The 72089-nt window shown below is 47.5% G+C and overlaps 1 protein-coding gene across 3 annotated transcripts; it reads left to right on the top strand.

The window, feature by feature from the left end:
- Nucleotides 1-34923: 34923 nt before the first annotated feature.
- Nucleotides 34924-67537, top strand: LOC137426487 (solute carrier family 35 member F3-like). Of its 3 annotated transcripts, none has more exons than XM_068115061.2 (7): nucleotides 34924-35080; nucleotides 41652-41985; nucleotides 47518-47737; nucleotides 47964-48089; nucleotides 51408-51600; nucleotides 60756-60845; nucleotides 66532-67537. In XM_068115061.2, the coding sequence occupies exons 1-7, from the start codon at nucleotides 35005-35007 to the stop codon at nucleotides 66759-66761; spliced, it is 1269 nt and encodes a 422-aa protein (XP_067971162.1). In that variant the 5' UTR covers nucleotides 34924-35004; the 3' UTR covers nucleotides 66762-67537. The 3 variants fall into 3 exon arrangements, with proteins under 3 accessions (XP_067971162.1, XP_067971164.1, XP_067971163.1); XM_068115062.2 differs by lacking the exon at nucleotides 34924-35080 and adding an exon at nucleotides 38280-38337 and having other exon boundaries at nucleotides 66532-66887; XM_068115063.2 differs by lacking the exon at nucleotides 60756-60845 and having other exon boundaries at nucleotides 34930-35080; nucleotides 66532-66866.
- The last annotated feature ends 4552 nt before the right edge of the window (nucleotides 67538-72089 follow it).

The raw sequence follows: 72089 nt of genomic DNA, 5'->3' as shown, positions 1-72089 counted from the left end.
AAATCTAGGGCATGATATAATTTCCATGATGTTTACCTCTACACTCAATGGTGGAAGGAGGTAATGTTTTGATCCCAGCTTGTCTGTATGTCTGTTTGTCTGTTAGTCCACAAAATTCCAGACAAAGCTTGTAGTAGTGGTAGTTGTAGTGGTAGTGGTGATAACAGAAATTGTTATATAGAACTGAACTTATATTATTATTATATGCAGAAAATAACTTCATTTCTATATGCCCTGCAGTGGACAGGTTAATTGGTTTATGCACTGAAGGGGTCACCCTGGTGTGCACTGCTGTGTTCTGCCTCACTGAGTTGTTCAGGTATGATGTACTCAGCACAAGCTTCCGGTCGGCCCGGAGGTGGGAGTGCGGGGCCTGTCACGGAACGTCAAAACAAACGGCCTGCCGGGGCCGCCCAAAAGTCGGGCGTGAGGGGCGCGTCCACTAATGGAACGCCTCTCGTTTCCCAGATCGAGGGCCACGTGGTCAGGAGAACCTCGTCCCTTCCGGTCACACTTTGCCTATCGGCCGGCCTCGAAGACCGAAATTGTGACGGTGTCACCCGAAAAATTTGAAATTACGAAATTTGAAAAAATTTGAAAAAAAAAATTACGGAATTTCAAGTGGCCCAATATCTGAAAATGTTCGCAACATATTAATGTACATTTGTGCCAAATTTGGTGCTTGTTTCACAAAATGCACAATTCTTTTGAATATTTGGGCTAAGCCGCCCCACTATCCTGTCTCTCCTGAGAGTAGATATTAAATATTAAGCGTATATGGATGCTGTTGTCTCCAGCAATTACCCGAAACGTACTTGATGGTAACGTCAACGGTTTAATCCGAAATCTCAACACAGCACAGCATGCCCATTGGGCCTCCAAAAACCCCTTCTTTCCTTAGCTCCTCCCACTCTCCAAAACCAACCGTCACTTCCGTTTCCCATACATATGAACTATGACATGTGAATTCCAAACATAAATTACATGTGAATTGTAACACGTGAATTCCAAACATAACAGATGCTATATTATCCGCAACTATTCTACTGTGGCGGACACAAAAGCCCACTGGCGTGGTGACATCATTCCACGCACCAAGTGGGCGGTGGCCACGCCCGAGGGGTAGGCGTGGCCTCATGATATACACCGGGCGACCAGCCCGGAGCAGTTCAGTGTTACAGTGTGCTCTTACAATAAAGACGTTTATATGTTACCGCTTGTCCGCTTCCTCCTTGCTCACAAGCAGCGCGCGTAACGCCGCGCTTTACTGGTGACCCTCGACGTTGGATCTGCCGTAGCGATCCTTCCGAACACGACGCCATTGCAATGGCCAACGACAAGGCAATGGCGATTAAACTTCCCGAATTTTGGGAGGCCCAGGCCGAAGTCTGGTTCGTTCAAGCCGAAGCCCAATTTCAGCTTCGGCGCCTCACCAACGACGACCTGCGCTACTGCCATGTCGTCGCCTCCCTCGGGCCCGGCACGGCCGCTCGAGTTGTGTCCGTCCTTCGCCACCCACCGGACGGCCACAAGTACGAGGCACTCAAGCGGCTACTCCTAGCCACGTTCGGCCTCACGGACGACGCACGGGCCGACCGCCTCCTGGATCTCCCCGAGCTCGGTGAGACGCGCCCGTCGGTCCGAATGGACCATATGCTGTCACTGTTGGGCGACGAAGCCCCCGGTTCGCTATTCCGGGCGCTTTTCCGGCGCCAACTTCCAGCGCAGGTTCGCCTTGCGTTGGCCGGGACCGAGCTAATGGAACCCCGTGCATTGGCAGCCGAGGCGGACAGGTACTTCGCCGCTTCGGACACGCGGGCGAGCGTCGGCGTGGCCGTCACGGCCCTCGACGCTGATGTTCAGCAGCATGTTCCACAGCATCAGCTTCTACAGCATGCTGATGTTCAGCAGCATGCTGATACGCACCTCGTGAACGCCGCCACGCCCCGCCCACCGCCGCGGCGAAAACCGCCACCGCGGGGAAACCCGCCAACTCCACCGGCCTGGCGGAGCCAGCCGCGCTCCTCCAGCTCCACCACCTGGTGCTGGTTCCACGCCAAGTTCGGCCACGAAGCTCGGCGGTGTCATCCGCCGTGCTCCTTCAACGGGTCGGGAAACGCCCGGGCCGGCGCTCAATAGTGGCGATGAGCGCCGGCCGTTCGAGCAGCCTGCTGTTCATAACGGACACCTTCTCCGGGCGCCGTTACCTGTGCGACACGGGAGCGCAGGTGAGTGTCATTCCCGCCGGCACGTCAGACAAGCACGCCGTGGGTGGGGGCCCCGCGCTGCTTGCCGCGAACGGGACGCCCATCCGTACGTACGGAAAACGCTGCCTCTCTCTGCGGTTTGGAGGGCAGGTTTTCCGATGGACGTTCGTCACCGCCGACGTGCCCATGGCACTGCTTGGCGCGGACTTCCTGTGCGCTAATGGGCTCCTGGTCGACGTCAAGCGCAGACGGCTTGTCCAGGCCGAGACGTTCAGCTCGCTCGCTTGTGCGTTGCCCAGCTCAACGAGCGGCTTGCCAAGCGGCTTGCCGAACGATTCGGTTCCGGCCACGTTGGTCTGTACGCTTCCGGCAGCGGACGCATTCACCCGCCTCCTCGCCGGCTTCCCGGCCCTCACGCGGCCCACCTTCTCGGCGGGGGCCGTCAAGCACGGGGTGGCCCATCACATCCCCACCGTCGGGCCACCGGTCTACGCCCGGGCACGCCGCCTCGAGCCGACGAAGCTGGCGGTGGCAAAAGCGGCGTTCGCTACCCTGGAGCGACTCGGCATCGTTCGGCGCTCAGAGAGCGCTTGGGCGTCGCCGCTGCACATCGTGCCGAAGCCCGGCGGGGGATGGCGACCGTGCGGGGATTATCGCCGTCTCAATGACGCCACGACTCCCGACCGCTACCCCGTCCCCCACATTCAGGACTTTTCCGCCCGTTTGGCGGGCAGGTCCTTCTTCTCGAAGGTGGACCTCATACGCGGCTACCATCAGGTCCCCGTCAGGCCGGAGGACGTCCCGAAGACGGCGGTCATCACGCCATTCCGACTCTTCGAGTTCCTGCGCATGCCCTTCGGTCTGAAGAATGCGGCTCAGGCGTTCCAGCGACTGATGGACAGCGGACAGCCATCCGGGCATAGTCGATCCCGAGGTGGACCGTGTGTGCGACGGACCGGGAAAGGCAATCCGCCACCGGGTTGTCCTTACCCGCGACATGTCGGATGTCCGTCGTGTATTCGGACACAGCAGAGAGGTGACGCTGCTGCCGGGCCGACCACGGTTCGGCGACCTTGGCCATCGCGAAAACAAGGGGCTTGTGATCGACGAAGGCCGTGAACGGGCGGCCCTCGAGAAGGTGGCGGAAGTGTCGGACCGCCAGGTGGAGCCCGAGCAGCTCGCAGTCGAAGGTGCTGTACCGGCGTTCGTGCGGGCGGAGCTGCCGACTAAAAAACGCCAGCGGCTGCCAAGCACCACGCAACCACTGCTCGTGCACCGCGCCCACCGCGTAGTCTGACGCATCGGTGGTGAGGGCGATTGGTGCATCGGGGGCCGGGTGCGCCAGCATGGTGGCATTGGCCAAGGCCAGCTTCGCGCCCGCAAACGCCGCGTCCATCGGCTCCGTCCAGGCGATATCACCTTTGCCCAGCTTCCCCCGGAGGGCCTCATGCAGGGGGCGCAGGAGCTGGGCAACGCGGGGCACGAAGCGGTGATAACAATTCACCATGCCCAGGAATTCCTGGAGCCCCTTGATCGTGCTGGGGCGCGGGAAACTCCTGACCGCCTCCACCTTGGCCGGTAAAGGGACGGCCCCGTGCCTGGTGATGCGGTGCCCCAAGAAGTCGATGGCGGTGACGCCGACCCGGCACTTCGCGGGGTTGATTATCAGGCCATGCTGGCCCAGGCGTTCGAAGAGCATGCGGAGATGGAGCAGGTGCTCCTCCCGGGACGCGTTCATGACTAGGATGTCGTCCAGGTAGACGTAGACGAAGGACAAGTCGCGCAAGACGCTGTCCATGAGCCGCTGGAACACCTGGGCTGCATTTTTCAACCCAAAAGGCATCCGCAAGAACTCGAAGAGGCCGAAAGGTGTTATAACGGCCGTCTTCGGTACGTCTTCCGGTTGTACGGGGACCTGGTGGTAGCCCCGGATGAAGTCCACCTTGGAAGAAATGGTCGTTTTCGCCAACCGGGCGGAAAAGTCCTGAATATGCGGGACCGGGTAGCGGTCAGGGGTGGTGGCGTCGTTGAGCCGGCGGTATCACCGCACGGCCGCCATCCGCCGCCGGGCTTGGGCACAATGTGCAGAGGTGAGGCCCATGCGCTGTTGGAGCGCCGGACGATGCCCAGCCGCTCCAGCGTGGCGAACACCGCTTTCGCAACAGCGAGCTTCGTTGGGTCGAGGCAGCGTGCTCGGGTGTAGACCGGTGGTCTGACGGTGGGAATATGGTGTTCCACCCCGTGTTTAACAGCCACCGCTGAAAAGGTGGGCCACGTGAGCGCTGGGAAACTGGCGAGGAGGCGGGTAAACTCGTCCGCTGCCGGAAGCGTACAGACCAACTTCGCCGGGAAGGAACCGCTCAGCAAGCCGCTTGGTAAGCCGCTCGGTGAGCCGCCCAGCGAGCTGCTCAACGAGCCGCTCAGCGAACAAGCGAGCGAGCTGAAGGTTTCGGCCTGGACGAGGCGTCGGCACTTAACGTCCACCAACAGCCCATGCGCACAAAGGAAGTCCGCACCGAGCAGGGCCATTGGCACGCTGGCGGTGATGAAAGACCATCGGAAGCGCTGTCCCCCGAAACGCAGCGAGAGGCAACGCTTCCCAAATGTGCGGATGGGAATTCCTTTGGCGGCGAGCAAGGTGGGGCCCCGGCCCGCGGCTTGCTTGTCGGACGCGGAGGCAGGGAGGACGCTTACCTGCGCTCCAGTGTCGCACAGAAAACGGCGACCAGACGAGGTGTCTGTGATGAACAGGAGGCTGCCGGAATGGCTGACGCTCATGGCCGCAAGTGAGCGCCGGCCCGGTCGTTTCCCGACCCGTCGAAAGAGCACGGCGGGCGGCACGCCCTCGCCTTGCGGCCGAACCTGGCATGATAATAACACCAGGTTTGCCCCGGTGGTGGCTGCCGCGTCGGTCGTGACGGCAGTGGTGGACGGGGTGTAGCGGCGACCACGAGGGGGCGCGGCGCTGAAACCTCCGCATCGGGATCTAGTATGGCAGCGCTATGCATCGGTCGCGTGTCTCAGGCCGCGAAAAATTTGTCCGCCTCTCTGGCCAGAGCGCGGGGTTCCATTCTGCCCGAACCGGCCAGCGCGAGCCGCACCTGCGCAGGTAGCTGGCGGAGGAAAAGCACTCGGAAAAGGAAATCCGGGCGTTTGTCGCCAAGAAGGGACAACATATAATCCATCCGAATGGACGGTCGTGTGTCGGGTTGCCAAGAAGGGACAACATATAATCCATCCGAATGGACGGTCGTGTGTCGGGTTGCCAAGAAGGGACAACATATAATCCATCCGAATGGACGGTCATGTGTTGCCGATGGCGGGAAGGTCAAGGAGGCGATCGGCGCGGTCGGCCTCCGTGAGCCCAAACGTGGTGAGGAGCAGTCGTTTGAGCGACGCGTACTTGTGGGCGCCCGGCGAGTGCTGAAAGAAGGACACGACGCGGGCGGCAGTGCCGGGCCCGAGGGCGGCGACCACGTAAAAGTACATGGTGTCGTCCGCTTTGATGCCCCGGAGCTGGAATTGGGCCTCGGCTTGCACAAACCAAACGTCGGCCTGTGCTTCCCAGAACTCCGGGAGTTTAACGGCGACAGCGTTGGTAGCCATGGCGCGTTCAGGGGTCAGCTACGGCTGAACCAGTCGGGGTCACCAGTGTGGTGCTATGCACACACAACTCGTTTGCCAAGAAGGTAGGCCACAACACGTTGTACAAACCAAAACACTTTATTCTATGCTCGCACGTAAGCACTGGGCGGGCTCGACTTTCGAGCCCGCATATATGTCCCGAGGCCTCGCCTTGCCCTCGGGCGTGGCCGGTCGACCGAAAGGCGGGGCATGTATTTCAGTTCAACCCTGCACCTCATGACGCCTTTGCTCCGGGCGTGGCCCGAACCGTGCTTCCACGCCCGGTCGCTCGCGTCACCCACTGGTGCGCGGAATTATTACCCGCTGGCATTGTGTCCGCCACAATAGTCTGTCTGTACACCAGTATTACACACAGATATAAACACTCCTGATATTTGTGTGGTGTGTGGGTCCAAAGGTCTACCAGGGTCTAACGCAGTGGTTAACCAAACTTTTTTGGTGGCGACCCTGAATACAATCTTATCCTGGCCTGGCGACCCTAAACGCTGCACATGCATGTTAATGACCCATCGTTTTGATATGTTGTGTTTTTTATGCCTTCGCCGACGAAGGTCGCCGGAAGCATTGTGTAGTCGGGTTGTCTGTCCGTCCGTCCGTATGGGCTAAACCTCGTTTTTCTCAGCAACGATATGTCCGATTGAGACAAAACTTTTAAGTGTAGGAGTGACACCCATGCAGAAAGTTTTTTTTAATGATAATTGTGACGTCGTGGGTCACGTGGTATGGTAGCCATCTTGGATTAAAAGCAAATAAAAACATTATTTCTTGGAAACCGCTGAATGGAAAAAGTTGAAACTTGGCACATTGTCAAGTACTCCCAATGTGTAACAAAAGCATGATAATGATGACATCATAGGTGAAGTGGTATACCAGCCAAAAATGTTTTAATCTAATTCCTTATCCTAAAAATCTGAAATTGCATGCACATGATCTATGACCCATTTGTATTAAGATATTAAATTTATGACATCATAGATCACATGGTTTGGCAGCCATATTGGATTGAAGGAAAATATTAAAGAATTATCTCTCTGAAACCGCTCACCCTATCGATAAGAAATTTTACAAATATCATCCAACAGCACTGTTGCATGTAGTTTGAAAATGATGATGTCGTAGTTCACGTGGTTTGGCAGCCTTCCTGGATAGAAAAACGAACCTTATCTGATCAACACCAAACTTCACAAAAGTGATCCCCTAACCATACATATGCAGAGTGTACATTTTAAAAGGTCATATGCCATGAGGTATGGCAGCTATATTAGCTTGAAAGCCGATATTTTTAAAAATCCCTTCTCTGAAACTGCTTCACCGATTGAAACCTCTCATGTCTGGTAAAAATGTGATACTTGAGCACAGCTGAAGGGATTTAAATCAAACTTGTTTTTTTTAGGACCGTGAACGATGGCATCTACCCGTTGTGGGACGATGCGGAAGCATATTGGTGACACAGTCGCATTGTTCTAGTTCATATAGTTTTATTGAGAGGGAGATCTCGCGAGATCTCGGAGACGGTGGGAGGGATTTTCGAAGCTCCACACGGTCTCCACGTTTTTCGAAGTTAAGTCTGTTCACAATTGTATTTTGTCGAAACTGTATTTATCTTTCGGTGTGTGAAGTTATTGTGTGCAACTTTGGTTGTTTCTCGGTGTTTATCTTTCATAAATTGATCGTCTGTTTGCCGTATCGTGTCTTGAGGCCTTGTACAGTGTGCACTGTACAACCTTGAGGCTTTGTTTTTCTCTCAGCGGTCCGTCGTTTGTGATCCAATAACTTTCGTTCTCTCTATTCCCAGGCTTTTCACCCATAGCCTACTTCCTTGTGTAAATCTCAACTCGAAAAAAAAAAAAAAAAAAAAAAAAAAAAACATTTCCTTCTCTGTTCTCATTCGTTTATTCATTCTCATTCGTTCGTTCGTTCTTCGACCACGTGTTTCTCCCCCATTTCCCCAGATAGTTTTCACTCATTAACCTTCAATGTTTACACTTTCCCCTCAAGTTATGTATTCCGTCATATTTTATAACACCTTTTTCTTCTTCTTCTTTAAAAGGCTGCTTTCGACTGCTCACCAAATCAATTCATCCCAAAAAAAATATCCATCTCCTATAGTGCCTTTTTTCTACATTCCCTAAACTCTCCTGCACTCCATCCTCCATCCAGCGTCCTTAAACGTATTTTTAACTCGAAGGTCACAAGAAACTCATTTTGCAATAAATGTTCGTTTCCCATAAATCGTACACTTTCAAAAATCCAATCTCACCCCTCCCCTCCAAATCTTCCCCATAACCCCTCCCCTCCAAATCTTCCCCATCACCCCTCCCCTCCAAATCTTCCCCATCACCCATCCCTTTCAAATCTCCCCCCTTGCCCCCTCCCTCCTAAACTACCCCCTCACCCCTCCCCGCCAAGACGCCCACTCGCCCCTCCCCTCCTAGACTCCTGCCTCACCCCTCCCCTCCAAATCTCCCCCATATCCCATCCCTTTCAAATCCCTCCCCTTGTCCCTTCCCTCCCAAACTCCCCCCTCACCCCTCCCCTTCAAATCTCCCCACCCTCATTGCTTCTCAATTTCCCCCCTCTCACTCCCCCTCCTCAAAGCGTCCTCCCCGCTTCTTCCCCCTTCAAACTCTCACCCCCATCTCCCCCAACCTTCTGCCTCGCTCTTCCCCCTCCTCAAATAACACCTCATTGTGGCTCACCCAATCACCATCAAACCTTTTGTCCGCCCCATCCTTCCCTTTCTCCGAGCTATTCTGAAATCTCTGACACACCTTCAACAGCTCTCCCTATCTCTTCCACCTCTTCCACATCTTACCCTACCCCTCCTCCCCCCTGTTCTGTATCTGATGCTCCCCCTTCCTCTTCATTAACGGTATGGACCTCAAACATCCGGGGCCTTCGTTCAAACTTAACTGATCTCTCCATACAGGTTGCTTCTGTCAAACCAGACGTGATCTGCTTAACAGAAACTTTCCTCCTTTATGATGTCTCTGATTCCATAGTATCTCTCCCGGGCTACTCCCTCCTCCGGTATGATAGACCTGAGCCTCGTCCTGGAGGCGGGGTTGCTATCTTTATCAAAAACTCTCTTCCTCACTCGCCCTGCACTGCACTCTCTCCACCTCACCCCCAGGAATACCTCTGGCTACGGCTTCCCCTTCGCTCCCACCTCTTGTTCATATGTGTGTTGTACCGTCCACCAAACAGTGATGACTCCATCTACATCTCGCTGTCTGATGATATGGACCAACTTCTATCTACTCATCCCAACTCTCTCTTCCTCATATGTGGTGATTTCAATTGTCACCATGCCAGTTGGCTGGGTGTGGGTACCTCTCTCACCAGCCATGGCTCTTCAGCAAAGGACTTCTGCGACTCACTGGGACTGACACAATCTGTCAATTTCCCGACCCGGATCTCAGTCAACGGAACATCTTCTCTTCTGGACTTGGTTATGACTAACTTCCCTGAAAATGTCTGCTGCTCTTCTTCTGCTCCGATCGGATCATCTGATCATGTCCTTGTTAAAGTGGACATCTCTCTGACCATCCTCAGGGAGCCTGCTCAGCGTCGACGAGTCTGGCATTTCACTCAGGCCAACTGGCACGGTCTTCAAGCAGCCATCAATCATCTGGACTGGTCTCCCATCTCTACCACCTCTGACATCAACTCATCCTGGGAATTCTTCCAAAGTAAATTTCTCTCTCTCATGCACAGATTTATCCCATCTCGTCTTCAGTTGTCATACCCTTCCTCCCGTCCATGGTACACGGAATCTTGTGGTGAGGCTGTTGCCCAGAAACAACTTGCCTTCGTCTCCTGGAAAGCAAATCCAACGGAAGGAAATCTCATTTCCTTTCACAAAGCCCGAAACAAGTGTGTGTCCACCCTCAGGAGAGCCAGGAAACAATATCTCTCCGTTCTCAAGACCGAACTCTCTTATCTGTCTCCCTCTTCCAAATCCTGGTGGCGTCTGGTCAAATCCGTTTCTGGTGTTTGTTCCCCCTCCATCCCCTCCCTTACCTCAAACGGCTACACAGCTGACTCCGCACGTGAAAAAGCTGAATGCCTCAACTCTGTGTTTGCCTCTAAATCTTGTGTCCCAAACCCATCCCTCTCTGTACCCACCATACCCAGTCGTACCCTGCTGCTCCTGGACTCCGTGTCCTTTCCTCCTGACAAGGTGGAAAAGTTTCTGTCAACCCTCGACTCTGATTCTGCAACTGGACCCGACGGCATCAGCCCACGGGTCCTAAAATCCTGCTCTGCTGCTCTATCTCACCCTCTCTCTGTTCTCTTCACCCTCTCTTTTGCTCAAGGTCAACTGCCATCTGCTTGGAAATCAGCCAACATCACCGCTTTGCACAAAAAAGGTGCAAAAACAGATCCTAGCAACTACAGACCAATCAGCCTTCTCCCAATTATCAGCAAAGTCATGGAATCCATCATTGCTTCGGATATGAAATCTTTCCTCTTCTCCAATGGCTTGATCTCTGATCATCAATTTGGTTTCAGACCAGGTCACTCTACTCTGGACATGCTGCTTCTGCTGTCTCAACAATGGATGGAGGTCCTCAATGCCAAACAGGAAATTAGAGCTGTCTCCCTCGACATATCACGTGCCTTCGACACGGTCTGGCACCCCGCTCTGCTCACCAAACTCTCCTCCTTTGGTATCCATGGAAATCTCCACGCATGGCTGGCGGACTTCCTCTCTAGTCGTCGTCAACGTGTGGCCCTGAATGGGTTTCTCTCATCTCCTCTTCCTGTTCAGGCTGGAGTTCCCCAAGGCAGTGTTCTGGGCCCCGTGCTTTTTCTGGTCTTCATCAATGATCTCTCTGACTCTCTCGAAAATCCTCTCTATCTCTTTGCTGATGACTCCACTCTCTGCCGCTCCATTCCTCTTCCCTCAGATCGGCAGTCTGCTGCCTCCTCACTCTCTGAAGACCTGGACAAAATCACAGACTGGTCAAACAAGTGGAACATGTCTTTCAATCCTGACAAATCTCACACTCTTACTATGTCTCTCCGAAAAGATCGACTGGCCAACCCTCCCATCTACTTTCTCAACAATCCTCTCCAAGAAGTTCTGTCGCTCAAGATTTTGGGTCTCACTATCTGCCATGATCTTTCTTGGGAAAACCACATTTCCAAGCTGGCCTCCAAACCCAGTCGCCGACTGGGCATCCTCCGTCGTGCGAAGTCCTTCCTCGGCACACCTGAGCTCCTCACCACATACAAGGCTTTCATCCGCAGCTCAATGGAATACTGTTCTCCCCTATGGGCCGGTGCTCCTGCCTCACACCTAGCTCGGCTTCACGCTGTTGAAACCAAAGCTTTCAGAATTATTGGAATCTCCCGCGATGAAGCTATCTCTGAGGGCCTTTCACTCACTCACCGCAGGCAGGTAGGTGGTCTTTCTGTCTTCTACCGACTCCTCTCCGGCCTTGCACCCCCAGCTCTCTCTGTGCTCTGTCCCCCAAATATTCCTACAGGTCGCACAAGATCTGCCAGCAACCCTCTGATGGTTAAACTGCCGAAATCTCGGCTCTCTGCTCACCTTCACTCTTTCATTCCTCTTTTCTCCCGCCTCTGGAACAAACTCCCTCACTCCCTTCAATCCCGCTCCTCCCTCCAGGTCTTTAAAACAGCTGTTCACCACCATCTCTTATCTTCCCCCATCCAAAACCTTGATCTTTTCTACCCCCGCTAATTCACCCCAGATCCACCTTGTTTGAAATTCCAACTTCTTTCCTGGAAGTCCTGGCAGTGTCCATATGTTTTATACCTCTCCCACCGCCCCCTTCCCATGCCCCCCCCCCCCCAAAGCCCTCGCCCTCTCTCAGATCTCTCGATGTCTCCATGTCTCTCGGTCCCTGCTCTCAAATGTTGTGTTTGTGTCCTTCCCCCTCTCTCCCCATCTTGTCTACCGCTCCTGATGTTATATGTTTTATGTGTCGGTTTGTCTTTCTGTGTGATAAATGTTCGCTCTTTCACGAGCCTCGATCTTGTATACAAAAAAAAAAAAAAAAAAAAAAAAAAATTTGAATTAATTACCAACACATAATGATTTTCAAAGAGTTTTTAATTGGACAAAATGAAAAACAAATTTACATAAAAATGATACTTTATTATACAAAGATTTTCTCAGTGGCTACCATGATACTGCTTCATTTTGTGGGTAAGCTCCTCTAAGTTTGGTTTACAGCCACTGCGTCAGTGCACACAGCCAAACAATTCAACCAGTCAAGATCATGTTTCTTGAAAAGAAATTGTTCATCATATTGTCGTGCGAATCCCTCAAGGTTAACACCAGGGACCGCGGAAGACCGAACGGCTTTAAATGAGGTGACGACCAAATACGGAAATACGGACTCTGTGAAACTATTTGAGTGAGTAAGACGCATCACAACGTAGAGTGACATTGTGTTTGTTCCATTCCTTCCTTCCTGGGAGGGATTGGGAGACGAATTTGGCTTAGAGGGGGATATGGGAGACAGGACGTAGTGACGAATTTGTAAATATCAGGAAGGGCTAGGGTAATGTAAGCTGACGTTGGGGGGTACGGACTGTTAGGGACGAGCTTGCTCTGCTCGCTCTTCCGCACCCCTCATGCTGCATTACCTTGTGTTGCTGTGTACCGTTGTGCCCTTTCTGCTTTGCTGGTCGTGCTTTGTCTCTCCCCCCACCCCAGGACCATTTTTCAGGTGGAACTGTGCAGCACCATCGACCTGTGCAGCATCCCTGCTGCACTTTGCTACATATGTGCAGCTGAACTGCACGGCACTTTGCTGCCATAACCTTTTCATTTGTTATAACTTTGCTGCACATGTGCAGCACCCTGATGCCACAAACACTTTGCTGCACATATTACACTTATGGACCACAAGTTTTGTGGCCTTACACCTCACCTGTGTAGCACTTTGCTGCAAATTCACCTTGCATCTTCGGACCACTTGTTTTGAGTGGCATCAATGTCACGCAGTCGGACCACATAGGGTTGGCCCTGCTGGCAGAGTACAATAAATACAGTTTTTGTGTATTTTTATTATTGTGTGCTAGGGACTAGAAGATTGTAAGTTTATTTAGCCCTGAAGAGCAGCAATGGCCTGTATGCCGGTCCAGGGGCTTGCCGGTTTGATATGTGCACACAGAAGATAAAAGATGCAAGACACCAGCAGCAAATGAACTGTGAATTTTTGAGTGTATTTGTGTGCTTTGCTGTGTTTTTCTCTCCCCTCCAACTTCTTTCCAAAAAGGACAGGTCCTGGGTCATAGAATTGTAAATAAGGTTAGATTGTGCTTGTATATAAAATGCTGCCCACCGGCTCTATGTTTAGTTTGAAAATAATTCCGCAATTCGGTTAATTGTGGGCGCGAATCTGATAGTTAGCTACTCAACGCAGTAGATGGGACATATTTAGTGTTTTAAAACTGTCGCACACACGGGTTAGAATAAATGTTAGGGGGAACCACATCTAAGTGTCACACATAATTAAAAGTTAGTCCCGACTCTTTCTCAAAACCGGTCGTTCCAGCTTTTGTAGGTTCGACTCGGGGATGAGTCTGACGAGGGAGGGGGGCAGTGTTGCGGTTTTGAGTCTGTCAAGTGAGTTTAATAAAGGTTAAAGTCTGTCCCCCATAGTTAGTCACACAAGCAACATGTAGCCTCGCAATAGTACAGTTATGTCTTAGTATTTGTGAGCTTAGTTGCCTTCCAGTGTTAATTCTGCGTTGAGTAGGAGCCAGGGAGATAGGCCCTACTTTGCACCGATTTCACAGCCACCCTAGCCTCGATCCAGTTTGTTAAGCATTGGGTGATCATTGGCCGAGTTAACATGAGGTAGGCCCAGGAAGGATCGGGGCGGAGTCGAGGCGGGGCGGCAGAAGCGATGACGGTAAGCACGAGCCGCCAATCAGAGCTCAGAGGTGGTGGCGGCGGCATGGCGTCAGAGGGCGTGGTGAGAAGAGTCTGGTGAGTTCCAGAAGGTTCGGGGGGCGTAGCTATAAGAACCGCTGCACAAAAGCCCTCTACAGGACTTGCCCTCGACAGGAGGACTTGACTTGCTGCGAGGGAGAGAGATAAAAGGACTCGCGTTGTACTGCCTGATGAACTTGACCATTGCATGGGAACGCGCGCGCTAACCAACACCAAGTGTATTGAAGAAGAGGAGTTGGTTGCTACATATATGCGGGCACAGCCAGGCGCGTTTATTTCGAAATAGCGCATTTTAGCCACGCGAGTGAACGAGGCTGAGTAACCGCCAGCCGCGCTAAAGTCCGCCCTCTACCGTTTCGCCCTGATCATCCCTTTGTTCGAGAGACGTGCTACGAGTCCCTGTCTTCGCCTTCCCCCATCTTCGCGGGACGTGCCGGGGGCCATGGAGAGCTGGACGAGGACCATCTCTGGATGCGTTGGGGAATACCTGCCCATCTGCAATCCCCTGTGTGAGTGTGAGTGAGACGGGCCCATTGTCCCAGGCATAAGTTAAGACTGTTTAAGGCTATTCTGTGTCTCTTTGTCCTTGAACTTGAACATACGTGTGGGGAATAATTAAACCCTTGTTCTTTCTTCCTTGATTTGATCGTTCCTGTGGTTTCCTCCATTGACTAAGCGTGGCACGAATAGGATCGCCCCAATCGGGTTCCACTCGTTAAGACTGCGCGGGCCACGTGTTCGCAATCCGCTCGGCGTACTAACATCATGCGTGGTTCGTGCGAGGCTTGTTTCCTCGCTCCCAGGGCAGCGCGGGTACTTAGGTACGAGCGAGAAAGTAGTCCCGAAACCCTACTCCGCGTGTGTCCGGGAGGGACGTAATAAGTCTCGGTTCCGCCAAGGCCCAGTAAAGACAAGGGGATTAATCCCCCCTTGATAAGGGGAAGAAGGCCGTCGTAGAGAACCGCAACAGTATGTTACTGTGACGGATTCGTCACTTCTGTTGTTGTGGTTTTCATCCACTGTAAACATTTTTGATTCCATGTAGTATTATTGTTGTCATTTCAGGGAAATAGAGATTACTATTTTCAAAAGGTAAAAAAGTTAATGTTTTAAATGAAACCGGAACCGGGCAATGACGAAGAGGAAGAGGAGGAAGAGAAGGCGGAGCGAGTGAGTCGGACAAGAAGCCGAGCGTGCTTCAAGGTCCTGAGCGAACGTTGGCGAACGAGGGTCACGTGTGAACTTTGGGTTTCCTGGGAAAGGGATTCCTGCGACAGAGTTGTTATCGCTGTGACAGATAAACCTGTGTGACAGGTTTTGCGGTTGATTCTGAAGAGAATCAACGGAGTGCCGTTACGCCACGAGAACGGGCCGTTGGCCATTTTTACCTCGCGCAGGATTTGCGCTTCGCTCAAGGTTTTTCACCTCGCTTCAACCATTTTCACCGCATTCAGATGTTAATCTGGTGTGTGTGTGACGTGGCTTTTGAGTGGGAAATCTGCGGTTCGCCGATTGGGAGCCGTGGAACGTCCATACCTGAGGGTGTGATTTCCCAGTCGCCTTGAGGGCACCTTTGCGGAGCTTTGGCAGCGTGACTGTGACTGTCATCCGAACAGGATTCTGGTCTCGATTAGACATCGTTCGGACGATCACTGGAGCGGATCGACTTTGGCTTGATGCCAGAATAGAGACATTGGGAATGTTATTCTTTTCGCTCACTCGGAGCACAGTGAGTTATATTGTACGAACCTGATGGTACCATCATAGGAAATATATATTGGTTGTACAATTGATTACTCTTGTTGTTGTACTGTTATTCTTGTGTGATCTTAATACAATACTTGTTTGTTGGTAACAATTGGTGTGGTTTCACCATTGATCTTTGACATACAGAATAACACATTTTTCTGCCGTGACTCCTCTCGGGGCTCGGAGGTACACCGTGACCGGGGTTTGGGGAGGAGCACGTAACAGTTACCTATACAGGTCTACCTGGCTCTAGATATTCCTTTACCCCCCGACATAACAATATTAAAGATCTTCTCCAGTGGTGGTACTTGACAGGGCATTGCAGAAAAGAAATTCCTCCAGAATGTCATCTTCTACTCTGTACCTTACAAAAACCATAAGTTGAGCGTCACCTGCAATGTCTACTGATTCATCCGTCTGTGACGAAAATGTTCCTGCTTTTTTCAGTGCCACAATCAGTTGAGCCAAAATATCATCTGAAATGAGATCAATTCAATGTTTGATGCTATTGTCAGAAAGTGGTACCGATTCAATCTTATTGGCAACATCTGCACCACAAACAGTTTTCACCATTTCCACTGCTGCTGACTTCACCAGCTCCTCTCCATTATTATGGGGCTTTTTGCATCTTGCAATATACGATGCCACTTCAAAGGACGCCAAGGAAGCTTTCTCCAGAGAAAAGGCTGAACTCGAGGGAGCATCAATCCGACTTTGTTTTACCTGTTCTTCTTTGTCCTCCCAATAACTCAGTGGCTTTTCGACAAAGTTGGGATGAACTGAATGCAAATGACGCTTGAATTTGTTTTCCTTCATAGATTCATTGGCGAGGACCTGCAGGCACTGAACACACTGAGGTCGGACGTTCCCAGATTTTTCTCTCACCTCGTGAAGCCACATTTCAAAAACTCAGGCTTATACAGCAGTTGTGTCTTGCGTTTGGTCATTTTTCCAGTTAAAGACCAGACCTGGAATGAAAAGAGTTATAAATTATTTCATTTTTAGAAACATTGGAAATTGTTCAAAAACTTTAAAATAGCCAATTGTAAAGTTAATTATTTTTCATTGTTATATTAATTCGACTGCACACACAGTGACATTCATCAAAAACCACACGGAAATAAAGACAGGTGAGCTGCAGGCAATACTGACTTTGTTTGCAGTAACTAGATCTCAGCCTCCAGTAAACAAGAGAAAACACGACTGTCAGATTGTGAACTGTCGACACATCCGAAAATCAAATTTATTAATTGCGCAAAATTGGTTTTCCAGTACATTCTTGAATGATTCAGAATAAAAAGGAAATTTTGACAACAGAATATAATAAAACAAGAAGACGTCATGCGGAGCAGGATACTTGCAAAATCCGCCCCCCTTCCCTTCCCCCCCCCCCCCCAAAGTTTTCCATTGATACAGCAAATTGTCCACTTCATCAAGATTTTTTTTTTTAAAGTTTTTTTTTTTTTTTTTTTTTTTTTGTATACAAGATCGAGGCTCGTGAAAGAGCGAACATTAATCACACAGAAAGACAAACCGACACATAAAACATATAACATCGGGAGCGGTAGACAAGATGGGGAGAGAGGAGGAAGGACACAAACACAACATTATTTTGAGAGCAGGGACCGAGAGACATGGAGACATCGAGAGATCTGTGAGAGGGAGAGGGCATTGGAGGGGGGGGGGGGGCATGGGAAGGGGGGAGGTGGGAGAGGTATAAAACATATGGACACTGCCAGGACTTCCAGGAAAGAAGTTGGAATTTCAAACAAGGTGGATCTGGGGTGAATTAGCGGGGGTAGAAAAGATCAAGGTTTTGGATGGGGGAAGATAAGAGATGGTGGTGAACAGCTGTTTTAAAGACCTGAAGGGACGAGTGGGATTGAAGGGAGTGAGGGAGTTTGTTCCAGAGGCGGGAGAAAAGAGGAATGAAAGAGTGAAGGTGAGCAGAGAGCCGAGATTTCGGCAGTTTAACCATCAGAGGGTTGCTGGCAGATCTTGTGCGACCTGTAGGAATATTTGGGGGACAGAGCACAGAGAGAGCTGGGGGTGCAAGGCCAGAGAGGAGTCGGTAGAAGACAGAAAGACCACCTACCTGCCTGCGGTGAGTGAGTGAAAGGCCCTCAGAGATAGCTTCATCGCGGGAGATTCCAATAATTCTGAAAGCTTTGGTTTCGACAGCGTGAAGCCGAGCTAGGTGTGAGGCAGGAGCACCGGCCCATAGGGGAGAACAGTATTCCATTTGAGCTGCGGATGAAAGCCTTGTATGTGGTGAGGAGCTCAGGTGTGCCGAGGAAGGACTTCGCACGACGGAGGATGCCCAGTCGTCGACTGGCTTTGGAGGCCAGCTTGGAAATGTGGTTTTTCCCAAGAAAGATCATGGCAGATAGTGAGACCCAAAAGCTTGAGCGACAGAACTTCTTGGAGAGGATTGTTGAGAAAGTAGATGGGAGGGTTGTCCAGTCGATCTTTTCGGAGAGACAGAGTAAGAGTGTGAGATTTGTCAGGATTGAAAGACATGTTCCACTTGTTTGACCAGTCTGTGATTTTGTCCAAGTCTTCAGAGAGTGAGGAGGCTGCAGACTGCCGATCTGAGGGCAGAGGAATGGAGCGGCAGAGAGTGGAGTCATCAGCAAAGAGATAGAGAGGATTTTCCAGAGAGTCGGAGAGATCATTGATAAAGACCAGAAAAAGCACAGGGCCCAGAACACTGCCTTGGGGAACTCCAGCCTGAACAGGAAGGGGAGTTGAGAGAAATCCATTCAGGGCCACACGTTGACTATGACCAGAGAGGAAGTCCGCAAGCCATGCATGGAGATTTCCATGGATACCATAGGAGGAGAGTTTGGTGAGCAGAGCTGGGTGCCAGACCGTATCGAAGGCACGTGATATGTCGAGGGAGACAGCTCTGATTTCCTGTTTGGCATTGAGGACCTCCATCCATTGTTGAGACAGCAGAAGCAGCATGTCCAGAGTAGAGTGACCTGGTCTGAAACCAAATTGATGATCAGAGATCAAGCCGTTGGAGAAGAGGAAAGATTTCATATCCGAAGCAATGATGGATTCCATGACTTTGCTCATAATTGGGAGCAGGCTGATTGGTCTGTAGTTGCAAGGATCTGTTTTTGCACCTTTTTTGTGTAAAGCGGTAATGTTTGCTGATTTCCAGGATGCTGGCAGATGACCTTGAGCAAAAGAGAGGGTGAAAAGGACAGAGAGAGGGTGAGATAGAGCAGCAGAGCAGGATTTTAGGACCCGTGGGCTGATGCCGTCTGGTCCAGTTGCAGAATCAGAGTCGAGGTTAGACAAAAACTCCTCCACCTTGTCAGGAGAGAAGGACACAGAGTCCAGGAGCAGTTGGGTTCGACTGGGAAGGGTGGGAACAGAGAGAGATGGGTTTGGGACACAAGATTTTGAGGCAAACACAGAGTTGAGGCATTCGGCATTGTCACGTGCGATGTCAACTGTGTGGCCATTTGAGGTAAGGGAGGGGATGGAGGGGGAACAAACACCAGAAACGGATTTGACCAGATGCCACCAGGATTTGGAGGAAGGAGACAGGTTTGAGAGTTCATTCTTGAGTGTGGAGAGATAGTGCTGCCTGGCACTCCTGAGGGTAGACACACACTTGTTCCGAGCTTGGTGGAAGGAACTGAGATTGCCTTCAGTTGGATTTGCCTTCCAAGAGGCAAAGGCAAGTTGTTTCAGGGCAACTGCCTCACCACAAGATTCAGTGTACCATGGACGGGAGGAAGGCTAAGACAACTGAAGACAAGATGGGATAAATCTGTGCATGAGAGAGAGCAGTTTGCTTTGGAAGAATTCCCAGGAAGAATTGATGTCAGAGGCAGTGGAGATGGGAGACCAATCCAGACGATTGATGGCTGCTTGAAGACCGTCCTAGGCGGCCTGAGTGAAATGCCAGACTCGTCGACGCTGAGGAGGCTCTCTGAGAATGGCCAGAGAGATGTCCACTTTGACAAGCACATGATCAGAAGAACCAATTGGAGCAGAAGAAGAGCAGCAGACATTAGCAGGGAAGTTTGTCATAATCAAGTCTAGAAGAGAAGATACTCCATTGGCTGAGATCCGGGTTGGAAAATTGACAGATTGTGTCAATCCCAGTGAGTCACAGAAGTCCTTTGCTGAGGTGCCATGACTGGTGAGAGAGGAACCCACACCCAACCAGCTGGCATGATGACAGTTGAAGTCACCACATATGAGGAAGAGAGAGAGTTGGGATGAGTGGATAGAAGTTGGTCCATGTTGTCAGACAGTGAAATGTAAATGGAGTCATCACTGTTTGGAGGACGGTACAGAACACATATGAACAAAAGGTGGGAGCGAAGAGGAAGCCGTAGCCAGAGGTACTCCTGGGGGTGAGGAGGAGAGAGGGCAGTGCAAGGAGAGTGAGGAAGAGAGTTTTTGATAAAGATAGACACCCCACCACCAGGACGAGGCTCAGGTCTATCATACCGGAGGAGGGAGTAACCAGGAAGAGATATTAAGGAATCAGAGACATCTTGAAGGAGGAAAGTCTCTGTTAAGCAGATCAAGTCTGGATTGTCAGAAGCAACCTGTATGGAGAGATCAGTCAGGTTTGAGCGAAGGCCCCGGATGTTTGAGGTCCATACCGTTAATGAAGAGAGAGGGGGAGCATCGGGTACAGGACAGGGGAGGGGAGGAGTAGGGTAAGATGAAGGATGAGAGGGGGAGGTAGGGAGAGCAGTTGATAGTGTGTCAGAGATTACAGAAGAGTTCCAAGAAAGGGAAGGATGAGGAGGATGAAAGGTTTGATGGTGAAGGGATGAGGCACAGTGAGGGGTTGTTTGAGGGGGGGCAGAGGAAAGTAGAAGGTTGGGGGGGGGTGGAGGTATGAGATAGAAGGGAGACGAAGTGGGGAGGAGGCAGGTTTGAGGAGGAGGGGGGAGGAGGGAGAATTGGAGAGGAATGGTATGGGGGGAGATTTGAATGGGAGGGGTTGGGGGGGAGTTTTGAAGTGGAGGAGTGAGGGGGTTGTTTAGGAGGGGAGGGGCAGGGGGGAGTTTAGGAGTGGAGGGGCAAGGGGGGAGTTTAGGAGTGTAGGGGCATGGGGGGGATTTGGAGGGGAGGGGCAAGGGGGGAGTTTAGGAGGGGAAGGGCAAGGAGGGAGTTCAGGAGTGGAGGGGCAAGGGGGGAGTTTAGGAGTGGAGGGGCAAGGGGGGAGTTTAGGAGTGTAGGTGCAAGGGGGGGGATTTGGAGGGGAGGGGCAAGAGGGGAGTTTCGAAAGTGGATGATTAATGAAAGACGAACATTGATAACAAATTGGGTTTGTTGTGATTTTCAAGTTAGCAATCCGATTCAGAACGATGGAGGAGGGGTGGAATGAATGTGAATTTAGACCATGTAGTGAGGGAGACGTATAAGAGATTGAATTTCTTATTTTTGACATGGAATGAGATGGAGAGGAATTTGAAAAAAGCCTTTTAAATAGGAAGAAAAACAGCGTGTTGTAATATACCACTGAATAAAACACTGAAGGGGAAAGTTTATACATATTTAAATAATATTAAAACAGAACCGTAAACAATCTTATATGCACAAAGTACCAACGGGGGCAGAGCCGAGAGGGACCACCACGAGTCACGTGGACAGGGCAAAAGGTGGATGGCAAGGAGATAATGGGGGTGGGGCGAACAGCACACCTGGACAGAAAGTACAGGATGAGACAAACAGCACACGTGGAGAAAGGAAAAATAAATGTTTTTGGTTTGTTGTTTTTTTTCGTTTTTTTTTGGGGGGGGGGGGGGGGGTGGGGATTTAAAACGTTAGACAAAGAGTATTATGTTCGGGGTAGAAGGGAAAAAACTAAGAGCCAAGCAAAACACGATGTAGGGGTCTTAAGTAAACAAGCACCGATGGGGGTACAAGGCCGCACATGCGGAGCAGAACACGATTAATTAATTACGAGTTACAGGAAATTCAAACCAAAACTAACTATAAACAAACAATATTACGCATGGACGATAAAATAACGAGTTGAAATTTGACAAACACACGAATGAAAAAATAACCGCTTTGGATGCCCGGAGAGAACCAAGCCTCAAGGTCGGAAGCTTCAACAACTAGGCCACGTGGCGCGAAATACTCGACTATTTTTTACAGGTATGAAAGATTAACACCGATAATAATCTTCCCAGGGACACGCAAAAGGTACACACACGTAAGATAAATACAGTTTCGACAAAAATACAAATGTGACAATTACTTAACTTCGAGCGTGCGTGAGGATCGTGGAACAGCTTCGAAAAACCGTGACCGCCTCGACAAGATCTCGCGAGATCTAAAATTAACGATCTTGATTTCAAGGTCGAAATTAACGATCTTGATCAAAGCTTGGGTCAACAAGATGAAAAGTGACGATTTTTCAGATGAAAAATGATGATTTTGGAAGGTTGACCTTGCGTTGACCTTTGACCTTTTGACCTCGAAAATATTTAGTTTCCCTATTTTGTGACTCAATGTGCAAATGCTGTTCAATTTTCAAGTCAATCGGATGAAAATTGAGGATTTTTGAAACTTGGCCTATGTTGAGCTTTTGGCCTATGTTGACCTCAAAATTGGCTGGTGGTTGATTTAAGTGACCATATAAGCAAATCCTCTTAGAATTTCAAGTCAATCGGATAAAAATTGATGATTTTAGAAATTCGGCCTATGTTGACCTATTGGCCGATGTTCACCTAAAATATAATTTGTGGTTGAATTCAGTGACCAGATATGCAAATGCTCTTCAAATTTCCAGTCAATCAGATGAAAATTGAGGATTTTAGAAATTTGGCCTATGTTGACCTTTTGGCCGATGTTGACCTCAAAAAATACCTGGTGATTGAATTCAGTGACCAGATATGCAAGTCCTCTTCAAATTTCAAGTCAATTGCATGAAAATTGAGAATTTTAGAAATTCGGCCTAATGTTGACCTTTTGGCCTATGTTAACCTAAAAAATACTTGGTGGTTGATTTCAGTGACCAGATATGCAAGTCCTCTTCAAATTTCCCCTCGATCGGATGAAAATTGAGGATTTTAGAAATTTGGCCTATGTTGACCTTTTGACCGATGTTGACCTCAAAAAATACTTGGTGGTTGAATTCAGTGACCAGCTATGCAAATGCTCTTCAAATTTCCAGTCAATCGGATGAAAATTGTGGATTTTAGAAATTTGGCCTATGTTGACCTTTTGGCCGATGTTGACCTCAAAAATACTTGGTGGTTGAATACAGTAACCAGATATGCAAGTCCTCTTCAAATTTCAAGTCAATTGGATGAAAATTGAGAATTTTAGAAATTCAGCCTATGTTGACCTTTTGGCCGATGTTGACCTAAAAAAAAATATTTGGTGGTTGAATTCAGCGACCAGATATGCAAGTCCTCTACAAATTTCAAGTCAATCAGATGAAAATTGAGGATTTTAGAAATTTGGCAAAGTTGGTGACCTGAGTTAGGAGAGCTATAAAACACATCGATTTCCAGGACTTCCAGGAAATAAGTCGGTATTTCAAAAAAGTGGATCTGGGGTGAATTAACGGGGGTAGAAAAGATCAAGGTTTTGGATGGGGGAAGATAAGAGATGGTGGTGAACAGCTGTTTTAAAGACCTGGAGGGAGGAGTGGGATTGAAGAGAGTGAGGGAGTTTGTTCCAGAGGCGGGAGAAAAGAGGAATGAAAGAGTGAAGATGAGCAGAGAGTCTTGATTTTGGGAGTTTAAACATAAAAGGGTTGCAGGCAGATCTTGTGTGACCTATAGGAATATTTGGGGGACAGAGCACAGACAGAGCTGGGGGAGCAAGGCCGGAGAGGAGTCGGTTGAAGACAGAAAGTCCACCAACCTGCCTGTGGTGAGTGCATGAAAGGTTCTCAGAGTTAGATTCATCGTGGGAGATTCTAATGATTCTGAAAGCTTTGGTTTCAACAGCTTGAAGCCGAGCTAGGTGTGAGACCAGGAGCACCAGCCCAGAGGGGACAGCAGTATTCCATTAAGCTGCAGATGAAAGTCTTGTATGTGGTGAGGACCTCAGGTGTGCCAAGGAAGGACTTCGCATGACGGAGGATGCCCAGTCGGCGACTGGCTTTGGAGGCCATATTGGAAATGTGGTTTTCCGAGGAAAGATCATGGCAGATAGTGAGACCCAAAAGCTTGAGTGACAGAACCTCTTGGAGAGGATTGTTGAGAAAGTAGATAGGAGAGTTGTCCAGTCGGTCTTTTCGGAGAGACATAGTAAGAGTGTGAGATTTGTCAGGATTGAAAGACATGTTCCACTTGTTTAACCAGTCTGTGATTTTGTCCATCTGCAGAGAGTGAGGAGGCTGCAGACTGCCGATCTGAGGGATGAGGTATGGAGCGGCAGAGAGTGGAGTCATCAGCAAGGATATAGAGAGGATTTTCCAGAAAGTCGGAGAGATCATTGATGAAGACCAGAAAAAGCACAGGGCCCAGAACACTGCCTTGAGCAAGTCCAGCCTGAACAGGAAAGGGAAATGAGAGAATTCCATTCAGGGCCACACGTTGACAAGAACCAGAGAGGAAGTCCGCAAGCCATGAGTGGAGATTTCCATGGATACCATAGGAGGAGAGTTTGGTGAGCAGAGCTGGGTGCCAGACCGTATCGAAGGCACGTGATATGCCAAGGGAGACAGCTCTGATTTCCTGTTTCGCATTGAGGACCTCCATCCATTGTTGAGAAAGCAGAAGCAGCATGTCCAGAGTAGAGTGACCAGGTCTGAAACCAAATTGATGATCAGAGATCAAGCCATTGGAGAAGAGGAAGGATTTGATGTCAGAAGCAATGATGGATTCCATGACTTTGCTGATAATTGGGAGAAGGCTGATTGGTCTGTAGTTGCTAGGATCTGTTTTTGCACCTTTTTTGTGCAAAGCGGTGATGTTGGCTGATTTCCAAGCAGATGACAGATGGTGCCGTCTGGTCCAGTTGCAGAATCTGAGTCGAGGTTTGACAAAAACTTATCCACCTTGTCAAGAGAGAAGGACACAGAGTCCAGGAGCAGTTGGGTACGACTGGGTACGGTGGGCACAGAGAGGGATGGGTTTGGGACACAAGATTTACAGGCAAACACAGAGTTGAGGCATTCAGCCTTTTCACGCGCGGAGTCAGCCGTGTAGCCGTTTGAGGTGAGGGAGGGGATGGAGGGGGAACAAACACCAGAAACTTATTTGACCAGACGCCACCCGGATTTGGAGGAGGGAGACAGGTTTGAGTTCAGTCTGGAGAGCAGAGAGATATTGTTTCCTGTCTCTCCTGAGAGTAGATATTAAATAATAAGCGTATATGGATGCTGTTGTCTCCAGCAATTACCCGAAACGTACTTGATGGTAACGTCAACGGTTTAATCCGAAATCTCAACACAGCACAGCATGCCCATTGGGCCTCCAAAAACCCCTTCTTTCCTTAGCTCCTCCCACTCTCCAAAACCAACCGTCACTTCCGTTTCCCATACATATGAACTATGACATGTGAATTCCAAACATAAATTACATGTGAATTGTAACACGTGAATTCCAAACATAACAGATGCTATATTATCCGCAACTATTCTACATTAATTACTATTTTAATAATCCTTCATATTGTGCCAGTGAAGTAATCCCCTTATAACAATGTACTGTAGCGGTTACCGCTGGATGTACATAATCGCCTTGCACCGGCCAGAACACGGCCAGACGCGACTCTCCCGGGCATGCCCGGACTCACTGTTCCCGGGCACGCCCGAACCTCCCGGGCACGCCCGGTCTCGTCTTTCCCGGGCATGCCCGCTCTCGCCTTTCCAGGGCTCGCCCAGAGCGTCCGGGCATGCCCGCTATCGCCTTTCCAGGGCTCGCCCAGAGCGTCCGGGCATGCCCGCTATCGCCTTTCCAGGGCTCGCCCAGAGCGTCCGGGCATGCCCGCTATCGCCTTTCCAGTGCTCGCCCAGAGCGCCCGGGCACGCCCAGCCTCGACTTGCCAGGCCGCAGCCAAACACGCCCGGGCAGGTCCAGACTCGCCTTTCCAAGGCTCGCCCTTGATACCCGGGCATGCCCGGTATAGCTTTTGCCGGGCAAACTTCCCGACATAAATGTGTATATATATTGTTGCCCGAAAAACGGGCTTGTCAGAATACCTGAGCTGTTTTGTTTCAATAAAGCAACTCGGACGAATTCCGTCTTTGGTCGCGTCAATTCTTTCGACTCGCGTTGGAGCGCAGTTCCTTCATTGGTGACCTACCGACATGGATACGGCAGTGACGCTTAAACTGCCTACCTTCTGGGAGGCTCACGCGGCTGTTTGGTTCGCCCATGCGGACTCCCAGTTCGCCCTGCGAGGCATCACCGCGGACGACACCCGCTTCCACCATGTTGTGGCGGCGCTCGGTTCCGCCACCGCGGCCCGCGCCTTGAGCCTCCTCCAGCACCCGCCGGCTGCTGACAAATACGACGCGCTGAAGACGCTCCCCCTCGGTGCTTTCGCCCTCTCACCGGCAGCACGCGCACGGCGCCTGCTTGACCTGCCCGAGCTCGGCGACACGCGCCCGTCCGAGCGCATGGACTATATGCTCTCGTTGCTCGGCGAGCACTCTCCGGCATTCCTGTTCCGGGAGCTGTTCCTCCGTCAGCTGCCTAACCCGGTACGCCTCGCCCTGGCTGGCACGTTGATCACGGATTCCCGCGCCCTCGCCAGGGAAGCCGATAAGATCTCCTCGGCGGGCCAGCACATCGGCGCGGTTACCTGGAGCCCGCCGCCGTCCAAGACAACGCCCACGACGCCCGAGCGCCCTGCGCGGTTGGAGGCCGAACTGCCGGTGCAACTGGCGGCCGCCACACCGCACCGCCCGCTTCCGACACGACGGCCGGGGCCTCCACCTGACCGGGCGTGGTGTTATTACCACGCCAGGTTCGGACACAAGGCTCGGACGTGCCGGCCCCCGTGCACTTTCGGCAGGTCGGGAAACGGCCGGGCCGGCGTTCATTCCCAGCCATGAGCGCCGGCCACTCGGGCAACTTGCTGTTTATTCGGGACAAAGCGTCTGGACGGCGTTTCCTGTGCGACACCGGCGCCCAACTGAGCGTCATACCTGCCTCCGAGCAGGACAGGCTGGACGCAGTTTGCGGCCCCTCTTTGGTCGCTGCTAATGGCTCGGCCATACGCACTTTCGGCCCACGCGTCGTCACCCTCTGCTTCGGCAGCCAGCGCTTTCAATGGACTTTTGTTACTGCCAGCGTCCCCGTGGCTTTGCTGGGTGCCGACTTCCTCTGCGCGCACGGGCTGCTGGTCGACGTCAAACGACGTCGCCTTGTCCACGCCGAGACCTTCAGCTCCCTGGCGTGCACAATGAGCAGCTCCGCGCCGACCGAACTGGCGTGCGCCCTCCCGGCAACGAACGAGTTCGCTTGCCTGCTCGTGGAATTCCCGGCCCTCACGCGGCCGACGTTTTCGGCCGTCGCGGTGCGGCACGGGATCGAGCACCACATACCCACTACGGGCCCGCCGGTCTACGCCAGGGCCCGCCGCCTCGACCCAGCCAAGCTCGCCGTGGCAAAGGCCGAATTCGACGCGTTGGAGCACCTCGGCATCGTGCGGCGCTCCGATAGCGCGTGGGCCTCGCCACTGCACATCGTGCCAAAGCCGGGGGGTGGATGGCGCCCGTGTGGCGACTACCGCCGTCTCAATGACGCTACCACCCCCGACAGGTACCCGATCCCGCATATTCAGGACTTTTCCGCCCGTTTGGCGGGACGGGTCATCTTTTCGAAAATTGACCTGATACGGGGCTACCACCAGGTACCTGTCCGGGCGGCCGACGTCCCGAAGACGGCCGTCATCACGCCGTTCGGCCTGTTCGAATTTTTGCGGATGCCGTTTGGCCTCAAGAACGCGGCCCAGGCGTTCCAGCGCTTGATGGACGGCGTGCTGCGCGACCTGCCGTTTCTTTTCGTCTATCTGGACGACATCCTCGTCGCCAGCACGTCCCGCGCCGAGCACCTCCTCCACCTCCGAACACTGTTCGGTCGCCTCAGCGAGCACGGCTTAATTGTCAACCCGGTCAAATGCCACTTCGGCGTGACGACCGTTGACTTTTTGGGCCACCGCATCACCAAGACCGGGGCCGTGCCGCTGCCGACCAAGGTCGAGGCCATCACCACGTTCCCGCGTCCCCGTTCCATCAAGGCCCTCCAAGAGTTCCTCGGCATGGTGAATTTTTATCACCGATTCGTGCCCCGCGCTGCTCAGCTCATGCGGCCCCTTTACGAGGCCCTCCGGGGCAAGCCGGCCAAGCATGACATTGTTTGGTCCGCGGCCATGGACGCGGCCTTCGCCAGTGCCAAACGGGCCCTCGCCGACGCAACGCTGCTGGCTCACCCGGTGCTCAACGCGCCCATCGCCCTCACTACGGACGCCTCCAACTACGCGGTGGGCGCCGTCCATGAGCAATGGGTGGACGGGGTTTGGCAGCCACTCGCTTTTTTCAGCCGGCAACTCCGGCCGAACGAGTTAAACTACAGCACGTTCGACCGCGAGCTGCTCGGGCTATTCCTGGCCGTTCGCCATTTCCGACACCTCCTGGAGGGCCGCCCGTTCACGGCTTTCGTCGACCACAAGCCGTTGGTCTACGCAATGGCTAAGGTCACGGAGCCGTGGTCGGCCCGCCAGCAGCGCCACCTCTCCGCCGTGTCGGAGTTCACCACGGACATCCAGCACGTCGCCGGCAAAGACAACGCCGTGGCCGACTGCCTTTCGCGGGCCAGCGCGAACGCGGTCCACCTCGGCGTGGACTTCACGCTCATGGCGGCCGACCAGACCACCGACGCCTCGGTGCAGGCACTCCGCGTGGCGGACACGGGCCTCCGCCTGGCCGACATCCCCTTCGCGGGCACCATCCTGCTCTGCGACGTCTCCCAGGGCCAGCCTCGCCCCATCGTGCCCGTTTCCTGGCAGCGCCGCATCTTCGCCTCCATCCACGGCCTTTCTCACCCGGGCCGGAAAGCTTCTCAGAAGCTGGTGTCGGCGCGTTTCGTCTGGCACGGCCTTCGACGAAACATCCGCGACTGGGCCAACGCCTGCACGGCCTGCCAGCGAGCCAAGGTCCACCGCCACACCCAGGCCCCGCTGGCACCTTTCGCCGTGCCTGAACGGCGTTTCGACCACGTCCACGTGGACCTGGTGGGTCCCCTGCCCCCCTCGCGGGGGTTCACCCACCTGCTCACCATGGTGGACAGGACCACCAGGTGGCCGGAGGCCGTGCCCCTCACCTCCACCACCACCGCCGACGTGGCGCAGGCGTTCATCGCCACCTGGGTCGCGCGCTTCGGCGCACCAGCGGACATCTCGTCCGACCGCGGCCCACAGTTCACGTCTGAGCTTTGGGGCGCGGTCGCCCATTCGTTGGGGGTCACGCTGCACCGCACCACGGCCTACCACCCCCAAGCCAATGGGTTGTGCGAGCGGTTTCACCGCTCCATGAAGGCCGCACTCATGGCCGGCCTTCAGGACGACGGTTGGGCCGACCGGCTGCCGTGGGTCCTTTTGGGCCTTCGCACGGCCCCCAAGGAAGACCTCCAGGCGTCCACCGCCGAGCTCGTCTACGGCCAGCCACTCCGCGTTCCGGGCGAATTCGTGCCTGACGCTACCAGTCCCTGGTCCGCCGCTCGCCAGCGCTCGGACCTCCAGGAGGCCGCCCGACGATTTGCCCCCGTGCCGACGTCCCGCCACGGTGGCCCCCAGTCCTACGTCCCCCCGGCGCTTCGCACAGCGGAGTACGTCTTTGTGCGTCATGACGCGCACCGGGGGCCACTCCGGCCGCCGTACGACGGGCCCTTCCGGGTCCTGCGACGGGGCGACAAGTCTTTCATCGTCGACTTCGGCGGCCGGCCGGACCGGATTTCTGTGGACCGCCTCAAACCGGCGCACATGGACGTCGACCGACCACCACGGTTGGCCCTTCCTCCGCGGCGAGGCCGCCCCCCGTCCACAGTTCCCCCCGCTCGACCACCCACCACCACGTCAGACCCCTCCCCACGACCCTCCAGGGGTCGCTTCGGCCGGGTCATCCGGACCCCCCTTAAATTGACCCTGCCGGTGCAGGTCGATTCTGGAGGGGCGTGTGTAGCGGTTACCGCTGGATGTACATAATCGCCTTGCACCGGCCAGAACACGGCCAGACGCGCCTCTCCCGGGCATGCCCGGACTCACTGTTCCCGGGCACGCCCGAACCTCCCGGGCACGCCCGGTCTCGTCTTTCCCGGGCATGCCCGCTCTCGCCTTTCCAGGGCTCGCCCAGTGCGTCCGGGCATGCCCGCTATCGCCTTTCCAGGGCTCGCCCAGAGCGTACGGGCATGCCCGCTATCGCCTTTCCAGGGCTCGCCCAGAGCGTCCGGGCATGCCCGCTATCGCCTTTCCAGTGCTCGCCCAGAGCGCCCGGGCACGCCCAGCCTCGACTTGCCAGGCCGCAGCCAAACACGCCCGGGCAGGTCCAGACTCGCCTTTCCAAGGCTCGCCCTTGATACCCGGGCATGCCCGGTATAGCTTTTGCCGGGCAAACTTCCCGACATAAATGTGTATATATATTGCTGCCCGAAAAACGGGCTTGTCAGAATACCTGAGCTGTTTTGTTTCAATAAAGCAACTCGGACGAATTCCGTCTTTGGTCGCGTCAATTCTTTCGACTCGCGTTGGAGCGCAGTTCCTTCAGTACTACCTTATAACAATGTATATAACAATGTATTTATTTTCTTGAGATCGTCCCGCGACCCTCAGGAACACACTCGCGACCCTCATTTGGGTAGTGACCAAGGGTTTGGGAATCACTGGTCTAACGGGTCGATATGTCTACAGGGTCTAAGACGCCTAAAGGTGTAAAGGTCCAAAGAGTCTAAGTGGTCCAATAATATAAAGTGTCTTTAATTGGGTTCTAATGGTCTAAAACTCTAAATGGTATGTTTCAATAGTAGTTATAGGGTCTGAAGGGGACTAAAGTGTCTAAGGGTATTAAGGTCTAATGGGCCTAAGAGATCGACGGGGTCCAAACGGTCCAATAGATCTATAAGGGTATGTCTAAATGGTATGTTCCAATAGTAGTTATTGGGTCTGAAGGGGTCTTAAGGGGTTTAAAGGGTAACAAATGTCTTAACTGGTCTAAGTGTCTATGGGATATAAAGGCCTTAAGGTGTCTTGGGGGTCGAAATAATGTTATTAAATGGTCAAGGGGTCTTAAAAGGTCTTCGTAGGGTCTAAAGGGTACGAGGCAGTCTAAAGCGGCTAATACTCCAAAGGCTTAAAGGTACGTACGGTATGTTCTAATATATGTATGGTGCAAAGTATAACGTTCAAACAGCAGGCCTACTTTATACAGGGTGTTCCAAAAAGACCTGGACAAATTTAGCTGTTAATATATTTAGTACCACAAATGATACAATGATACCCTTTGTTTTTTTACGATACAGAAACTCAAAAACCTTTCTTTATTTTCAGGTTTGGTGGTTTAAGGTAAATAAAATGGCGACTCTACATGAGAAAATCCAGTGCATTGAATGGTTCATCAATACGACATCTGACACGCGAGTTCAGCGTAATTTCCAGACAAGGTATGGAAGGAATCTGCCATTGCAGACCAATATAAGTAGTACAAGAGGTTTAAGAAGACTGGAAGATGTAAGAAACAGAAAAGTATCAGTGGACCAAGCACAAATGCAGCAGATGTTGAACGCATGCCTGAATCATTTCAACAAAGTCCCAGAAAATCAATCTGACGCATCCAGAGAACTGGGACGACCAACCACCACTGTACACAGGATTTTGTATAAAAGACTGAAGCTTTATGTCTACAAGGTGCAGATTTTGCAGGAACTGAAACCAAATGACGGACTCAAACACAAGGCGTTTTCCTTGGAAATGCTCAGCCGCATAGAGGAAGAAGATTACCTGAAAAAGGTCATGATCACAGACAAAGCTTGCTTTCAGCAATTGGGGAAGGTCAACCGGAAAAATGTGAGGATCTGGGGCTCTGAAAAATCCCACGTGGTCATTGAACACATACACAACAGTCCAAAGGTCAATGTGTGGTGTGGCCTTCTCCATGACTGCTTGGTTAGTTCGTTTTTCTTTACGGAGGATACAGTGATCTCAACAATTTACATGAACATGTTCGAAGGATTTGCCTTCCCACAAATTGAAGACCTGCAACCTGATATCATTTTTCAACAGGACGGCACTCCCCCTCATTGGGACTTAGTCGTTCAAACAGTTCTGAATTAAAAATTTCCAGGTCGCTGGATTGGACAAGATAGACCAACTGCCTGGGTTGGGCCCACAATCAACAGATATAACGCATCTACTGTACATGGATGATTTAAAACTCTTTGCATCGGACAATTAAAAAATTCAGAACAACTGACATTAGTGGAACGATTCTTCGATGACATCCAAATGGAATTTGGCCTAGATAAGTGCGCCAAGTGCACACTCGTGCAAGGTAGACCAACAAAAACAGACAACATAAAAATCGACCTAAATACAACAATAAAGTCATAAAATTTTGTCATAAAAAATGCACAAAACAATTACCAAAGAATACTTGCGTAGAATGAGGCTGATCCTGAAAACATACCTCTCTCCAAGAAACAAAATCAAAGCCATAAACCAACTAGCAGTACCAGTGTTCCAGTACAGCTGCAGAATAGTGTTGGAGAATGTGTTAAGACTCAGGAGACTCCAATATGACCGAAACAGCTTTATAAAGTAAGGATTTATTTATCATTTGGTAAGTCACTTGTTTCAATTCAATAATTACTACAATAGCTAAACGGATTGTTAATTCAAGTCGTTGGTTCTTCTTCTTCGGCCGGTCCTCTCTCAGCGCTGTTCACAGGGTTCCGTTCCGTTCCGTAGGTCAGAGCTTCTGGTGACAAGTCTCCTGACTCATCGTTTGCTCTGGTTTTTATGGGCCTTGTCGCGCTAATCCTTTCTCCGCTAATGCCCCGAGGTCATGCATGCACCGAGTCCTGGCATCAGCTCGCTCCCCTCCTGCTGCGAGTTCCGTTTACTAGTCGATAGGGGGGTGCTCCAGCCTGGGGCTGTGACCAGGTGGACAAGAGATTACCATGTTCGTGCACATTCTTGGCATCCATTTACGAAATCGTTACCAGTCTTTAATCAATGAGTTACCAGTGCCAATGAATAAGTTACACTGAGTTACACTTCCACAATAGTAAACTGGCTACAAGCGGAGGTCAATAAACTACATATAAAAACAAGGAAACTCCTCACTATCCACAAAATATTCCACAAAAATCAGTGCATCCCAAGCCGAGGAAAGAAGGAGGTGGCAGACGAATGTAACTCACGCAAACAGACACACACACGCAGACACACAGCCAAACACACACATACAGACAGACATACACAGACAGACATACAGACACAGACAGACACAGACACACACAGACAGACATACAGACACAGACACACACATACAGACACATATACAGAAATACACAGACAGACAGCCATACAGACACAGAAACATATATAGACACACAGGCACACACATAGACAGACACACACATACAGACAGACATACACAGACGCCAAAGCTTTCAAAATAATTGGAATCTCCCGCGATGAAGCTATCTCTGAGGGCCTTTCACTCACTCACCGCAGGCAGGTAGGTGGTCTTTCTGTCTTCTACCGACTCCTCTCCGGCCTTGCTCCCCCAGCTCTCTCTGTGCTCTGTCCCCCAAATATTCCTACAGGTCGCACAAGATCTGCCAGCAACCCTCTGATGGTTAAACTGCCGAAATCTCGGCTCTCTGCTCACCTTCACTCTTTCATTCCTCTTTTCTCCCGCCTCTGGAACAAACTCCCTCACTCCCTTCAATCCCTCTCCTCCCTCCAGGTTTTTAAAACAGCTGTTCACCACCATCTCTTATCTTCCCCCATCCAAAACCTTGATCTTTTCTACCCCCACTAATTCACCCCAGATCCACCTTGTTTGAAATTCCAACTTCTTTCCTGGAAATCCTGGCAGTGTCCATATGTTTATACCTCTCCCACCCCTCCACCCCCTTTCACATGCCTCACCCCCAAAGCCCTCTCCCTCCCACAGATCTCTCGATGTCTCCATGTCTCTCGGTCCCTGCTCTCAAATGTTGTGTTTGTGTCCTTCCCCCTCTCTCCCCATCTTGTCTACCGCTCCCGATGTTATTTGTTTTATGTGTCTGTTTGTCTTTCTGTGTGATTAATGTTCGCTCTTTCACGAGCCTCGATCTTGTATACAAAAAAAAAAAAAAAAAAAAAAAAAAGACATACAGACACACACAGACAGACATACAGACATACAGACACAGACACACATACAGACACATATACAGAAATACACACACAGACAGCCATACAGACACAGAAACATAGATAGACACAGACACATATACAGACAGACACACACAGAAAGCCACACACAGACAGCTATACATGCAGACAGACACACACAGACAAGCACACACACAGACAGACACACACACACAGACAAACACAAACAGACAAACACACATAGACAGACATACAGACACAGAAACATAGATAGACACAGGCGCACACATAGACAGACACACACACACAGCAGACACATATACAGACAGACACACAGAAAGCCACACACAGACAGCTATACATACATGCAGACAGACACACACAGACAAACACACAGACATGAATGGGTTTTTGTAATATAGATAATTATGAATACAGTATACATAACATGGGAAATGCTTCTAATCATTTCATTGGTTGTTGTATCATTCCGAATCCGACTTCGGCGGCCATTTTTGCTGACGTAACGAAGCACCTCTCTTAATCACTCGTTCTGTTTACGGAGCGACTTATACGGAACGACTGGCTTGGCAAGCGATAGCAAGCCGCTTGCTTACGGAACACAGATGATCTCACCCTGAAGGTCATTAATGGCCCAGCTGGCTGGAGTTTTTTAAAATCGACAATATAGTAGCGACGGAATAGTTCTGAAAACAATTTGACTTACTACAGCTCACAAGACAAATCCTTGACAGTGTTGCCTGGAGCTGGAATTTGGATTTGAACCCACAACCCCTTGGGATAACAGTCCAGTGCCCTCAGTCCTCACCAACAAGCTACGACTCTAGCTCTAATTAATTCCCTGCCCATCCAAGTCATTCCCTCCGCCTCTCCAGATCGACATTCAACGCCCAACCCCTCCCGCGCGTACGTAATATATATATATGCCTCAAACGTAGCACGAAGCGGAGGGGGAGGAGTTTCGTGGTGCATGCGACTGGGCGCGTGTTGAGGGCGGGATTGGGATACCCTGGGAGGAGCGCAGCAAGAGGTGGAGCATGGAGGTCTTGCGGCGCTGCGCTTGGACCGCGTGATCTGGCGCTTTGAGAGACGGACGGCACAGCACGGCGTGACATGAAAAAGCACAGTGCCCGAGTGGCGCCACTCAGCGCCTGCAGCACTCCCGTACTGTCGCTCACCCGCGCGGATGGTGAGGGAGCGGCGGAGCACGCGGGGACCTTACCGTGCAAAGGTCCACGGTCGCAGGTCGAATTTAGTTGTGTTGCCGCTCTATGAGCCGAAGCTTGGGTCGGATGTTTGTTGTTGTTGTTGTTGTTACTGTACTTTGGTGCTGTGGGAGCGATGCCTGATTATGGATTATGCCTGATTGTTTGACCATTCCCAGCGGATCGCACAGCACCCGACAATGTCTGGACAAGGATTATTGTTTGGTGAACAAGATATTCATTCACCTGGCTGTATAAGCAGTGGTGGGGATTTGGATCAAGCTTGGGGTGAATAATCCGGAGGAACTCTGAAATACCTATTTATCCATTGTGGAGTTGTCGGTCCATTTTGGAATTGTAGGTCCATTTTGGAATTGTAGGTTAATTGTGGCCGGAGTTGAAGGTCCATTGTGGAGTTGTAGGAAATCGGTCCCTTTTGGAGATGCAGTTCCATTGTGAAGTCGTAGGTCCATTGTGGAATCGTAGGTCCATTGTGGAGTCGTAGGTCCATTGTGGAGTCGTAGGTCCATTGTGGAGTCGTAGGTCCATTGTGGAGTCGTAGGTCCATTGTGGAGTCGTAGGTCCATTGTGGAGTCGTAGGTCCATTGTGGAGTCGTAGGTCCATTGTGGAGTCGTAGGTCCATTGTGGAGTCGTAGGTCCATTGTGGAGTCGTAGGTCCATTGTGGAGTCGTAGGTCCATTTTGGCCATGCCATTTTGGAGTTGTAGGACTCGGTCCATTATGGAGTTGTAGGCCGTCGGTCCATTATGGGGTTGTTGGCCATCGGTCAACTGTGGAGTTGTAGGCCATCTGTCTATTGTGAAGTTGTAGGCCATCGGTTCATTGCAGAGTTGTAGGAGTTGGTGCCCATAATTCCATTGTGGAGTTGGTGCCCTTTATTCCATTGTGGATTTGGTGCCCCAAATTCTGTTGTGGAGTTGGTGCCCCTACTTCTGTTGTGGAGTTGATTTCCCTCAGTTCCTCGTGTAGTTGATGCCTCTATTTCCATTGTGGAGTTGATGCCCCAATTCAGTGGTGGAGTTGGTTCCCCTCAGTCCATTGTCGAGTTGGTGCCCGTTGGTCCATTTTGGAGTTGTCGGCCGTCAGTCCATTGCAGAGTTGGAGGAGTTGGTGCCCCTAATTCCGTTGTGGAGTTGGTGCCACTACTTCCATTGTGGAGTTGGTGCCACTACTTCCATTGTGGAATTGGTGCCCCTACTTCAGTTGTGGAGTTGATTCCCCTCAGTCCCTAGTGTAGTTTGTGCCCCTATTTCCGTTGTGGAGTTGGTGCCCCAATTCTGTTGTGGAGTTGGTTTCCCCTCAGTCCATTGTGGAGTTGGTACATATCAGTTGATTGTGGAGTTGGTGCCTATCAGTCCATTGTTGAGCTTGTGCCCCTCAGTTCATTGTCAAGCTGGTGCTCCTCAGGTAATTATCTAGCTGGTGCACATCAGTCCATTGTCGAGCTGGTGCCCCTCAGTCCATTGTGTGGAGTTGGTGCCACTCAGTGCATGATGGAGTTGGTGCCCCTCAGTCCATTATAGAGCTGGTGCCCCTCAGTCCATTATAGAGCTGGTGCCCCTCAGTCCATTATAGAGCTGGTGCCCCTCAGTCCATTATGGAGCTGGTGCTCCTCAGTCCATTATGGAGCTGGTGCTCCTCAGTCCATTATGGAGCTGGTGCCCCTCAGTCCATTATGGAGCTGGTGCCCCTCAGTCCATTATGGAGTTGGTGCTCCTCAGTCCATTATGGAGTTGGTGCCCCTCAGTCCATTATGGAGTTGGTGCCCCTCAGTCCATTATGGAGTTGGTGCCCCTCAGTCCATTATGGAGTTGGTGCCCCTCAGTCCATTATGGAGTTGGTGCCCCTCAGTCCATTATGGAGTTGGTGCCCCTCAGTCCATTATGGAGTTGGTGCCCCTCAGTCCATTATGGAGTTGGTGCCCCTCAGTCCATTATGGAGTTGGTGCCCCTCAGTCCATTATGGAGTTGGTGCCCCTCAGTCCATTATGGAGTTGGTGCCCCTCAGTCCATTATGGAGTTGGTGCCCCTCAGTCCATTATGGAGTTGGTGCCCCTCAGTCCATTATGGAGTTGGTGCCCCTCAGTCCATTATGGAGTTGGTGCCCCTCAGTCCATTATGGAGTTGGTGCCCCTCAGTCCATTATGGAGTTGGTGCCCCTCAGTCCATTATGGAGTTGGTGCTCCTCAGTCCATTATGAAGTTTGTTCCCCTCAGTCCATTATGCAGTTGGTGCCCCTCAGTCCATTATGCAGTTGGTGCCCCTCAATTCATTATTGAGTTGGTGCTCCTCAGTCCATTATTGAATTGGTGTCCCTCAGTCCATTATTGAGTTGGTGCCCTTCAGTCCATTATATAGTTGGCACGCCTCAGTCCATTATGGAGTTGGTGTCCTTCAGTCCATTATTGAGTTGGTGCCCCTCAGTCCATTATGTAGTTGGCACGCCTCAGTCCATTATTGAGTTGGCGCCTCTCAGTCCATTGTCGAGCTGGTGCCCCTCAGTCCATTATGGAGTTGGCACCTCCCAGTCCATTGTCGAGCTCGTGCCCCTCAGTCCATTATGGAAATGGTTGTGGAGCTATTGCTCTGTTGAGTTAATTGTAGAGCTGTTGTTTGTTGTTGTTGTTGTTGTTGTTGTATTGCCCAGGACAGTTCTCTCGAACAAGCCCACTGCAAAGAGACAGCCGATCTATGTCCCAGGAATCAATTCCCCCCTCCCTCCACCCACCCCCACCATCACGAAGTCAGGGCCACTACAGAGTTAAAGAGAGACAGAGACGAGAGGAAAGGGCAGGTCTTGAGGAAGATTTGGCACCCGACTTGCGTTGGGGGGGTTCAACCCGAAGAGGCTCCCCGATAGTCGCAGAGCTTAGTGTTGGTCTATTTGGTTATTTAGAGTTGGTGCAAGTAAATCGTGGAGATTGTCTTACCGTGTTGCTTCTAACTGACGGGCAAATAAAATGAGATTCTCTTAACGTAATATTGTTAAATGTGTTGGCAGGATTGATTTTAAATATTAATTGAAGCCAAATTCCCTGTGGTAACAATAGAGCCAGAAACGATTTTAGCAGTATACCCTTAACGTCTAAGCTTCAAATTCCTTCATTTCACTGTCCACATAAATCATTGTGCCTGTCTTCGCGTGCTACACTTTCAGTGCTGAATACATCGTCGTTCTGCTTACATCGTCACGTCTGGCAGTGACCACACAAACATGGCAGGTCTGCAGCACTGTGCACCAACTTAGACTGGAATTTCTATCGAAGATAAGTTATTACGAGTGGACGCGAGTGCTGTTTTGAAATGTTGCTTTTCTACCTGCCTGGTACTGAGAGGTCAACCGCAATGTGTGGACTGCAATTCCATGCAGAATAGATCGGATAGAGGAGGCAAATTATACTCCTTTCCCCAAGGTCATTAATGAGCCAGGTTTATACTGAGGATGTGATAAGAGCATGATCATTCCCATGTGATAAGCTATTTTCAGAAATTGAGAATACAAATCATTAATACTGCTGGCCTAACGCGCAACCTCTGAGATGTTGGTCTAGCAAATCCTTAACACTGCTGGACTAACGCGCAACCTCTGGGACGTCGGTCTTGCAAATCCTTAATACTCCTGGCCTAAGGTGCAACCTCTGGGACGTCGGTCTCGCAAATCCTTAATACTCCTGGCCTAAGGTGCAACCTCTGGGATGTCGGCCTAGCAAATCCTGAATACTGCTGGCCTAAGGTGCAACCTCTGGGATGTCGGCCTAGCAAATCCTGAATACTGCTGGCCTAACGCACAACGTTTGGGATGTCGGTGTAGCAAATCCTTAATACTGCTGGCCTAACGCACAACCTCTGGGATGTCGGTCTAGCAAATCCTGAATACTGCTGGCCTAACACGCAACTTCTGGGATGTCGGTTTTGCAAATCCTTAATACTCCTGGACTAACGCGCAACCTCTGGGATGTCGGCCTAGCAAATCCTGAATACTGCTGGCCTAACGCACAACCTCTGGGATGTCGGTCTAGCAAATCCTGAATACTGCTGGCCTAATGTGCAACCTCTGCATGTCGGTCTAGCATCCTTAATACTGCTGGCCTAACGCGCAACCTCTGGGATGTCGTTCTCGCAAATCCTTAATACTGCTGGCCTAACATGCAACCTCTGGGATGTTGGTCTTGCAATTCCTTGATACTGCTGGCCTAATGCACAACCTCTGGGATGTCGGTCTAGCAAATCCTGAATACTGCTGGCCTAATGCACAACTTCTGGGACATCGGTCGAGAAAAACCTTAATGCTGCTGGTCTAACGCGCAACCTCCGGGATGTCGGTCTAGCAAATTCTGAATACAGCTGGTCTAAAGCGCAAACTCTGGGATGTCGGTCTAGCAATTCCTTAATAATGCTGGCCTAAGGTGCAACCTCTGGGATGTCGGTCTAGCAAATCCTGAATACTGCTGGCATAATGCGCAACCTCTGGGATGTTGGTCTAGCAAATCCTTAATACTGCTGGCCTACCGCGCAACCTCTGGGATGTCGGTCGAGCAAATCTTTAATACTGCTGGCCTAATGTGCAACCTTTGGGATGTCGGTCTAGCAAATTCTTAATACTGCTGGCCTAACCTGCAATCTCTGCGATGTCGGTCTGGACAATCCTGAATACTACTGGCCTAATGCGCAACCTCTGGGATGTTGGTCTCGCAAATCCTTAATACTGCTGGCCTAATACCTCTGGGATGTCGATCTAGCAAATCCTTAATACTGCTGGCCTAACACGCAATCTCTAGGATGTCCGTCTAGCAAATCCTGAATACTAGCAGCCTAACGCGCAACCTTTGGGATGTCGGTCTAGCAAATCCTTAATACTGCTGGCCTAACGTGCAACCATTGGGATGTCGGTCTAGCAAATCCTGAATACTAGCAGCCTAACGCGCAACCTTTGGGATGTCGGTCTAGCAAATCCTTAATACTGCTGGCCTAACGTGCAATCTCTGGGATGTTGGTCTCGCAAATCCTTTATACTGCTGGCCTAATACCTCTGGGATGTCTGTCTAGCAAATCCTTAATACTGCTGCCCTAACGTGCAACCATTGGGATGTCGGTCTAGCAAATCCTTAATACTTCTGGCCAAACGTGCAATCTCTGGGATGTTGGTCTAGCAAATCCTGAATATTACTAGCCTAACGCACAACCTCTGGGATGTTGGTCTAGTAAATCCTTAATACTGCTGGCCTAACGCGCAATCTCTGGGATGTCGGTCTAGCAAATCCTTAATACTGCTGGGCTAACACGGAACCTCTGGGATGTCGGTCTAGCAAATCCTTAATACTGCTGGGCTAATGCGGAACCTCTGGGATGTTGGTCTGGCAAATCCTTAATACTGCTGGCCGAACGCGCAATCTCTGGGATGTCGGTCTAGCAAATCCTTAATACTGCTGGCCTAATACCTCTGGGATGTCTGTCTAGCAAATCCTTAATACTGCTGGCCTAACGTGCAACCATTGGGATGTCGGTCTAGCAAATCCTTAATACTTCTGGCCAAACGTGCAATCTCTGGGATGTTGGTCTAGCAAATCCTGAATATTACTAGCCTAACGCACAACCTCTGGGATGTTGGTCTAGCAAATCCTTAATACTGCTGGCCTAATGCGCAATCTCTGGGATGTCGGTCTAGCAAATCCTTAATACTGCTGGGCTAACACGGAACCTCTGGGATGTCGGTCTAGCAAATCCTTAATACTGCTGGGCTAACGCGGAACCTCTGGGATGTTGGTCTAGCAAATCCTTAATACTGCTGGCCGAACGCGCAATCTCTGGGATGTCGGTCTAGCAAATCCTTAATACTGCTGGCCTAATACCTCTGGGATGTCGGTCTCGCAAATCCTTAATACTGCTGGCCTAATACCTCTGGGATGTCGGTCTAGCAAATCCTTAATACTGCTGGCCTAATACCTCTGGGATGTCGGTCTCGCAAATCCTTAATACTGCTGGCCGAACGCGCAATCTCTGGGATGTCGGTCGAGCAAATCCTTAATACTGCTGGCCTAATACCTCTGGGATGTCGGTCGAGCAAATCCTTAATACTGCTGGCCTAATACCTCTGGGATGTCGGTCTAGCAAATCCTTAATACTGCTGGCCTAATATCTCTGAGATGTCGGTCTGGCAAATCGTTAATACTGCTGGCCGAACGCGCAATCTCTGGGATGTCGGTCGAGCAAATCCTTAATACTGCTGGCCTAATACCTCTGGGATGTCGGTCGAGCAAATCCTTAATACTGCTGGCCTAATACCTCTGGGATGTCGGTCGAGCAAATCCTTAATACTGCTGGCCTAATACCTCTGGGATATCGGTCTAGCATGCTCGCATAATCGGTCAACTGGGGCATGTTTGCTTGACTTGAAGTGTAATTTTACTGAATTTTAAACATTCTGGAAGGCAATAACAATTGGTCGGTGTGCAATTTAATGGTGACGAGTAAATACTTGTCCTTCTCTTGGAACGATATGAATGTTGCAAGTTTGCAACCCACCTTTGTATTGCAGATCCTGGAATGTTTGTTGGTGAGAGTCGTGAAACCGACAACAATGGCAACCTCTCGTCGAAGGGCGATGAGTTAGAATCCAATGTGAGCTGTGCCACGTCTTGGCACCGCACCCTCTGGGCATTCGTGCTTTTACCAGGAGTCTCAGCTTCTTGGCTGGGGGTCAGTGAGCTTGGACGGTCGCCCGGGTCGGACATCAAGGCTCCGCCGGCCTTCCTCACGGCATGGCTTGCCACCTCGGCAAATTTGCTGGTGTTTCCACTGTATCATGGTGCAGCAGGCGCGGTTGCTGTGAGTCGAGGAAGCCAGTGGCCTGGGCTTATCCAGCACTATCGGTGAGTATGGATGACGTTTCATTTATTCAAAGCAATGCAAAGCGAGATTTTTGAATGGCTCATTGCAGCCACAGGAACAGGCCCGTAGTGACGTTGGTGAACCCCTACAACCGAAGAAGTGAAAAAAGAAAAATTTTAAAGTAGAAATCTGCTAATTCGTGACCAAAAGAGTTGGTGGATCATTTCAAAATCTTAACTAACTGTATGGGAAGTGAAAGAGGCTGCATGTCGCTGCGTTCTCCAAGTATGCAAGGTGACAATATGAGTGAGGTGTATAGGCTTTTACATTATGTTATGTAACGTGAATTTGTCTACAGTGAACCATTGTAGAAGTGATGATGATTTCCAAATCCTGCTGACCAGCAACCACGGTAGTAGTGATAAAACAAGCATGGTGATTAAATTGCTCGACGATGAGCCAGAGGCTGAAGGTTGTTGGTAAGCAAGATGTTCTCAATCAATCTGAAGGCTTTGGCCTGGATGCGGTAAATAATGAGGACAGGAGGAGCACTGCCCCAGAGGTGAGAGCAATATTGCATTATGGACCTAATTTGGGCTTTGTGACGAGTAACGAGCTGACTAGATTTTTTTTTAAATACTTCCTGGTTCTAAAAACAAAGCCACTCTTCCTGGAAGTCTTTCGAGCCATGCGATATGAGTCTTTCAATAAAGAAAAAATGAAACATCAACATGCCGATGGCCGAGGATTTATTACGTTGTTTGCCAGACGTGGAGAGGAGTAACATGGGCGGTGGTCTTACTGGAGATGAGAGGGGACCGTATTTGCTTGTTTGAAAAATACCAAGTTATCGGAGCCCCCACTCAAAGATGGATTCAAATTTAGCATTGAGTGAGTTTGGAGTGATGAAGGGGTCAGTAGCAAGTGATTGGGAGGAGAATACCTGCAATTTGTAACAGGTAATGAATACATTGTGCAGTCATCAGAAAAGGAGTGGATAGGGTTGGATGTGGCAGACAGAAGGTCATTGATGAAAAGTAGGAATATAGCAGGTGACGAGTCCTCGGGGGACACCAGAGTTTATAGGGAGACTCTTGGAAAGAGCGTCACATGTACATACTTATTGTATATCATACACGTACCCTGGTGTTGGGCTAGCGGCTAGGGTGCCGGCTTAGGATCCTAGGATCCTAAGTCGGCACCCTAGCCGCTAGCCCAACACCAGGGTAACATGGCAGATAAATCGACCATTTTCTTCTTCTTCCTACTGCAATGCTTTTGTGAAATTGCGTGGCTCATTCTGCTCACCAACATTATGAAGCGAATGCATTTCATCACAACGGAAGACTAAATACTGCATTGGAGTCATCCGAAGGACCTCAAACCTTAGTTTGCACTATGATGAGCAGAATCTTTTTGATTATGCCATACCTGATGCCACATCGGGGGATTCGACCCTTTCGATGATGCCACACCCGATCCGGCATCGGGGTCTTCAAGGGTTAACACAGCTTCTCTTTATAATTATACTAGCAGAGTACCCACCACTTGGATGGGTCGAGTTTGTCTAGTATTTGCTGAAAAAGTACTGTCTATGTTTTGCAAGAAGACTATAGATGTTTGCGTGGTGCATGCTTAAGAGATTCAAGATGGTCTAAAGGTCTGAAGCGGTGTTTCTCAGCCAGATTTGCCAGACGACCCACCCGACCTGGAATTTGGTCGCTGCGACCCCATTATCCCTCAAAGGGTTAAATAAATAAACACCCACTTTACTGGGGAAAATACTGTGTTTATTCAAGTACCATTGGGGGTCATGACCCACTGTTTGAGAAACACTGGTCTAAAGAGTATGTTCCAATAGTAGTTGGTGTCTAAGGGGTCGAAAATGTCTAATCTCTCAAGCATGTAAAAAGGGTTTTAAAAGGTCCAAGTTGTCTAAAGGTCTAAATGGTCAAGGGTCCAAGCTGTCTAGCATGTCTGAAGGGTGTAAGGCAGTGATTCCCAAACTGTTTGTACACGAGCCAGAATTTGAAATCACATTCGCCTCGGACTGAAATGGTACCGGTACCTCTGGTGTAAGTTTAAGGTCTGAAGGGTATAAGGGGTGTAAAGGTCTAAAGATTCTCGGGGTCTAAAGGCTTTAAAAAGTTTAAACGGTGAAGGGATCTAAAGATGTCTAAAGTGTCTTTGAGGTCTTATGTGTTTTCAGGGTTTTAAGTGTCTTAAGTGTCTTTGGGCTCTTATTGGTCTTTGTGGTTTTATGGGTCTAAGGTGTATTACGAGTCTTTGAGGTATTAAAGGGCATTGATGGTCGTAGGGGTCTAAAGGTCCTTTGGGGTTTTATGGATCTTTGGGGTCTAAAGGGTCTTAAAGGTATTTTGGGTCTTAAGGGTCATAAGTGTCTTTGAAGTCTTAAAGGGTCTTCGGGGTATTAAGGGTCTAAAGTGTCTTCAGGTTATTCGGAGGCTGGGTCTTTGGGGTCCTAATGGTCTTAGGGGGTCTCAAGGGTCTTCTGGTCTTAAGGGTTTTGGGGTCTAAATGGTCTTTTGGGTCTTACAGGTGTTTGGGGCTTAAACAGTCCCAAGGGTCGTCGATGTATTCAAGGGTCTTTGAGGACTTATAGTGTGTTTTATGGGTCTTTGGCACCTAAAGAATCTGAGGAATATTAAGGGTCTAAACTCGAAAGTGTGTTCAGGGTCTTTTGGGTCTCAAGAGTTTTAAGGGTATTCGGGGTCTTTTGTGGTATTAGAGTCTCAGGGGTCTTAAGAGTATTTGAGGTCTTAAGGGGCTTAAGAGGTCTTCTAGGTCATAAAGGGCCTTTAGGGTTTTGAGAGTCTTAAGGGTCTCAGAGGTCTTTAGGGGGCCACAGCAGTCTAAATGGTCGAAAGGTTTAAAAAGTACATTCTGATAGTCCGTAATTAATAGACATACGTGTAGTCAGGGTGCAACTGATGTTCAAACGGTGCGTAATTAATAGGCATATGGTCAGTTGGTCACACGGTTTCATGGCTTCACGGACGGACGGACAGACCATGTTTTTCGTATTCAGATTACTTAAGGCTGCAGAATATCATGTGACCCATCTTGATTCGTAAACACGTGATTAAAATCGACTTTTACATATTGTTACAGACGTGGCTTAGATGTTAGTTTACCGAGCGGTTTTGGTATGACCACGTCTGCACAAGTTACCCGATTATACCCGAACATTGACTAATCGCGCTACGCTAGGTCAATGAAGGAAAAGACACACAGCTGGGATTCAAATGACACGACACCAGGGTTCAGTTCTCAAGACCTCCGGAGGAGGTTATATTGTTACGGAAGGTTAGATTACAACTACAAGAGGGACAGCAAAGGAAGATAGGCACTTAGACACAATCTTATATTAACCCCAACAGACGACAGATAAACGGGACAAAAGGGCTGACTCACACGGGGATTGATGGCTAGGAAAGGCAGGATCGATGGCTCCAGGTGCACCTGGGCTCAGGGCAGAATCGACCCGGTCCGGTCCAGAGATGCGGGAGGTTTCACAGCGCTCGAGGTGGCGTCTTGTCGTCTCAAGCTGGGGGCGCATCTGACCTCACATCCGGTGAGTCGCTTCGTATATCCGGCGGGGAGTGACACGCCCTCGGCTCGTTAGCTCCGCCCCAGATGGAATCGGCACGTCGCTTCTCATTGGGTGCGTGCGGGGGGGGTTACCGGCTCCGCCCTTGACGGGGGACTGACAAGGAGCCCCTTCGTGGTAACCCCGTGGAGCGCATGGTCCGGAGCGCATTGTCAATGGCGGCTAACCGAGCCGGTGTGATGACGCACACTCCCCCGCGCAGCGTCGTTGTTGTTGTAATTGTTGTTGTAGTTGTAGTTGTAGTTGTTGTTGTTGTTGTTTGGGGAAGAAGATGGAAGGAGGTATGGGAAAGGTCCTAAACTCACTACTGGTGCCATATAATCACATTCTGGTGCAACGAAGAGTCAGAATTAATGGAAACGAGTCCTTAACTGACATAGACTAAGAATAACTAGCAAGATGTCCGAAAGTTGTCTACGTGTGATGCGGTGGACCTGGGCACGACATTTAATGGGGGAAAAAGGGGAAGGTCGGCTCTACTGATTGTTGTTTACAGACAATGGGACTAGGGAATGGGGGATTGGGGATAGTTGGGGAGTATTGGGGAAATAGGGGAATATTTACAAGCGGATATGGAGGCCAAATTCCATATTCGCAACAATATATAACAATTTAATGTATTCTATAAAAATTTGCTCTAATTCTGTGATGGTACAGTCAGACTTTCTAGTTTTCTGTGTCTATTTTTCCTCACAACACGTAGTCAGGTTCACTATGTCAATAACTTATATTTCGTTCAAAATCATGGTAGATTAGCAAACCTATACATTTTTGGAAAGGTTATAGCATAAGGAAACTAAAAATCAATGTTTACATTTGGAGAGATACCTGTATGGCGGCCATTTTGGATTTTCAAAATGGCCACTGTAAAATACATATTTTGTTCTATTTCTGCCTCTAATTACCCTAAAAACTTTTTAAAATATACTAAACCTATATTTTCAGGGACAAGGAATCCAATGAAAGTATCAAATTAGTGCTATGGGGAATGCTAAGACACGAATCAAAGGTTTTGAATTGCAAAATACCGTCTTTATATTCGCGATAAGTTGCATAATCAAATACATGTTATCATTTTGTACAGGCAGTTAATAACATCAAAATGTGTCACAATAATTCATATCACCAAACATACACAGGCAGTCAGCAAAATCATATGTACACATGCAGTCAGTATAACTTCACATCTACACAGGCAGTCAATGACAAAATATACACAGGCAGTCAATGGCATCAAACATACACGATTACAGAATATGCCATTTAGAGTTCGTCATCACTGTCCTGTGTGTCGTATCCGACAATATAGTCCGCATCGTTTTCACAGTCCGTTCCACACAAGCAAAGGTCGGTCAAATTGATTAACCACCGTTTAGAGGCCATTTTTCCCCGCAAAGCGGGGGTTGGCCTTTTCGGGGACCGTGGTAGTTGTTGTTTTTTGGTCCCCTTTTTGAAGCAATGTTTTACGGCCGGATGCCCTTCCTGACGCCAACCCTTTTTGCCGCCTTCAACGACAAACAGGGAATTACCAGTGAACTGGTACTCAATTAGCCGACCTCGGAAGGATGACAGGCTGAGTCAACCCCCCTGGCATTAATTCGGCAAATTAATTCGGTCAAATTGATTGGCAAATCGAATTGGTCGAATGGTCGATCGAATCGAATTCGATGAATCGAATCGAATCGAATCGATCGAATTGGTCGAATGGTCGAATGGTCGATCGAAGCGATTGGTCGAATGGTCGAATTGGTCGAATCGAATTGGTCGAATCGAATTGGTCGAATCGAATTGGTCGGAATTGGCAAATGTAAACATTGATTTTCAGATTTTCCATGTAATAACGTTTCCAAAAATGTATAGGTTTGCTAATCTACCATGATTTTGAACGAAAAAACATAGTGAACCTGACTAACGCTTTCATTTCCCAATGGTCGTGCTCTAGAGAGGGCTCTCTGCTGTTCGGGGAGCGCGGATTAGCTGCTGGGTCTGTGCTGCGCTGTGTAGCTCCCCTAACACTCCTGTGGACACTCACTGCATATCTCTACCTGCTGGCCCTGCATCGTCTTGCCATACCCGATGCTGCAGCGCTCTTTTGCTGCAACAAGGCCTTTGTGTTCCTCCTCTCCTGGGTGCTGCTTCGGGACCGTTTCATGGGAATACGGGTAAGCACGTACCTCTTCATTTTCTAACCCCAGCCTTTCCTTTTTATAGCAGAACGAGGCACGTCACCATGCTGGAAAGTTTCAGCTCAAAGAATGCGTTGATGTTGATCAACTTAAGATAATTCACCCTCTTCTTCCATTCTGTTTTTATTTTGTGAACACATTCCTGATACTGTGCCTTATTAATAACCCAATAATGATTCTGGTGATTCCCAATTGCTTCTAGATTATTGCCGTCGTCCTAGCCATCTCGGGGATCGTAATGATGGCCTATGGAGATGGTTTGCACAATGACTCCATCGTTGGAACGGCACTCGCCGTTGGCTCGGCCTCCGTATCAGCGTTCTACAAGGTTTCTTTCCTTCCCCTTAATTTCCTCACTTTTCATCCTGTACTACTTGCATTCACTCCCTCACTCCCTCCCTCCTTTGGTTTGGACCAGCAGAGTATACAGGCAAGGTGAATGAATGAAGTTAACGATTTCCATTTTTACACCTGTGCCACCAAAGGTGGATGGAGGTTATATTTTCACCCCTGTCTGTTTGTTACTTGTGAAAATCAAGCATTGAATTCAATCACATTGAATATTTGGTCAATAAATTCAACCACCAATTATTTTTGAGGTCAACATATTCCAAAAGGTCAAACTAGGTCAAAGGTTAACAACTTGAGTGACATTTCTAAAATGGTCAATTTTCATCCAATTGACTTGAAATTTGAAGAGGATTTGTATATTTGGTCTTTTAATTCAACCACCAATTAATTTTAAGGTCAAATTTGTTTTGGGGATTTCGCAAATATCGTGCTCTGTACTACGTCTTCCTGTGCCTATCTGTTTGTCTGTCTGTCTGTATGTCAATCGCCTACAAGTCACAAGTTTAAGCCGATCTTCACAAAACATTAACAAATTGTAGGGTTGGTCAAAAGTAATTGCCTATTGATTTTGAGTTCAAAAGGTCAAAACGTCAACATAGGCCAAAGGTCAACAACTTAGGTGCAATTTCTAAAATCCTCAATTTTCATCCGATTGACTTGAGATTTGAACAAGATTTGCATATCAGGTCACTGAATTCAACCACTAATTGTTTTGTTGAAGCCTAAAGGTCAAAAGGTCAACATAGGCCTAATTTCTAAAATCGTCAATTTTCATCCAATGGACTTGAATATTAAAGAGGATTTGCATATCATGTGACTGAATTCAACTGCCAATTGTTTTTGAGGTCAAAAGGTCAACATACACCAAATTGATAAAATCTGCAATATTCATCCATTACCCCCCCTTTCCCCTCTTCCTGCTCATAGAAGTAAAAGGGAAAATGTTTTTCCATTATCTCATCAAAACAACATAAACATTTTATCTTGTGCAGCGGAATATTTTGACTATTTACCCTCCCCTATCATGCTATCACTGACTACACAGAATCCATGATCAAAGCAGCAATAGCAAGCATGGCTCCTACATGTCATGGCCCATCATGGTCACCTGCCCAACCCACAATTCCACGAGATATGCGGAAACCCCATGGAATTGCAACGCTCAAGTGACCATGAGCATCATTTGACTGACCACCCTCAACCAATTGTCCTCTTCTTGATTAATATACAGTGTATGCACGTTGTCAAAAGTAAATAATAATGGGATATTTTCTTTCACAATCTCGTGGGATTCCCAGAACACCGGGAGTCCGGGACGGAACCCTAAGACATTTATAAAGACATGGCATTTATGGTTCTTGGTCGAGTTGCTGAAGATAAAATAGTTGAAAATAATAGAAAGGGCCTGCAGAACCTCTGTGGTAAACGTCTTTGCTCAGGAGAATGCCTCATAGTTATTTGGGCAGTGTATAGGCAACAGGCCGCTGCCTCGGTCGCTCCTGAAAATAAAACCTAACCTGGGTTTTAAGCAAAAACAGGCCCACTGCCTATGTGCATATATTATACAGCACATCGTGGTTATATAGCTCAGACAGATTCCATTTGCACTGGATCATGGGCTGACACCAGAGGCCTGAAGTATAAGGACTGAATTCTGAGGCCTATACTTACCATGGCCTACACAAGGCCCGTGATGCCTATCGGCTCCGACCTTTCGATATTTGAATATCCTAACAGTCACTTTGGTCGTTTTACACTGTAGGGAAAACCCATAGGGAGGGTATGGCAATTGTGAATATGACAACCCTGAAGAGGTATTTGGTTTCACATAGCACAAAAATTGTGCCCGTATGATTTTTCAAGTTTCATTTGTGGGTGCAGTCAAGCCAACCAATGGGTGGAAAGGAGTGTTACACACGGACGGACAAGCATATTATTATGTAGACTAAAGGGTTGTGGAATTTTCATCTGAGTGTAGAATATTCCACATTAATGTTCATAATTAGGGCAAATATTGTTTTAAAAACCAGAGTTACAACATTGTCTCAGATTTGTGAGTTTAATTCTGAATCGATCTCTAGCAATACCTGTAAGAAAACCAATAAGCAACATATCAATATTCAGCATTCATAGGAATCAGTAATGGATTTGCAACTAGCACAAGCAGGCCTGGGACGAAGGAGTAATACGCACCATCTAAGTATGCACAACAATACACACGATAAATGTCACAGGAATGATCGTAGCGCTGTCTGTCTGAGTTCTTATAACTGTCGCGCAGCGGACAGAAGCCGCATAAAAACTGGGTTCAAACTTAGACACAATTTCATTACAACTATCACTATTGATTTTCAGTGAAAATTATATATTTTTAAAAAATGATATTTTCTGTCTTCTACTGACTCCTCTCCGGCCTTGCTCCCCCTGCTCTGTCTGTGCTCTGTCCCCCAAATATTCCTTCAGGACGCACAAGATCTGCCAGCAACCCTCTTCTGGTGAAACTGCCAAAATCTAGGCTCTCTGCTCACCTTCACTCTTTCATTCCCCTTTTCTCCTGCCTCTGGAACAAACTCCCTTCAATCCCTCTCCTCACCCAAAAGGTCTTCAAAACAGCTGTTCACCACCATCTCTTATCTTCCCCCATCCAAAAACCTTGATCTTTTCTGCCTCCGTTAAAACACCCCAAATCCACCTCTTTCAATCTCCGACTTCATTCCTGAAATTCATAGTAGTGTTAATTTACTTCATACCGTGTACCCTTTCCCTCCTCCCCAAGCCCTCTCCCTTCCACAGATCTACCGGCGTCCCTGTTCTCTTCTGTTGTTGTGCTTGTGTGCTTCCCTCTCTCTCCCCATCTTGTCTCCCGCTCCCTTTATTAAATGTTTTATGTGTGTGTTTATGTTTTTTGTGTTTAATGTTAGCTCTTCCATGAGCCTCGATCTTGTATACAAATTTCTTTTTGTGGTAAAACCATATTTATGCTATTTTTACTTTTGTAGATTTTTTTTTTTCAGTGAAATATCACATGTAGGTTGGCATTTCCTCATGCTGCACATCCTTTGTTATGCTGTTTGTCTTATGCTCAGCAAAATAAGTGACCTGATGAAATAAATAAGTTTCCATTTTATTATTATTATTGTTGATTTCAGTGAATGTTGTCTGACATAATCAGTTTGTTGTTTCTTGTTTGTTTGTTTGAATAAGGAATGCTAGCTTGTAGATTTGGATCGTTGACTCATGGACATGACCTTGCTGGGTCACTGACTTTCACCCTTACATGTGACATGTGCGGCAGGTACTTTTCCGTCTGCTTCTAGGTGGTGCTCGTTTTGGTGAGATAGCACTCTTCTTATCGTTGCTTGGTGGGCTGGGCCTAGTGGTTGGGGCTGCCATCGCGGTGGCCGTGTGTCTGGGAGGAGCTGAACGTTGGCCGCCACCTTCTCTCATGCTCTGGGCTCGGCTGATCGGAACAGCTGCTCTTCTTGTTGGTGAGAAAGAGAGAACGAATGCTAGACTTTTGTCAGGTAGCAGATTTTTGCTGCTTATAACTTCAAAAAATTATCTACCAAAATAAATGCAAATTTCACGTCACCGCAGTCTGCCACAGAGTGTCGGTTCTGGTGAAACGGTTTCAAGACCAGGAATACGCTTGGTAGTTTGCCACTCCTTGCGCAGCTACGCAGGCATGGGAATCAAAGTCGGAGTAGTGAGGGCAACGCAACAAGTCCTAATGCACTCGGTGACGAAGCCACTCACGTAAAAAGAAATCGAAGAAGATAATAGGGTGGAAAGGTGGGGAAAGAAGGGGAGTTGAGTGTTGGAAGGATAATCCATTGAGATTAGTGCATGAATGAATGAATGATCCTTTTAAGGCTATTTTTCCCCGCTGAAGCGAGGGTTAGCCTTGCGGGCCCCATGACGATCATGATTCCCTGTTTGAGGCAATGTTTTTATGGCCGGATGCCCTTCCTGACGGTCAAATCTCGTCATCTGGTCAAATCCAGATGTGCTCCACAACCCTTAGTCGCCTCTTACGATGTGCAGGGATACGGTGTACCTATTCTAAATCTGGGTACACACGGGAAATTGAGATTAGTGCATCCAACCCACAAAGGCCTGTTTGCTTCACTATTTCTTGTTTTATTTCTTAAGTGCCACATTGGGAACAGCTATGTGGGCTTCATTTATAGAAAGCCCTGTTAGTGTAGAAGATAAGTCACAGGTATTTGACCAATCTTTCAAATGATGATACAAGCATGAAATTTGGCATGTATGTACCTTGCACCATGTAGAAAAAGAGGAAAATGTTCAGGAGCGGTTCAGGAGTGCATAGAAGCAAAACAAACAAACAAAGTCGCTTCTCAAGTTGTATATACAGTATGATTACAAATAGGTGAAGAGTCAAGTGAAAGTTTTTGTGTCCTCATTAGCATACAATTTTAAAATAGTATACTACTGTATTAGCATGTAGTTTAACATCCATCACTAGACTACAAGTTTAACATCCATCCAAGGGACGGCACACGCATTCATGACTTTCCTGGGAAACACCGGGATGACGGTTTAGAGCTGGGTCGGGATTTGAACCCAGGCTACACAGCTTTGGCTGGCATAATGAGCATACATTACTCTGCCTTTTGGATGGGTCATCTCCCCAAACCGCAAGGGGTAAAAGGCCAATTTTAATTGTGCCAATGACGAGTTTACATGCACCAAGAGCTTGCATACAAAAAAATGAATGGATATCAGCCAAGCCATTTTTTATTAAATAATACATACATATGTACGTACATACAGTGCCTGGTGTTGGCTTAGCGATTAGGGTGCCGGCTTGGGATCCGAGGATCCTGGGTTCGAATCCCGGTCGATCGCTGAATTAACGCCAGGGTCATTGACTCAGCCTGTCATCCTTCCGAGGTCGGCAAATTGAGTACCAGCTTGATGGGATGAATGATCACGGTGTGTACCCCGATCTAGAATAGGTACACCGTATCCCTGCGCATCGTAAAAGTGTGACCAAGGGGGTTTTTTGGGGGGTTTTTTTTGTATACTGAATCGAGGCTCGTGAAAGAGCTAACATTTGTTTCACAAACAAATCAACCAGACAAACAAAATATATAAAAAGAGGGAGCGGAAGACATGATGGGGAGAGAAGGGCAAGCACACAAACACAACATTTGAGAGCAGGGAGATGTGTGGGGGGGAGGAGGCGTGGGAAGGCGGGGGGGGGGGGCGGGTGGGAGAAGTATAAAACACAAGGACACCAAGGACTTCCAGGACAGAAGTTGGTATTTCAAAAAGGTGGATTTGGGGTGAAATTAGCAGGGGTAGAAAAGATCAAGGTTTTGGATGGGGGAAGATAAGAGATGGTGGTGAACAGCTGTTTTAAAGACCTGGAGGGCGGAGTGGGATTGAAGAGAGTGAGGGAGTTTGTTCCAGAGGCAGGAGAAAAGAGGAGTGAAGGTGAGCAGAGATTCTTGATTTTGGCAGTTTAACCATAAGAGGGTTGCAGGCAGATCGTGTGCGACCTGTAGGAATATTTGGGGGACAGAGCCCAGAGAGAGCTGGGGGGGCAAGGCCAGAGAGAAGTCGGTAGAAGACGGAAAGACCACCATCCTGCCTGTGGTGAGTGAGTGAGAGGCCCTTGGAGTTAGCTTCATCGCGGGAGATTCCAATGATTCTGAACGCTTTGGTTTCAACAGCGTGAAGACAGGCTAGGTGTGAGGCAGGAGCACCAGCCCAGAGGGGAGAGCAGTATTCCATTGAGCTGCGGATGAAAGCCTTGTATGTGGTGAGGAGCTCAGGTGTGCCAAGGAAGGACTTCGCACGACGGAGGATGCCCAGTCGGCGACTGGCTTTGGAGGCCAGATTTGAAATGTGGTTTTCCCAGGAAAGATCATGGCAGATAGTGAGACCCAAAAGCTTGAGTGACAGAACTTCTTGGAGAGGATTATTCAGAAAGTGGATGTGAGGGTTGTCCAGTCGGTCTTTTCGGAGAGACATTGTAAGAGTGTGAGATTTGTCAGGATTGAAAGACATGTCCCACTTGTTTGCCCAGTCTGTGATTTTGTCCAGGTCTGCAGAGAGTGAGGAGGCTGCAGACTGCCGATCTGAGCGATGAGGAATGGAGCGACAGAGAGTAGAGTCATCAGCAAAGAGATAGAGAGGATTTTCAAGAGAGTCAGAGAGATCATTGATGAAGACCAGAAAAAGCACAGGGCCCACAACACTGCCTTGGGGAACTCCAGCCTGAACAGGAAGAGGAGATGAGAGAAACCCATTCAGGGCCACATGTTGACTATGACTAGAGAGGAAGTCCGCCAGCCATGCGTGGAGATTTCCATGGATACCAAAGGAGGAGAGTTTGGTGAGCAGAGCGGGGTGCCAGACCGTATCGAAGGCACGTGATATGTCAAGGGAGACAGCTCTAATTTCCTGTTTGGCATTGAGGACCTCCATCCATTTTTGAGAAAACAGAAGCAGCATGTCCAGAGTAGAGTGACCAGGTCTGAAACCAAATTGATGATCAGAGATCAAGCCATTGGAGAAGAGTAAAGATTTCATATCTGAAGCAATGATGGATTCCATGACTTTGCTGATAATTGGGAGAAGGCTGATTGGTCTGTAGTTGCTAGGATCTGTTTTTGCACCTTTTTTGTGCAAAGCGGTGATGTTGGCTGATTTCCAAGCAGATGGCAGATGACCTTGAGCAAAAGAGAGGGTGAAGAGAACAGAGAGAGGGAGTGAAAGAGCGGAAGAACAGGATTTTAGCACCCGTGGGCTGATGCCGTCAGGTCCAGGTGCAGAATCAGAGTCGAGGGTTGACAGAAACTTTTCCACCTTGTCAGGAGGAAAGGACACAGAGTCCAGGAGCAGCTGGGTATGACTGGGTACGGTGGGTACAGAGAGGGATGGGTTTGGGACACAAGATTTAGAGGCAAACACAGAGTTGAGGCATTCAGCTTTTTCACGTGCGGAGTCAGCCGTGTAGCCGTTTGAGGTGAGGGAGGGGATGGAGGGGGAACAAACACCAGAAACAGATTTGACCAGACGCCACCAGGATTTGGAAGAGGGAGAAAGATAGAGTTCGTTCTTGAGAACGGAGACATATTGTTTCCTGGCTCTCCTGAGGGTGGACACACACTTGTTTCGGGCTTTGTGAAAGGAAATGAGATTTCCTTCCGTTGGATTTGCTTTCTAGGAGACGAAAGCAAGTTGTTTCTGGGCAACAGCCTCCACAAGATTCCGTGTACCATGGACGGGAGGAAGGGTATGACAAATGAGGACGAGATGGGATAAATCTGTGCATGAGAGAGAGAGCAATTTACTTTGGAAGAATTCCCAGGATGAGTTGATGTCAGAGGCGGTAGAGATGGGAGACCAGTCCAGATGATTGATGGCTGCTTGAAGACTGTGCCAGTTGGCCTGAGTGAAATGCCAGACTCGTCGACGCTGAGGAGGCTCTCTGAGAATAGTCAGAGAGATGTCCACTTTAACAAGCACATGATCAGATGAGCCGATTGGAGCAGAAGAAGAGCAGCAGACATTTTCAGGGAAGTTAGTCAAAACCAGGTCCAGAAGAGAAGATGCTCCGTTGACTGAGATCCGGTTCGGGAAATTGACAGATTGTGTCAGTCCCAGTGAGTCGCAGAAGTCCTTTGCTGAGGAGCCATGGCTGGTGAGAGAGGTACCCACACCCAGCCAACTGGCATGGTGACAATTGAAATCACCACATATGAGGAAGAGAGAGTTGGGATGGGTACATAGAAGTTGGTCCATATTATCAGACAGCGAGATGTAGATGTAGTCATCTCTGTTTGGTGGACGGTACTACACACATATGAACAGAAGGTGGGAGCGAAGCGGAAGCCGTAGCCAAAGGTATTCCTGGGGGTGAGGTGGAGAGAGGGCAGTGCAGGGCGAGTGAGGAAGATAGTTTTTAATAAAAATAGCAACCCCACCTCCAGGATGAGGCTCAGGTCTATCATACCGGAGGAGGGAGTAACCTGGGAGAGATACCAAGGAATCAGAGACATCATGAAGGAGGAAAGTTTCTGTTAAGCAGATCACATCTGGTTTGTCAGAAGCAACCTGTATGGAGAAATCAGTCAAGTTTGAGCGAAGGCCCCGGATGTTTGAGGTCCATACCGTTAATGAAGAGGAAGGGGGAGCATCGGATACAGAACAGGGGGGGGGGGGGGGAGGGGTAGGGTAAGATGTGGAAGAGGAGGAAGAGGTAGGGAGAGCTGTTGAAGGTGTGTCAGAGATTTCAGAATAGCTTGGAGAAAGGGAAGAATGGGGCGGACAAAAGGTTTGATGGTGATTGGGTGAGGCACAGTGAGGTGTTATTTGAGGAGGGGGAATAGTGAGGCAGAAGGTTGGGGGAGATGAAGGTGAAAGTTGGAAGGGGGAAGAAGCGGGGAGGATGCTTTGAGGAGGAGGGGTGAGAGGGGAGTCTCGGAGGGGAGAAGCGAGGGAGAGTCTCGGAGGGGAGGGGTGTGGGGGGAGCTTAGGAGGGAAGGGGTAAGGGGGGAGATTTGAAAGGGATTGGTGATGGGGAAGATTTGGAGGGGAGGGGCAAGGGGGAAGATTTGGAGGGGAGGGGTGATGGGGAAGTTTTGGAGGGAAGGGGTGATGGGGAAGATTTGAAAGGGATGGGTGATGGGGAAGATTTGGAGGGGAGGGGCAAGGGGGAATATTTGAAAGAGATGGGTGATTGGGGAAGATTTGGAGGGGAGGGGCAAGGGGGTAGATTTGGAGGGGAGGGGTGATGGGGAAGTTTTGGAGGGGTGATGGGGAAGTTTTGGATGGAAGGGGTGATGGGGAAGATTTGGAGGGGAGGGGTAAGGGGGAAGATTTGAAAGGGATGGGTGATGGGGAAGATTTGGAGGGGAGGGGCAAGGGGAAATATTTGAAAGAGATGGGTGTTGGGGAAGATTTGGAGGGGAGGGGCAAGGGGGTAGATTTGGAGGGGAGGGGTGATGGGAAAGTTTTGGAGGGGAGGGGTGATGGGGAAGTTTTGGAGGGAAGGGGTGATGGGGAAGATTTGGATGGGAGGGGCAAGGGGGAAGATTTGAAAGGGATGGGTGATGGGGAAGATTTGGAAGGGAGGGGCAAGGGGGAAGATTTGAAAGGGATGGGTGATGGGGAAGATTTGGAGGGGAGGGGCAAGGGGGAATATTTGAAAGAAATGGGTGATGGGGAAGATTTGGAGGGGAGGGGCAAGGGGTTAGATTTGGAGGGGAGGGGTGATGGGGAAGTTTTGGAGGGGAGGGGTGATGGGGAAGTTTTGGAAGGAAGGGGTGACGGGGAAGATTTGGAGGGGAGGGGTGAGATTGGATTTTGAAAAGGGTACGATTAATGGGAAACGAACATTTATTGCAAAATGAGTTTCTTGAGACCTTAGAGTCAAAAATACGTTTGAGGACGCTGAAGGAGGGGTGGAGTGCAGGGGAGTTTTGGGAATGGAGAAAAAAGGAACTGTAAGAGATGGAATTTTTTTTTGGAATGAATAGATCTGGTGAGCAAGTCGAAAGCATCCTTTTATCGAAGAAGAAGAAAAAGGTGTTATAATATACAACAGAATACATTACTTCAGGGGAAAGTTTAAACATTTTAAATGTGATCACGTGATCACGAACAACGTGATCGAAGAACGAACGAACAAATAAGAACAACGAATGAATGAATAAGAACAGAGAAGGAAATATATATATATATATATTTTTTTGAGTTGAGATTTTAAACAAGGAAGTATGGGGTGAAAGACTGGGACAAAAAACAGAGAACGAAAGTAATTGCAGCGCAATCGACGAACCGCTGAGAGAAAAACAAAGCCTCAAGGTCGGACATGGTAGCCTACTAGGCCTCGGAATACGCGACACGAATTAACCGACGATTTTGTATACATGTATGAGAAATTAACACCGAGAATCTTACTAAAGACACACTATAGGTACACACACCGAAAGAGAGATACAGTTTCGACAAAAACACAATTGTGAACAATTACTTAACTTCGAAAGCGTGAGCGCATGGACAGCTTCAAAAAACTTGACCTCCAATCTTGCGCATGCGCACTGGGTTGGCGTCAGGAAGGCCATCCGGCCATAAAAACATTGCCTCATACAGGGAACCATGATTGTCATGGGGCCCGCAAGGCTAACCCCCGCTCTAGCGGGGAAAATGGCCTTAAAACGATCATTCATTCATTCATATTCATTCATACAGTGCCTTCAAAAAGTATTCTTACCTCTTGACATTTTTCACATTTTGTTGTTGCAGCCTGAATTTAAAATGGATTAAATTGAGATTTTTTGTGTCATTGATCGACACATAATACCCCATAATGTCAAAGTGGAATTTTTCTTTATTTAATTTTTACAAAATAATTAAAAATGAAGAGCTGAAATGTCTTCAGTCAATACGTATTCAACCCCTGTGCTATGACACTACCAATTGAGCTCAGGTGCATCCAATGTCCTTTGATCATCCTTGAGATGTCTCCACAACTTGAGCGGAGTCCACCTGTGGCCAATTCAAATGATTGGACATGATTTAGATTTTAGAAAGAAACACACCTTTTTATATGAGGTCCCACAGTTGACAATGAATGTCAGAGCAGAAACTCTACAATGAACTCCAAGGAACTGTCCGTAGCACTCCGAGAGAGAATTGTGAGGAGGCATAGATCTGGGGAAGGGTATAAATCAATTTCTAGAGTGTCGAAAGTTCCCAAGAGAACAGTGAGCTCCATCACTAGGTAATGGAAAGAAAATGAAACTATACAGACCCTTCCGAGAGCTAGCGATCCAACAAACTCAGCAACCAGGCAAGAAGGCCCTTAGTCAGGGAGGTGACCAATAATCTGATTACCACTCTGACAGAACTACAGAGTTCCTTGGCTGAGATGGGAGAACCTGCCAGGACAACAATCTCTGCAGCACAAATATAGGCTTTATGGGAGAGTGGCCAGACAGAAGCCAATCTTGAGAAAAAGGCAAATGCAAAAAGGCATGTGAAAGACTCAGAGCATGAGCCAAACTAGAACAGCACTCGGGAGAGCGCATACCTTCGCCAGGCTGAACAGTTTGTTTTGTATTCACTGACAGGTCAGATCTGGATTCGGACCTGAACGAAAAATCCAATCGGCTTTTTCTTGTCACCTAACCAACTGGTCCCACAAGTTTAGTCATAACTCGTCCACAACTTTTTTAAATATCATGTTATATATCACTTTTCACCTTATCTCTCAATGGTGAAGAATAACTTAAAAAAATTAAATAATTTTCATATCCAAATCCATATTCAAATCTCCACCAAAATCCAATCGTTTAGGTCTTTTCACACACAACCTATCCACCAAGTTTCGTGCAAATCCGTCCATAACATTTTGAAATATCCTGCTATATATCGTTTTTGGCCCTATCACTCAATGGTGAAGAATCACTTTGAAAATTCTACTAGCCGGATCCGGATCCCGATCTTCACCAAATTCTAATAATTTCGTCCTTGTCACATACGCTACATCTCTGCCAAATTTCGTCCGAATCCGTCCACAAATTTTTGAGATATCTTGTTCACAGATAAACAAACAGACAAATCAGATAGACAAGCAGACAGACACACAGGGATTAAAACATAACCTCCATCCACCTTCGGTGTCTTTCGGTAAGGAGTCTGTGGTCTGATGAGAGAAAAATTGAAATCTTTGTCCTGAATGCAAAGCGTTACATCTGACGGAAACCGAGCACAGCAAATCACTTCTCTAACACTATCCCTACCATGAAGTATGGTGGTGGCAACATCATGCTATGGGGATGCTTTTCAGTGGCAGGGACTGGGAGACTTGTAAGGATAGAGGGAATAATGAATGTGGCCAAATACAGTCAAATCCTTGAGGAGAACCTGATTCAGAGTGCAAAAGACCTTAGACTGCGGTGAAGATTTACATTCCAACAGGACAATGACCCCAAGTATACAGCCAAAGCAACACTGGAATACCTTCAGAACAAGAACCTGAAAATCCTTGAGTGGCCCAGCCAAAGCCCAGACTTGAATCCCATTGAGAATCTAGGGAAAGACTTGAAGATTGCTGTTCACCGACGCTCCCCATCCAACTTGACAGAGCTTGAGCAAATCTGCAAAGAAGAATGGAGGAAACTCCACAAATCCAGATGTGCAAAACAGATACAGACATACCCAAGAAGACTCGAAGCTGTAATGACTGTCAAAGGCACTTCTACGAAGTATTGACTCAGGGGGCTGAATACTTATGTAAATTGGATATTTCTGTATTTAATTTTCAATGGATGTGTAAAGAATTTCTGAAAACATGTTTTCAATTTGTAATTGTGGGGTATATTGTTTAGATCGGTGATAAAAAAAATTCTATTTAATCCATTTTCAATTCAGGCTGTAACACAACAATTTTAGTATGATTTATAGTCAGCTCCTTTCTTACAAAAAAGTGTAGATGACCGATGAAGTAAGTATTTATATTTGCAAGGCATACCAAAGGAAATCAGGCCTTTTGTATCTGGCTTTATATTTTCCTTTCAAACACACAACCATCGTAATCCTTTACTCCTTTACCTCACTTACCTGTCCTTTATGCCTTTACCTCACTTCCCCCATGTACCAGCCTTCAACCTCCTTGTGAACTTTGGTGTGGCTCTCACTTTTCCAGCAGCCATCTCTCTAGGAATGCTCTTCAGTGTTCCGGTCACCAATGGTAATGTCTTTTGTTAAACCTCTGTCATACTAGAGGATTACTTCCAATATATATATATATATATATATATATATATATATATATATATATATATATATATATATATATATACCGGCATTTATACATATGTGCATATATACATATACATACACACACACACACACACACACACACACACACACACACACACACACACACACACACACACACACACACACACACACACACACACACACACACACACTTATACATTCATACACAAATACATTCTTGCATTTATACATACATATATACAGTACATACACAAATACATTCATGCATTTATACATAGGCACATACATTCATACATACATCATAAACACATACATACATTCATACACACATACATACATCATAAACACATACATACATACATCATAGACACATACATACACACATACGAGTGTACAGTCGGTTCACGACATTCACGGATTCCGCATATTCACGGTTGATAAACTGTGACTTGCTTCTTCATTCATGGCACTGTGTCCCGCGTATCCACGGTTTTTCGCGCACGGAAAAAAAAAAAAATCCACGAACCGCGAGCATGACAGTTCTAAAACATATCTTCCACCAGCCCTGCATAAAGCAAATGGACATACGCAAAAAAACATCTTCCACTAGCCGCGAGCATGACCGGCTTTTACATTCGCAGCCATGTGCTTCACATTTTCACGGCAACATAAAAATATTTTAGGCACACTATAAGCGAGCTTCGCGGGATGTCCAACCATTCACACTGTGAACATTGCTTCACGGGATGTCCCACTAGCTGTATAACATGTCGTCCCCCGGGAGTTACTGTGCAGAATGAAAACACTCTAACACATCTATTAGTGACATTAGCTGCCCCCCTAATCCCCTTTGAAACAATGCCTCGACATTTGTGGGATTTTCCTCGACATTTGTGGGATTTTCCTCGACATTTGTGGGGTTTTCCTCGACATTTGTGGGGTTTTCCTCGACATTTGTGGGGTTTTCCTCGACATTTGTGGGGTTTTCCTCGACATTTGTGGGATTTTCCTCGACATTTGTGGGATTTTCCTCGACATTTGTGGGATTTTCCTCGACATTTGTGGGGTTTTCCTCGACATTTGTGGGGTTTTCCTCGACATTTGTGGGGTTTTCCTCGACATTTGTGGGGTTTTCCTCGACATTTGTGGGATTTTCCTCGACATTTGTGGGATTTTCCTCGACATTTGTGGGATTTTCCTCGACATTTGTGGGATTTTCCTCGACATTTGTGGGATTTTCCTCGACATTTGTGGGATTTTCCTCGACATTTGTGGGATTTTCCTCGACATTTGTGGGATTTTCCTCGACATTTGTGGGGTTTTCCTCGACATTTGTGGGATTTTCCTCGACATTTGTGGGATTTTCCTCGACATTTGTGGGATTTTCCTCGACATTTGTGGGATTTTCCTCGACATTTGTGGGATTTTCCTCGACATTTGTGGGATTTTCCTCGACATTTGTGGGATTTTCCTCGACATTTGTGGGATTTTCCTCGACATTTGTGGGATTTTCCTCGACATTTGTGGGATTTTCCTCGACATTTGTGGGATTTTCCTCGACATTGGTGGGATTTTCCTCGACATTTGTAGGATTTTCCTCAATATCTGCAGGATTTTCCACGAACCAGGAACTGCCGGGAACCTATCCCCCCTTTTACCATTGAAACAATGCCCCCACATTCACGATTCTGACATTCGCCGCATTTTCCAGGAACGTATCCCCTTTTAATGTTGGGGTCCAACTGTATTTGACTTTCCAAATGTGACATCATCGCTCCTAAGCAGCCTGTTGTAATCTGGCATTTTTAGCGCACACGGCTGGCTGAATCAAACACACACACGCATGACAATAACATTGGGTATTGATTGTAGTGCAACTTGTACACAAGCTTGTATAAATGGAAATGGGCCTAACGTGACTCAAGTTGATTTTTCAACAGCGAATCAAAAGCATGATTATTCTACTTTCGGCACCTTGATGATTATAGCAGGTGATGTAAGAGGCTGTACCTACTTACAAGCTATTTGTAAAGCCGGCCATACATTCGCGAATGAATGTCCGTGTTGCCCAAGCATTTGCGTAGTGAGGGTTATACTGGGTGGTTTGCCATTGCCTTCCCATCAGTAGTTAGGGCAGGAACTTGGAATTTGCTTAGGATGTCGGCGATGGCTCACCTACTCTTCGTGAAGGACACCGTGTGGATCTTTAACATCCACCAACTAATGCCGACTGACGGGACGCCCAGTTTAACATCAATCCGAGGGATGGATGGCACACACATCCGAGGGACGGTTAGGAATCAAACCCAGGCTAGACAGCGGTGTGTGCGTATCTAGTGTCTAAACTCTAAACCATCGTGCCAGCCCGAGTATATGCCATATGCCTACCTATATACGTATGTATGTATACATATATATATATATATATATATATATATATATATATATATTATAATAGCCGTAGATGATTGTCTGTCTGTTGGGTGTCTGTCCGGGGTGTGGCTTACTCGGTTTGCAGAGTAGCTCCACCCATTCTGGGAGAGGCTTCATATAATTATAAACAAATATCCAACATTTTATTAACTCGCATAGCTTTGAGGCCTGTTTTGTAGGCCCGTGGTGTCTTGCTCTCTCTCCCAGTTTTATTTCAAATCAAATTCGATATATCATTTCATTTTTCACAGTCGCTAACATAGTTTTAGACTCGGTTGAAAAAAAATGGGAAGAAAATCCAATGAAAGTTGCCGTTTACAGAACGAAATGAATTCTCAAAGACCTGTAACTTCAAGGCCATTGAGTCTCTCTCACGCCTTTATCTCCAATCTAACTCACCATATGATTTCATTTTTATCGATGGTTTTAGACTCGGTGTCAGCAATAATTGAGAACATTCCACACACGCGGGAAAATGCAGAGATATATTTTTAAAAATCGCCTCATGGTGTATCATACACCGCCCAACATGACCCCGACGGCAACGGGTCGATACATATTAAAAATTCGATATATCATTTCATTTTTCACAGTCGCTAACATAGTTTTCGACTCGGTTGAAAAAAAACGGGAAGAAAATCCGATGAAAGTTGCCGTTTATAGAACGAAATGAATTCTCAAAGACCTGTAACTTCAAGGCCATTGAGTCTCTCTCACGCCTTTATCTCCAATCTAACTCACCATATGATTTCATTTTTATCGATGGTTTTGGACTGCAATTGGTCAGCAATAATTGGTCAGCAATAATTGAGAACATTCCACACACGCGGGAAAATGCAGAGATCTATTTTTAAAAATCGCCTCATGGTGTATCATACACCGCCCAACATGACACCGACGGCAACGTGTCGATATATATTTAAAATTCACTTTTGCTTTTCCGTTAAGATATATTACTTTTTCGTTTGATGACAGTCGTCACAAAAACGTCAACAATGATGCCGACATATATTTCTTCGTTTTTATTTCATTCAACATTATTAGCTGGAAGTAAAATATGTTTCAGGAAATTACCGAGAGATATTTCTTCGTTTTTTAAAATTAGTTATGTGCGCATACACTTTAAATAGGTTTATTTGAAATCTTTAATTTTCCACAATATAATTTACTTGCCATTTATCATTTGATGATTACGAGACAAATTCCTCTTGAGGATCGTGACAATTCATGCGCTGCGTGGAAACTTCTATTTCCAAAATGAATGAGACGATCGATGAAGAACGCAGACTTGAACAGGATGTCGCAAGAAAACGAATGAGACGGGCGAACGAGTCCATCGACGAACGTCAATGCAAACTTGTGGGGTCACCCGTGGGAATCCCACGGGCATGGATGTGTGTGACATTTCGACATATTGAGTTAGATGCTGCACATTCATTTTTACAAAATGGTTACTGGCAAGTCATCAGATCCAGAAATGGTGTTCGACATATTGAGTGTGTGTGTGTATTGACAAATGAACACAATTTATTTACGCGCAAGCACGAAAGCAAGACGGGCCGATTTCCGATTCCGACGGGCCGACGGGCGAGACGGGCCGATTTGGAGCAAGAAAAAGAACGAGACGGGAGAAAAACGAGAGAAACGAGACTGGGAAAGCCGATTGGAGAGGCGAGTGAGGAGCGATTGGAGAGGAGAGTGAGGAGTGATTGGAGGGGAGTGTGAGGTGCGATTGGAGAGGAGTGTGAGGTGCGATTGGAGAGGAGTGTGAGGCGCGATTGGAGAGGAGTGTGAGGCGCGATTGGAGAGGTGTGAGGCACGATTGGAGAGGAGTGTGAGGCGCGATTGGAGAGGAGTGTGAGGCACGATTGGAGAGGAGTGAGGCGCGATTGGAGAGGAGTGTGAGGCGCGATTGGAGAGGAGTGATTGGAGGGGAGTGTGAGGCGCGATTGGAGAGGAGTGTGAGGCGCGATTGGAGAGGCGAGTGAGGGATTGGAGAGGAGAGGAGTGTGAGGGATTGGAGAGGTGAGGGATTGGAAAGGAGAGGAATGTGAGGGATTGGAGAGGAGAGGAGTGCTAGGTGGAGAGAGGAGAGTGTCAGGTGGAGACAGGAGAGTGTCAGGTGGAGAGGAGTGAGGGGTCACATATTATGTGAAATAAATAAATTGTGTTCATCACACCATTTCTGGATCTGATGACTTGCCAGTAACCATTTTGTAAAAATGAATGTGCAGCATCTAACTCAATATGTCGAAATGTCACACACATCCATGCCCGTGGGATTCCCATGGGTGACCCCGCTAGTATATATATATATGCCTATATGCCATATGCCTACATATATATATATATATATATATATTTATTTATATATATATATATATATGCCTATATGCCTGCCAAGCTGCCACTATATGATACACATTTACACAGAGAGAATTGTGGTCGTCTCCGAATCCCGAAAGCAATTGTTTATTATTTTTTTTCGCACCTAAAACCAACACCCCGAGTACAACTACCATTTCTCAACTCATTCTGTCCAGTAGTTCAATGGAATATCGAAGTCAAGCAACAGAAACGTCTCAAATTATATATACAGTATACCAAAGTATGATTTACGTGTGGACCTCAGGTGTATTTCAGGTAATGGCATTTGTTTCCTGCATTTTTATTTTTACATTGTTCAAAATTAGATTTAAAAATAGGCTTTCTATTTTTTTATTTTTTTATTATTCGAGTAAACAAATGTAGTAAACCCTCCATGTTACACCGACTTGAGAGAGCATCAAATGAGTGAAAAAAGTGACGTCACGTGCTTTGCTCTGATCACCGGCGATTCGTTCAAGTGGGAGATCATGTCCTACGCTGCGCCAATCACTGGACAATTCTCAGGTGACGGAAGTTATTTATGGGGAGCCCCATGCGACATCGGCTCAATTGTGAGGTGAACCCCAGGTAACTCAGGTGAGGTCCTGAGTTGTGAGGTGAACCCCAGGTAACTCAGGTGAGGTCCCAGTGGCGTTGAGACAAACCGCCAGGGATTCGCAGGGACAAATTGTCTCGTGTTTTGCCAGCTTAATGACCAGGCCATTGGTTGAAAGGTGTACTAGTTGCAATGTATAGATTAAGGTATATGTATAATAGTTGGGGTAATTGATGTATATCAAGGCACATTTTGTGCGTGTGTGTTTTTTTTACAGTGCTGGCGGCGTGCCGAGGTGGTGTGCACAACGCCGTACGTCTAGTCGCTGCAGGTACCATCTGCATAGGTTTCCTACTCCTTTTGCTGCCTGAAGGATGGGACGACAAGGCTTGGGCATTGATGGACAAAGTCAGAGCCCGTTGGCGGTCAGCCAGTGAAACGTGTGATGAAGGATCAGCAACGAAGCCACAAGCCGTGCGAGACGTAACTGCTTCTGCCTTTCATTGAGAGGAATTGGATGAAGCAATTCAGTGAGTCCTTCAAATCCTGAATCGATACAAGTCTGCACTGTGAGTTTCTTGGGGATTTAAATTCCGAGGAGTGCTTGGTGTCGTTAACAGCAACATCCGATGTAATTTTAAAAAAAAGGAAGATGATTTTGGCTGCAAAGAAAAACGTTCAATCTCGTTCCTCATGCTACTTTATGAACGCGGCCGAGAAACAATAAGTCGAATGTTGTAAAATAAGAAGGCGACTGGAAATTTCTGAAGTTTGGGATAATGGGAAAAGTACGAGGGCCGTTCAAAAAGTTATGCAAACAAAATCTCATGATAGTCTACGATACACCAATAATTTTTAATTTTCCCAATATCAATAGCACTGCTATTTCTAACGACCCAGATGATTCACATGCTATGAGTTTGGGTGGGAAAAAGCTTTTTGAGTAAGTCTTTCACGAACCAGCTGGCCAGGCCTCGTGTTCACCAGAAGGGGATTTGCGAAGGAATTTGTAATCTTGTTCAGTATGCCGGTGAGACCTACTAATTCGTTGAAAGACACCCCGAACTAACTCGAATCAACTAACTAAAATAACTAATCCACCTACTAACTCCAACAGGTGGAACAACCGGCTTAACATCCATCCAAAGGACAGGGCCCTGCCTGTGCAGCACCAATCCGATGGTTTATTTACCGGGTCGGGAATGGAATCCAGACTAGCATGTACATTACATCTGCACAATTCTCTAAGACTCGAATAAATATATACTTGTGCTTTAAATATTAAAAGAAAAAAACCCAAAACAAAATTGGACCATTTAGTCTCTCCTAACCAATGACAACCCGTCGCTCGGTGATCTCGGAAATTGATTTATTGGACCAGATGCTCTGTCGCCAATGCAGCTGGAAGTTAATTCTTCCAAAGCAATTTTAAATCTATTAATGCACGAAAATCCCCAAAAAGGTTTGCATGTTGAAGAACCTTTTGTCTTCCCATATTGTAATTACAATGATGATGTCATTTCAAAACTGTTTTCCTGTTGGCTGTACAAAGCAAATCACTTCATGCAAACGTACATTTTTGAAGAATGCAATTGCACTTCCAGAACCGGGTGATAAAAAGCATGTGCAGTTACAGTATATTATCATATCAGGAAAATGTTATTGCCTTGGAAATGCCATATCTATGCACCAAAGCGTAACTCCTTCCTTTGGTTAGAAGGTTCGACCGTGATGGGTTCGACCCCAAGGCCATCCCCATGGAAAATAATATATACTCCGAGGCGTTTGTCGTGCTCTAGCATGACCTAAAATCTGTAAATAATATTAATAACTATCGTTTACACGATTCGAGCATGGAAACCACGTTAACCATGAACCTGGGGGCATCGTCGAGCCGTTGCTACAATATCAGCGAAACGCTCCGTGCAGCTCCGTGCAGACGTCTTGTGCAATGCACTGCGGCACCCAAAGAGTTGCAATAAAAATGCAAAATAAACTTTTAAAATGTTTTATTTTTTAAATGTCATACCTTTACAAGTGCTTACATTTGTAAAAGAAAGCTTATTTTTCATTATTTATTTATATATCGTTGGTTACATTATCGTGTATTTATTTATTTATTTATCTATATAACGTTGGATACATTATCGTGTTTATTTATTTATGTATCATTGGTTCCATTATTGTGTTTTTTTATTTATTTATATATCCTTCGATACATTATCGTGTATTTATTTATTTATTTGTCTATATAGCGTTGGTTACATTATCGTGTTTTTATTTATTTATTTATGTATCGTTGGTTACATTATTGTGTTTTTTATTTATTTATATATCCTTCGATACATTATCGTGTATTTATTTATTTATTTATCTATATAACGTTGGATACATTATCGTGTTTATTTATTTATGTATCGTTGGTTACATTATTGTTTTTTATTTATTTATATATCCTTCGATACATTATCGTGTATTTATTTATTTATCTATATAACATTGGATACATTATCGTGTTTATTTATTTATGTATCATTAGTTCCATTATTGTGTTTTTTATTTGTTTATATAGCATTGGTTACATTATCGTGTTTTTTAAAATTTCTTTATGTATCGTTGGTTACATTATTGTGTTTTTTATTTATTTATATATCCTTGGATACATTATCGTGTATTTATTTATTTATTTATCTATATAATGGATACATTATCGTGTTTATTTATTTATGTATCATTGGTTCCATTATTGTGTTTTTTATTTGTTTATATAGCGTTGGTTACATTATCGTGTTTTTTTTGTTTTTTTTTAGGTATCGTTGGTTACATTAGTGTTTTTTATTTATTTATATATCCTTGGATACATTATCGTGTTTATGTATCATTGGTTCCATTATTGTGTTTTTTATTTGTTTATATAGTGTTGGTTACATTATCGTGTTTTTTTTTGGTTTTTTAAAATGTATCGTTGGTTACATTATTGTGTTTTTTATTTATTTATATATCCTTGGATACATTATTGTGTATTTATTTATTTATTTATATATCGTTGGATACATTATCGTGTATTTATTTATTTATGTATCGTTGGTTACATTATTGTGTGTTTTATTTGTTTATATTGTGTTGGTTACATTATCGTGTTTTTATTTTATTTTATTTATGTATCGTTGGTTACATTATTGTGTTTTTTATTTATTTATATATCCTTGGATACATTATCGTGTATTTATTTATTTATTTACTTATACAGTGGTACCTCGGCTTACGAGTTTAATCCGTTCCGTGACGGAGCTCGTAAGCCAAATCGCTCGTAAGTCAAAGCAAATTTTCCCATTCAAATGCATTGAAATGCTATTAATCCGTTCCAGCCTCAAAAAAAAAACACCAATTTTTTTTGTTAGGTGCTTTTAAATAACAAAAATGTACTTTATAAATAACAAATAATGTATAAACAAGCACGACCTCGTATATACTGTACATAATACAAGAGAATGTAAAGAAATAAACTGGTTTTATTAAGCAGAGGAGAAGAGCATGCCAGGTGAGGTGTGCGTGTTGTCGACTTGGCGAGGCAGTACGATCGTACTCCTTCTACGATATGTACGATTTTGAAGCAGAAGGAGTCCATAAAGGCTATAACGCCAGCCAAGGGCGTTACGATTATTTCAAAGCTCCGGACCTCTATCCATGAAGATATGGAGAAGTTGTTGTTTGTGTGGTTGAAGGAGAAGCAGCTCGCAGGAGATACCGTGACCGAGAGCATCATGTGTTTGAAAAGATTGAAACTCGGATATCGAGCACGGACCACGAGGTGTTTTTTCTTTTTTCTTAATCTCGGTTTCAGTGAACTTTTGCTCTGTGCTCACGTGTACTGTACCTGTACCTGTAATGGTACGTCAGAGGATGGCACCTGTTGTCATCATATTAAGTGCAAGATGTTCTGCATCGTAAGTTGGTACACCGTGGTCTTTCGGCGGTGTTTAAGCCGGCCGTCTTGGCTTCTGTCACCATTGGCATTGAGTCTTTCGATGTAGGTAGGTCGTTGCGTGCCGGTGCCTTGGCCGAATTCCTTCATTGCTGCATTGTTAGCTCACCTGGTTTTTTATACCACATCTTTGGTTATCGGACCAGCGAATGACGTCATCTCCAAAGTATGGCTTATTCTCACTTGTCTTGGACGATCTTCTACTTCTAGCCTTCCACCGTGCATTTGGTGTCCACTGTACTTACTGTACAGTGCCTGGTAAAATTGATGTAATGGGTTTTTGACCGTCAACGCCATGAACCGTCATGAACCGTCATGAACCGTCATGAACCGTCAACGCCATGAACCGCTAACACTCAAAAGCCCATTTATCGCGCCTTATAAAGCAAAACGCAAACCGAAAGCCATGCCTCTCAAGCGAGGCGTGCTTCCGTGGTCACGTGATCCACAGGTGTAGCTCATTATACCCGCACGCGCGACACGCTTTGGCGGTCACGTGACCAGCCACTCTGGAGGCGGGGATCCCCGCCGATGACGTCACCGGCTGGAGCAAGGAGATTCCTCGCTCATGTATTTCGACGATTGCGTGTTTTATATCCAAGCAGAGATGCTTTCACGGCAAGATAACCACGTGACCGGAACCGGAAGCCACAACCGGAAAATTCAAAAAAATAAATTTTTTGAGCTCGTACATCGGATCTCGGCTCGTATCCCAAAGCAACAAACCGCCCGAGCGACGGCTCGTATCCCGAAAAACTCGTACGTTGGGGCACTCGTAAGCCGAGGTACCACTGTATATCGTTCGATACATTATCGTGTATTTAGTTATTTATGTATCGTTGGTTACATTATTGTGTGTTTTATTTATTTATATACCTCGGATACATTATCGTGTTTTTTATTTTTTTTTGTATCGTTGGTTACATTATCGTGTTTTTTTCTTTATTTATATATCATTGGTTACATTATCGTGTTTTTTTCTTTATTTATGTATGTAGTTCGTTACATTATCGTATTTTATTTATTTATTATATATCGTTGGTTACATTATCGTGTTTATTTATTTATGTATCGTTTGTTACATTATCGTTTATTTATATATCGTTGGATACATTATCGTGTTTATTTATTTATTTATTTATCGTTTGTTACATTATTGTGTTTTTTATTTCTTTATCTATTGTTGGCTACATTATCGTGTTTTATTTATTTATTTATGTATCGTTGGTTGCATTATTGTGTTATTTATTTATTTATTTATTTATATATCCTTGGATACATTATCGTGTTTATTAATTTATTTATGTATCGTTGGTTACATTATCGTGTAATTTTTATTTATTTATATATCGTTGGTTACATTATCTTGTTTTTTATTTATTTATATATCGTTGGTTACATTATCGTGTTTTTAAAATTTATTTATATATCGTTGGTTAAATTATTGTTTTTTATTTATTTCTATATCGTTGGTTCCATTATCATGTTTATTAATTTATTTATGTATCGTTGGCTCCGTTATCATGTTTATTTATTTATTGGTTACATTATCATGTTTTTATTTCTTTATTTTCCTCCAGAACATGCAAATATAACTTTGCTATATAGTTCCTGCGATTATTTTGGTAAAATTGCATTGAAGCGCTGTGTGTATCAATAAAGAGTACTGTACTTGTGTTGTACAAAGATAAAATCCGTTTTGAATCTTTCTCTCAGAGTGGTTTTTATTTGTTTGATTTATATATTTCTAACTGAGCTCACTGGTATTAACACATTAACCCTTCTCTGACTGCCCACTTCTGCCTCTCCGACTTCTTTTTTTCCCCTTTCTCTTGTCTCTATTCCATGAT

This window comes from Myxine glutinosa, chromosome 5, assembly GCF_964187855.1.
Source record: "Myxine glutinosa chromosome 5, kmMyxGlut1.1, whole genome shotgun sequence".
Lineage (NCBI taxonomy): Eukaryota > Metazoa > Chordata > Myxini > Myxiniformes > Myxinidae > Myxine > Myxine glutinosa.
The sequence above is the reverse complement of the archived record's forward strand: the minus strand, read 5'-3'. Positions and strand labels throughout refer to the sequence as shown.

Bases quoted from the DNA above. Each gene is read 5' to 3' on its own strand.
- LOC137426487 (XM_068115061.2), top strand. From the start codon at position 35,005: ATGAAAAAGCACAGTGCCCGAGTGGCGCCACTCAGCGCCTGCAGCACT. The intron at 48,090-51,407 runs GTTTCTTTCCTT...CATGTGCGGCAG, and splicing joins CCGTATCAGCGTTCTACAAG to GTACTTTTCCGTCTGCTTCT. The intron at 51,601-60,755 runs GTGAGAAAGAGA...CCCATGTACCAG, and splicing joins AACAGCTGCTCTTCTTGTTG to CCTTCAACCTCCTTGTGAAC.